At 37.9% G+C, this 72,089-nt stretch overlaps 2 protein-coding genes across 13 annotated transcripts; one reads left to right on the top strand and one right to left on the bottom strand.

The window, feature by feature from the left end:
• Positions 1-12,123: 12,123 nt before the first annotated feature.
• CEP63 (centrosomal protein 63) lies at positions 12,124-36,585 on the bottom strand. 10 transcript variants are annotated; one of them, XM_081955915.1, is made up of 17 exons: positions 36,472-36,585; positions 35,200-35,297; positions 34,000-34,068; positions 32,698-32,880; positions 31,117-31,297; positions 29,914-30,009; positions 28,198-28,320; positions 27,360-27,473; positions 23,929-24,162; positions 23,573-23,718; positions 22,184-22,294; positions 21,565-21,679; positions 19,440-19,637; positions 19,066-19,131; positions 17,737-17,942; positions 14,862-15,144; positions 12,124-13,318 (listed from the first exon to the last, which is right to left on the bottom strand). In XM_081955915.1, exons 2-17 carry the CDS (start codon positions 35,211-35,213, stop codon positions 13,160-13,162), a joined length of 2,298 nt encoding a protein of 765 aa, XP_081812041.1. In that variant the 5' UTR covers positions 35,214-35,297; positions 36,472-36,585; the 3' UTR covers positions 12,124-13,159. The 10 variants fall into 10 exon arrangements, with proteins under 10 accessions (XP_081812041.1, XP_081812045.1, XP_081812046.1 ...); XM_081955919.1 differs by having other exon boundaries at positions 31,117-31,294; XM_081955920.1 differs by having other exon boundaries at positions 34,000-34,065.
• On the top strand, positions 36,527-41,273 carry ANAPC13 (anaphase promoting complex subunit 13). Of its 3 annotated transcripts, none has more exons than XM_081955927.1 (3): positions 36,527-36,624; positions 38,830-38,953; positions 41,019-41,273. In XM_081955927.1, exons 2-3 carry the CDS (start codon positions 38,855-38,857, stop codon positions 41,142-41,144), a joined length of 225 nt encoding a protein of 74 aa, XP_081812053.1. In that variant the 5' UTR covers positions 36,527-36,624; positions 38,830-38,854; the 3' UTR covers positions 41,145-41,273. The 3 variants fall into 3 exon arrangements, with proteins under 3 accessions (XP_081812053.1, XP_081812054.1, XP_081812052.1); XM_081955928.1 differs by lacking the exon at positions 36,527-36,624 and adding an exon at positions 36,651-36,869; XM_081955926.1 differs by lacking the exon at positions 36,527-36,624 and adding an exon at positions 36,651-36,877.
• The last annotated feature ends 30,816 nt before the right edge of the window (positions 41,274-72,089 follow it).

The raw sequence follows: 72,089 nt of genomic DNA, 5'->3' as shown, positions 1-72,089 counted from the left end.
CTACATTGTTGGTCTCATGTCTCTCATCTTTCTCTTGGCAATGCCCCATAGATTTTCTATGGGGTTCAGGTCAGGCGAGTTTGTTGGCCAATCAAGCACAGTAATCCCACTGTCATTGAACCAGGTTTTGGTGCTTTTGGCAGTGTGGGCAGGTGCCATGTCCTCCTGGAAAATGAAGTCAGCATCCCCATAAAGCTCGTCTGCGGAAGGAAGCATGAAGTGCTCCAAAATCTCCTGGTAGACGGCTGCGTTGACCCCGGACTTAATGAAGCACTGTGGACCAACACCAGCAGATGACATGGCTCCCCAAATCAACTGTGGAAACGTCACACTGGACTTCAAGCATCTTGCAGTGTGTGCCTCTCCATTTTTTCTCCATACTCTGTGTCACTACGTTAAAAATGTTTGCTAGACATGAACTGACTGAATTGACACTAAATAGTTAAACTGAGAAAGAGTTATTGTGCAGGTCATAAAAGTTCTTATCTGACAGTGATTTATTGCGCATGTCTTCACACATTCCAGAGAGAGAGAAAGAGAGCTACTGCTGAACTTTTGTCCGGCTGCCAGAAAAGCTGGCAGACGGAACCTTTATTATCAAAATGTAACAATTAGTTAGTTTCTGTTTTATTTACTTTTATTATTTTTGTATTAAAGTTTGTTTATTAATTAGAATATGCTTCCCAAGACTTTTATTCTTTTTCTTCACATCTTAATGCATATGCTGTTGGAATCAGCTGCGATCCTAGACCTCATTTTCTTCAGGGTGAAATTTTCCCCTGACAATTAATGGCAGCAGAGGTTGGTCGATGGTAGCAGAGTTGATTAATGGAAGCAGAGATGGCTATAATTTACGGCTGTTTTTCCTTCGAGCTATCTTGAGATAACCGACTAGGCTAATTAGCCATGTCGAAGAAAAAGAAGAAGAAAAATGGAACAAGCTCAGATGGGTCCACTTCTTCTGACACAGAGGCTCCCTCAGACACAGAGAAGCAAGATCCTTCCAAATTACTTCAAAAGCAACAAATTTCTCCAAGTGCCGAGCCAGATGTGGGGGAAGGAGCTACAGGAGGTGAAATCTACGGACTGAGGTCAGTAAATCTCCCTTCTTATCAAGAAACAATTGATGAATGGCAAAAGCCTCAGCGGCAACTGCCGGCAGAGGAAAAATACTCCCACGCAGAAAGCGAAGTTTATGAATCCTTCCCAGGCACTGGGGAAGAAATGCAAAACTATCGAGATCAGTTAGAGCTGTTCGAAAAATACACTAGGGAAGCGAGAGAATGTTTTGAGGAAATGAAAAGAAGTAGGAGGGGCTCCCCCACTCCCAAAATGTCTGAGGACGCCATCTTGTCTTCTTCAAAACAATAGCCTAAGACACACCCCACAGAGGTTTTAGGTGAATCAGAACAAAGAGATATGTACACGTCACCGAGGTCACGTGATCCCTTTTGTTCCACTGAACTTCCGGCCACGTATAGAGGGTTGAGGCAGCCAAGAAGTGAAGCTGCACTGCCATCTGCTGGCGGAGAAAAATTATTAGAGCAAAAGATGAAGCAGCTTCGCCAGAGCTTTAAAGATTTATCTATGAGTCCTCTAGAAGCCAAAGTTTTGCCTCCAAAGGTTAAGTCTTCAATGCCCCCTGGTGGTGTTGAATCCTCCCTAGATGGAAAAAGGCAAAGCCAAAGGCGAATGCAAGGAAGTCAACTTGATGTTGCCACGCAAAGACCAATGGTGCAATTGCAGCACCCCCTGGTTCAACAACCAGCTTTGCAACCTGCTCAACAAATTGTTCCAATGCATATTCCTCAGCAGGCATTTACAGTCACTCCTTTGACTGGTGAGTCCAAATTAAAGGAGTCAGGAGAGAATTATAAAGCCTGGGTCAGTGAAATTGCGCTCTTGCTTCGCAGAGAAGGCACATACTGCATGGTTTTTAATCCTCCTCCTCAACCATGGACACCTGCAATGAGAGACCTGGAAAACAGAGCAATCACGACTTTGCTCATGTCAATGGAAATTGAGCTCCAGGGTACCTTTCCACTTGATGCAACTGCCCAACAAATTTGGGCTATTTTGGAAGATTGCTACAGGCCCATTTCAATTGAATCTTCATGTTTGCTCATGTCTGACTTCCATGGTTCGAAGTTGAAACCTGGTGAATGAATTGGTGGACATTTGACCAAACTGAAAAGAATGAGAAGTGAATTGAGACAAAATGGCCATGTAATCGATGATATCCAAATGATTAGCATCATCATTAACTCATTGAATTATGAATGGAAAGATGCTGTTGCAAAAATTAACTACGTGCCTATTGCTCAACGCACAGTTAACCACGTTTGCAGACTTTTAGTGGAGGAAGAAGCTATCAAGTTAGCTACACCACATCTGCAACGACCCCCAGCATCAAAGGCTCCAGCTAGACGTCCCTTCCGAGGAAGAGGCTACGCTCCAAGGATGCCAAAATGCTACACCTGCAACCGTGTGGGACATGACACCCGGGATTGTCCCCAACGAGTTCCAGCTCCCGTCACATACCAGCCCAGAGGAACAGACTCCAGAGGCAGAGGTAGAGGCGGAAGACAAGGTCGTTGTGGTCCAAGGCGTGATTCACAAGCTCCACTCGCAACATTGGCCATAACCAACGTTCCACAACCTGATCCAAAGTACGACAGGCGTCTTTTGTGGACTTTAGATAGTGGAGCAGCTGTGCACGTTACCCATAGAAGGGAACTTTTCAGAGAGATGGGCGAGCCAGAGCCCGAGTATCGAGAACTGTATTCCTTCACCAACCACACTTGCAAGGTCATGGGAAAAGAAACTGTTTACATTGAAGAGCTCGATACATACATCCCTGATGTTTATTACATACCTTCAGCAACCAGTAATTTGCTTAGTCAAAGTCACTTGTCTAGAGATTTAAAGTTCCAGGTTCACCACCTTGAAAAAGCAAGTTACTTAGTTAAAGATGGAGATATTGTGGCTGAAGCCATGCTGATTGGTGGTGTTTATTACTTAAAGCCAAAGCCTAAAGGGCAAGCACAGGCAAGTATGCAAACTCCAAAAAGGCACAACACGGGCCCAGAGAGAGTTGGTTCAGAGAGAGAACCCGTTACTGTGCCAAAGGCTCCTAAAGCCAACAAACAGAGAAAACAGAAACAGGTTGCTGAGAGCAAGCCTGAGGGTTCTAATGAAACTGTTAATGTTGAGAATTCACTAACTGGTAAACCTTTGCATTCCAGGTGTATTCACAAATGGCACAGAAGATTGGGACATGCCAGTTTCCGTGTTCTTAGAAAGATGCCGGAGTTCGCAAAAGGTTTGGATCTAAAGGGGTGTAAGGTGTTTTTGGATTGTGCCATTTGCAAAAAGGCTAAATCCAAGGCAGCTGCAGTTCCAAAACACGCTACACGCCGGTCAACACGCATTTTTGATTTGGTACACACTGACATAGTAGGTCCTTTCCCACCAACAATTGGTGGCAGAAAGTATTTTCTAACAATAGTAGATAATCATTCTAGATATGGATTTGTATATCCTATGAGAGAAAAATCTGAGACCTTTCAGATCTTTAAAGACTTTGCAGCTTTTGTTTCTACACAATACCAAGTTCGCATCACCAGAATCCAGAGTGACCGTGGTGCAGAATTCATGTCTCAGCGTTTCCAGGACTGGATGCGTAAGAATGGAATTCTTCATCAGACATCTGCTCCATATACACCGGCTCATAATGGAGTTGTAGAAAGAAGACAAGGGGTTCTACAAACCATGATGCGTTGTCTTCTAGAAGATGCCAATCTCAGTAACATATCTGGGGTGAAGCAATCAAATATGCAAATTATATTGTCAACCGTACTTGGAGCAGTGTAATCAATCAAACTCCTTTCTACATGCTGTATGGCTACAAGCCTGATCTCAAGAACCTCCACATTTTTGGTTCATATGCTATGGTGAACACTCCCTTAAGTCAAAGAAGAAAGGGGGGTACAGTAGCAAAGAGACTGAGATTTATGGGTATTGATGATAACTCAAAATGGTGCAAATTCATTGATACTAAACATGTGATTGTCATTTCACAATCTGCTAATTTTGAGGAAGACATTGACTGGTACAGGATTCATTCCAATGATCCTGGAGTTTATTTTCCTAGAGATGGTGTTGAAGATGCCACGCAGCCTGATGACAATTCGCAGGCAGATATTCCTTCTACCAGTTCTTCACAACCTGATGTTCCGTCTTCGCAAGCCGCGGATGCTGATGCTAGCGACAAACGTGAGGACGAGGATGTAGAAGAAGAAGAAGACTGGTCTGTTGTTCCAAGACGTTCCAAGAGGGTCACAAAAGGAATCCCTCCACAACGTTATTCATGGCAATTGACAAAAACACCATTACCTTTAATTTGCAACGTTACTCTTCCTCCTGAGACATTCACACAAATCAAACAGCTTCCTGATTCAGAGCAAGACAAATGGTATGACCCAATGCAGGATGAAATGGACAGTTTAAAGAAACTTAATGTATTCACACCTGCAAAACCTCCAGCAAACAAGAAAGTCATTGGCACTCGATGGGTCTACAGAATCAAGAAGAAACCGAATGGTGAGTCCTTATACAAAGCCAGACTTGTAGCTCAGGGTTTCGCTCAACGTTATCCTGAGGACTACACAAACACTTACTCACCAACAGTCAGAACTGAAAGTGTAAAAATTGCCTTAACCACTGCAACTATTCTTGGTTTAGAAGTTTTCCAATTTGATGTGGACACAGCTTATCTACATGCAGACCTAGATGAAAAGATCTACGTGAGAAGCCCTCCAGGATTCCGAAAGCAAGAAGGGGATACCTGGTTCCTGAACAAAAGTCTTTATGGTCTGAAACAGTCAGGTTTAATGTGGTATTTATGTCTTACTGACAAACTAAATTCAATGGGCTTTATTAAGTCCGAAACTGATGAATGCGTGTTCACAAAAAGATCTAACAATCCATATGAGATAATTCTTGTTTATGTTGATGATATTGTTTACATTGGTCCAAATAAGAAAATGAGTGAGATTTTTGCCAAAAGTTTGCAGAGATACTTCACACTGAAATCTTTAGGACACATTAGCACTTATTTAGGTGTTCAGATTGAAAAGACACAGAAGGGGTTTAGTCTTTCACAAGAGGAGAAAATTGACCACATTCTGCATCATTGCAACATGAAAGATGCTAGCGCAACAAAGACACCCATGCAAACAGATTTTCACAACTTAACACATGAACCAAGTCCTGAGTTCGAGGATCAAACACTTTATCGTTCAGTCATTGGTTCACTATTATACATTAGTAGTTGGACCAGACCTGACATTGCACTTAGTGTTAATCTTTTATCACGACACGTAGGTAAGGCAACACAATTTCATTGGGCATGCATTAAGAAGTTGTTGAAATACCTGAAACACACTAAACACATGAAGTTATTGCTAGAACCAACACACACTGATCATCCACAGTTGATTTGTTATGCAGACGCCGACTGGGCGAGCGATAAGAAGTCACGCAAAAGCACTTCTGGTTACATGATGTTCCTAAATGGTTGTCCTGTTTACTGGCAAGTGAGAAAACAGAGTTTTGTTTCATGTTCATCTACTGAAGCTGAATATGCTTGTGTTTCAGATGCTTGTAATTCTCTAACGTGGTTTGATGCTTTGATCACAGATATCTGGACACGTCCGATTCGACCAATCACCGTGATGGAAGATAATGTATCTGTGGTTTATATTTCTGAGTCACATTTTACAGGTTCTAGGTCCAGACACATTGACATTCGTTATCAAAACACAAAGCAATTAGTTAAGCAAGGTTTTGTTAAATTGCAATATGTTTCTACACATGATCAGATTGCTGATATGCTGAACAAACCACTTCCTGTAAATCAACACGAGTATCTACGAAAGAAGATGTGCCTTAATTGATGATTTGATGACGTCAGCCCAGACTAGGAAAAGAAGGGGTGTCACTACGTTAAAAATGTTTGCTAGACATGAACTGACTGAATTGACACTAAATAGTTAAACTGAGAAAGAGTTATTGCACAGGTCATAAAAGTTCTTATCTGACAGTGATTTATTGCGCATATCTTCACACATTCCAGAGAGAGAGAAAGAGAGCTACTGCTGAACTTTTGTCCGGCTGCCAGAAAAGCTGGCAGATGGAACCTTTATTATCAAAATGTAACAATTAGCTAGTTTCTGTTTTATTTACTTTTATTATTTTTGTATTAAAGTTTGTTTATTAATTAGAATTGCTTCCCAAGACTTTTATTCTTTTTCTTCACATCTTAGGGGTTATACTGTTGGAATCAGCCGCGATCCTAGACCTCATTTTCTTCAGGGTGAAATTTTCCCCTGACACTCTGGGTCCTTAATTTCAAAATGAGATGTAAAAGTTGCTCTCATCAGAAAAGAGGACTTTGGACCACTGAGCAACAGACCAGGCCTGTTTTTCTTTAGCCCAGGTAAGATGCTTCTGACATTGTTTGTTGTTCAGGAGCGGCTTGACAAGAGGAATACAATATTTGAAGCCGATGTTCAGGATCCATCTGTGTGTGGTGGCTCTTGATGCACTGACTCCAGCCTCAGTCCATTCCTTGTGAAAGTCCCCAACACTTTTGAATGGCCTTCTCCTGACAATCCTCTCCAGGCTGTGGTCATCCCTGCTGCTTGTGCACCTTTTTCTTCCACACTTTTCCCTTCCACATAACTTTCTATTAATGTGTTTTGATACAGCACTTTGGGAACATCCAACTTCTTTTGCAATTACCTGTTGAGGCTTTCCTCTTTATAGAGGGTGTCAATGATGGTTTTCCCATGATTGTGATTCTTACTGAACCAGACTGAGAGACCATTTAAAGGCTCAGGAACCTTTTGCAGATGTTATGGCTTAATTAGCTGATTAGAGTGGGACACTTTGAGCCTAGAATATTGCACCATTTCACAATATTCTAATTTTCTGAGATTGTGGATTTTGGGTTTTCATGAGCTGTAAGCCATAATCATCACAATTATGACAAATCATGGCTTGAACTATCTTGCTTTGCATGTGTCTTACCTCATATATTAGTTTCACCTTTTAAGTTGCATTACTGAAATAAATGAACTTTTGCACGATATTCTAATTTTTTGAGTTTTACTTGTAAGTGAAGAAAATTGTTGGGCATTCCAGATTCTTCATAACTTCTTTAGGTCCCCCACTCCTCCTCCAATTCCCATTTTTCTCAATATATTGCATTTTAATACCCAGAGAATCTCTTCCATTCTCTTCTGGATATTTGGAGTCCAAAGGGGGAAAAATGGCTCAATATTATAATACAATTTTCAGCAGCAAGATCACCTATTAGGGTCAATTTGGGACTTGTTTTTAGATTTTGCTGAGGAGTCAAGTGTGGGGGCAGAAAATATTATCTGATTCCATTCCTATGTTGCTGAAATTGCTACAAGTGGTCCTTGGATAACAACAACCACTTGTTTAGTGACCGTTCAAAGTTGTGAATGGCATTGAATAAGGAGGATTTGTATTTATTTTGAAAGTGCAAGTAACTCATTCATCTACTTCTTTCACATTTTAAAAAGCACAAAAACCCTGGTGTAGGACTATCCTAAGGATTGTAATAGCAAGCCCAGCTATTGGATACCAATTCTTTTTTTCTGATGAGCGTGTGTATTAATAAACACATATGTTCATTACACATTCTATGAACTCAAGGCTTTGACTACCAATTATATTATTAATGTATAACTTCATTTCAAAATATTTCTAAAATGTAATATGCATACCAGGATCAAGCAAAATAGAAACTGTAGTTATTAAAATCCAGGTTTGAAGATGAAACTCCGCTACAACTCTGTTAATTATAAATAGTTAACACCACTTGATTATTCCAAAGAAGCATTCAACATTCTCAAGGCATAACCCAGTAGCGACAGATAAAAGTGGTTCACATCAGTTATTCAAGAAACACCTTTTTCCACATCTAAGTGTTGTTATAGTCACCACCCACATCAAACCTGACAGATTGATGCTATAATGCATAAGCTACAAGCTCCTGTTTTACATATATTTAAGCAACTATATCTACAATTTACCATAAATTGTGGAATAACAGCAAGAATTCTAATCTATTAGCACAATCTTTTAATTTTGAGCTACTAATCATGAAATAGACTACTATGCCAAAATTAAGAACTGTTTCAGCGATTTGACATCACTATTGTGACAACTGGTTTTCTTCAACACTTGGAAACAAGTGTTTTTCAAGAACATAAAGACTAGCTGTTTAATTCCTGAAAAATACATATAATAGCAAAAGGCACAAGGCACCATTTAATGCAATGGTTAAAGTACAGGGCTAGAAGCTGTGAGTTCTAAGCCTGCCTTAGGTGTGAGGCCAGTCACTTACTCTTTGCTCTAGGAAGGCGGCTATGGCAAACCACTTCCAAAAAAGTTGCCAAAAAGTTGCCAAAAGTTGCACACAGTAATTGCCAGGAGTCCAGACTGATTTGAAGGCACACATACAGTATACACAAAAAGCAAAGGCACCAAGAATTTATCATTTGGGATAAAGATGGGATTAAATAAATAAATAAGGTTTTAGCTTTAAATTATTTGCACTGATCATAATACAGATGATCCCAATACAGTATTTTGTTTCAGTTTCGGTATCTGTTGTGCTCTCTCACTCTCTACGCACATACACACATGCACATGCACACAGAAAGAGCCCCATGGGATAATACTATCTGGTTTTCTATTCTCTATCATCTATCTATCATCTATCTATCTATCTATCTATCTATCTATCTATCTATCTATCTATCTATCATCTATCTATCTATCTATCTATCTAACGGTAGCTTTCTGACTGCATTGTACCAAGTGTAAAGTTTGGTGGAGGGGGGATTATGGTGTGGGGTTGTTTTTCAGGAGCTGGGCTTGGCACCTTAGTTCCAGTGAAATGAACTCTGAATGCTTCAGCATACCAAGACATTTTGGACAATTCCATGCTCCCAACTTTGTGGGAACAGTTTGGAGCTGGCCCCTTCCTCTTCCAACGTAACTGTGCACCACTGCACAAAGCAAGGTCCATAAAGATATGGATGACAGTCTGATGTGGATGAACTTGACTGGCTTGCACAGAGTCCTGACCGCAACCTGATAGAACACCTTTGGGATGAATTAGAGCAGAGACTGAGAGCCAGGCCTTCTCGTCCAACATCAGTGTGTGACCTCACAAATATGCTTCTGGAAGAATGGTCAAAAATTCCCATAAACACACTCCTAAACCTTGTGGACAGCCTTCCCAGAAGAGCTGAAGCTGTTATAGCTGCAACGGGTGGACCGACATCATATTGAACCCTATGGATTAGGAATGGGATGTCACTTAAGTTCATATGCAAGTAAAGGCAGGTGAGCGAATACTTTTGGCAATATAGTGTATCTAGCTAGCTATCATCTATCTATCTATCTATCATCTATCTATCTATCTATCTATCATCTATCTATCATCTATCTATCATCTATCTATCTATCTATCTATCTATCATCTATCTATCTATCTATCTATCATATCTATCCTGCAAAAACACTTGCTATGACCTTTAACTAGGTGAAATGTTGCATCATAGGCAGTGGTGGGTTCCTAACCGTTTTACTACCGGTTCGCTGAGAGTGTTTTGCACACACGCTGCTGCACATGCAAAATGGACTGAAAACTGTTCTGCGCATGCGCAGAAACATGCTGGCGATGGCAGTAGAGACTGGGGAACCAGTTCAGGGGCATGGCAGGCCTCGGTCGCTGCCGGTTCCAGCAATCCAGGCCACCATACCCCTAACGGTTCGGCCGAACTGGTCCAAACCGGTAGGAACCCACCACTGATCATAGGGCAACAATCTTTGAATCAAGGTACCTCAAATGGGCTTCAATAAAAAATGTGCCAAATGGGGAAGTTAGCAGGAAGTTGGTGGTCACTCCTGTTCCCGCTGCTTTTTTCCCATCCGTAGTCATTCTGTTTTTCAGTTTAGGTAAGGTAATATCTTTGAAACACTGACCAAACGGTGTTGTCTACTTAATTAAAAAGCAAGCTCATATGTAGAGAGTAAATACCTCTTTTTAATTTAAGACAGAAAATCCATATGATGCTATTTTTCCACCGTAAAACAATATCCTTTAGAATATTTCCCCCAACTTATTAAATATATATCCTATTTTAGCCAAATATTTAATAAAAACCTAAATGATTCAGATAGATATACTGGGTGCTTGAACCAAACAGAGGTTACAAAACTAGCCAACTCTCTTTCAGCAATTCAGAGACATAAAAGGCTCTTTTCATTTTGGAAAGAAAATGGTATTATTCTTCCTAGACTTTTCATGTAAGGAAACTGCCAGGGAGAGAAAAAAGTGCAGGTGTGTAACAGAGGGTCTAGCTCAGGGGTGTCAAACGCACAGCCCATGGGCCAGATGCGTCATAGGATGCCCATGCCCATGCCCAGTTTAGCGAAGGGGAAAGTCACAATACATCACAATATGACGACTTGACAATGTGAGTTTGACACCCCTGCTCCAGCTTCTACTTAATCTAACAGAAGATCTCCAATCACAATGCTTTAAATGGAAAGTTTAAATAGAAGTAATATTTCGCAAAAGTTACCAAAATGTGAATGTTCAAATCCTTCTGTTTTTACAACTCCATGCTTCCAAATATACCTTTCGTTCAAATATGCAAGTTCCACCCATACAATATTCTTCTATTTGACATAGTTCATTGCAGCAGTGAGACAGGAGGCATATAAACTTAATAAACAGCAATCATCATCATCATCATCATCATCATCTAGGTCAAACCAGTGTCTGTGCTCTCTGAGTTCATGGGTATCATCACTAAATAATATTGGGAGCAATTTTTAAAAACTATAGAGTGGCGATTGATAGAACTAACAGACAAATAACTTACCTAAAAAGCATAAGTCTCAAATATCTTTAAGATTTCCCTCTCTGTTCCTGGACAACTCTGCCTTATTCCTGTTTTCTTTTTCTTTCCCCAAGACTTTCCAGCAGTTAACTTTTCTTAAAATATATGCATACAAAAAATATTCATTTAGACAGAAGACAGAATCCATGGACTCTCTTGCTTTTTGTCTCAGGACCGGCTCAAGGCTTTCCTAATGGCAATTATGCTTCCTTCTTCTTTCGCCACTGCCTCTCCTCACTATATTGAATTGCCTTCTTTAGGCTACACCAGCAGTTCCTTACTTATCTCACAGCTGTTCACATGTCTCTTCACTTATCTAGCAGAGAAAATAGGACCATGTGTTCATCTCAGTCCCAGGGAAGAAGGAAAAGGAAGCCAGTCAATCTACACATCCACTTAACATTTTAAGAAAATGTAAAATAAGTCACAGTAAATCACAATTAGTTTAGAAGACAGTACTGTAAATAAATCTACAGAGCACTTCACCACCTTTGTCTATCTCCACCTTTCAGGGAGTGCGTCTCCTATGATAACTGAAGCAATAGGCATTTGTTTTCTTTCTTTGGGGATCATTATAGAAAATACAACATTGTGGTCTCATATAAGAAAACATTGAGCACATTAATTCTGCTGGACTGAAAATGAGTTGTTCTTCATGTCCAAGAAAATGCTGTGTGTGCTTTGACAGCCATTATTTACCATCCCAGCAGAACAGTATAAATCAAAATTTGTGTTATTTTTTTGGCATACCTTCATGCTGAGTATAATTTCATACTGTCCATCAGTGTCAAACTAAAGTGTTGGCAAAGAGAGGCATGAAGCCATGAAAAGCAAATTTAGCAAGCAAAACAGAAGCGTTAGAAAACTGAAAAGAGAATGGAAGTACATAGAAATGGCACTGGAAAAACTCTTGGAGTTATTAACATCTCTTTAGCATTGCAGTATTTCAATAATCTCAGGTATTGCCACCAAATATGCTACATTTTAAAGATATAAATACTCTTCACTTTCCACAGAAGAGATAATGTCAAAAATTACTATCCAACAGAGAAAAAAGGATTCTAATGTCATTATGCTCACAAACATGGGAGAAATTACAGTGCAGATCATGAACTGAGAATATATATTTAATAGCTTTCTAGTTCCACTTTTAAAATCATAATCGTAATCAGAAGTTATCATTTCAAACATCCAAGAGTAAAAATCTAGAAGTCTTCACTTCTTTGAAATTACACTGAAAGTAAGATGTTGCACCTGGCCACTGAAAACTTGGTATCTTACTGGTAATTTTTTTTAAAAAGGATAAAAATAAGAAGAGGTTATGCTTAGTTTCTTAGCTTTTGCCCAAGGACATGCTTTAAAATCTGCATTTCTTCCTGAAGCTAAACAATTTTTGAAAGCTGTTTGGCATACCAACCAGCTTCCCAAATTTGTTCTTATGCTCTTAGGAACAGCTGTGCAGTACTTCATAAGACAGCTGTAATTTAAGTTAAATTGCTCCCATGTATAGGTGTTTATTACTTATATTGAACTTCACTTTTTGAATCAACATATATAATAAAACATCTCTTCATGACATAGTTATTTGTCCATATTTTTTCTATAGCTATGAAAGTGCACAAAGGACCATTACTAAACCATTAATCTGATGTTTGATGGCAACTAAAATCCACACAGAATATTAACAAGAAAATGACATTCTCTTTTCTCCTTTTCTCAAGCCATTTTGTTATGTTTCATGGCATCTTAGAAATAGATAGAAAGTTAATATTCAAATGATAAGCAATATGATTTGTATTCATATTAAAATAAGTTTCTACATTATTTTATTTCTTAATGCATAGACATAAAATATTTATTCTCCTTGGATGAGCAACACCATCTACTCCTGAAGCTTGCTCTTTAACTTTAGGGGAGCAGAATGCTATAGGTTAGTTAGAAATGTTTTCTGTAGTAGTGCAATAACTGTAATCAGACAAAGTGTTTTGCTACAAACAAATTTCATTTCTTTGATTTCACTGCCACTGAATATCCTAAGACAAAGTAGCAGAGAAACGTACTTCCAGAGGACAATAACTGTGTTTTTTCCTCTAAAGAAAGCAGCATAAACGAAGCAGCTCTTCGATTCACAAACCCCAAAACACAAGTTACTTCTGGTGTGTAAACTGTTGTACTGTCCTTTCACTCTCCTTTTTCAATTCTTCAATATGTGTATCTAAGCATTCCAAAATATGATGGGACCTTTCTTCTTCTTCTTCTAGGAACTTTGCAGCAATCACATCTACATTTGCAGTAGGCAGAGGACTCTAAAAAGAAAATACGTTCAACAAGGCTGTGAACCCCAAAAAAATCAATTTTAATCTAATGCTTATTTTTACCATTTAAACAATGAAAGGGGGAGAACTATACTACCAGTTTCACAATGTAATTTCAACTCTAGCTGGTTTGCTAGCTCCAGAACTTTCTAAAGAATAGCTAGGTCATTGTGATACACATCTAATTAACCTTGCTCCAAGATTACTGCAATTAATTCAGGAGACTGGACAAACACTTGTCAGAAATGGTATAGAGTCTGCTGCTCGAGCAGGGAGTTAGACTAGATGACCTATAGGGTGCCAACTCTGTTATTATTCTTTTTTTTTCTATTCTATTCTATCTGTGCATGTCAACCCTTACTAATTAAGATTTTAGGAGGCACTGTTTGTAGTGCCAAAAGGAATTGTTATGAAGCATTACCACAAGGAGTGACTTTGGTGAAGCATGTCAGGCATATAATTATTAGCTAATTTGCATGTACCTCTTTAAACTTTATTTGAAGCATTTGATCTAACTACTATATGGTTCATACTTTATTGCATTGTATACATTTTAGTTTTGTTATTTTATATTCTGCACATTGCTCTTAGTATTGGATACAGAGTATAATAAACTGAAAACCAGAAGGCAAAGCTTCATTTCTGCATTGAATACAAAAATTTCACTGCAAATGGAATCCCAATTTAGAAGCTGGATACATAAATATCTACATATTTTAAAATATATATCTATTTTTTAAAAGCCAAATCACGTAAATGGCTACTTTATTTGCATTTATGATCTCTGGATTTTTTTTGACTAAGATTGAATATTTGGTTGCATATTGAAAAACATTTATTGAAAATGATAACTATCATTTGGCTTTTAAGTCATCTAGGTCTAATTTGGATACCTACTCCTAGAGCTGAAAGTCTCCGTGAAATATATGACTGACTTCTCTCAAGAAGATTCATCTTCAAGCCTTTAACAGTCCCCCCCAAAATACTGGCATTCCTCAGCAACCAAATGACCTTTGAAAACTGAATACTAAATATTCAAAAATCTTACTAGTAATTTATAATTAATCCTTCAAAAAGTACATTTAGGCAAAAGGTTACATTTTTAAGTTTTTATAAATATTTATATTCTATGCATTTTTGCATATGAATTTGCTTCTCACAAACTAACATACCAACAACAGTTAAAGCACTCTATACCTATCACGTTTAGCCCTCATTCCAGCAGTCCCTTTTCCAGCAATTTGTTCTGTCCCATATTTTCTGCTAAATTCAAAGTTAATAGCAAAGTAGCACCAGATTTACAAGCATTGTTCTCAGCATTTAGAGAACAGTTTCCACTTATTATAGTTGGGAATTGGGAGTTTAGAGTTCTTTTTTATTATTTCTTGTTCCAGTCAATGTAGATTGAAAAGGAAGTATCATAGCATTAGTGAGTGAAAATATTTCAAAGAGGACATACTGACATGAATGCAGAGCCTCACAGTTTATGGTATCAGAAAATAGTATATTCCTTACAGTCTTTTATTATGCTTACCAAAGGTAAAAAGTCTTTCTCGCTCTCTCTTGATACCATGTAAGAAAATTCTGGGTCTTCACAGAGCAAAATGTCTGATCTCCCAAGAGATTCATAAGGCAAAGATTCGATACTGTTTGTTCTATGGGGTAGTCCAGCAGCTGTACTAGAAACAGGAAGCATTCTGGGTGGAAACTGTTTTGCTCTCTGGAGTTCTTCTTCATAATGTTGAACAGTCCTGTCATATTTAGCTTGAAGTGCTTTCATTTCTTCCTCATGTTTGTACTTCAGATCTTGCATCCTCCTGTAAATTTATTAGAAATAGCATGTTAAATTCAACAAAGAGCCACATCACGCAGTGACCTGCCAAAACAGACAAACACTCACACAAAAGCATATAATTTTAACAATAATATATTAAACACATAATATAACATGCTCAGTCAGGTGTTTTTTGTTATAAATTTTTATAAACCCATTAGAGCTGCTGTATAACTTTTAAATCCATAAATAAGTGGAATCTCTGTCCACCTAACAACCTACAAGATTACTTGATGACCACAACCAGGAATGCCACACTTGCAGTCATTAAACAAAGCAGTCACATATCTCGCTTAATGACTGCTTTGCTCAGTGACGAGATTGTGATTGTAAATCGAGTACAACCTATACATGGGTAAAGCCTGGTCCTAATATTATCTTCCTTTAACCCAGCGGTTCTCAAATAGTGGGGCGCCCCCCCCTGGGGGGGGCGCGAGGCTCCGTAAAGGGGGGCGCGAAGGCTCCCTTTCCATCTGGGTGCAACGGCGGCGAAGGCGTGGGCGAGCCATAATATATCCCGCCTGGAAGTGGCAGCACTTCGGACTGTGGATTTTCATTGGAGCCGCGGGCTGGAGCTGTGCAAGAAGCCTGCTCGGGCGGGGGTGGGAGGGAGGGAAGCATGGGACCGCCCGTCTTCGCCACCGCGTAGCTCGCCTCCCCGCCAGCAGCTCCACCGCCAGCATTCCGTCTGGAAGCAGAAGCGCAACAGCCGCTGTTGGGGAAGGGACAAAGGGACGGCGGTCGCCCGATCTTGCCACCGCCACCCCTTCGCCCCTGGTAACGGCGACTGTTGTGCTGCTGCTTCCAGCTGGGATGCTGGAGGAGCTGCTGGCAGGGAGGGAGGGGAGGAGGGGAGGAGGGAGTAAGGATAGACAAGCAAGAGGGAAAGAAAGCAGGAGGGCAGAAGGGTGGTGGAAGGAAGGAAAGAAAAGCAGACACGCCGGAGGGAAAGAGGAAAAAAGGCAAGCAGGCAGGAAGGAGGCAGAAGGAAGGAGGGAAGAATGGAACTGGAAGGGAGGCAGGGAAGGAGGGAGGGAGAAAGGAAGGATAGGAGGATAGGGAAAGAGGAAAGAAGGCAGGCAGGCAGAAGGGAGGGAGGTGCAAGGAAGGAAGGAAGCATAGATAAGCAGGAGGGAAAGAAGGCAGGCAGGCAGGAGGAAAGAGGAAGGAGGGAATTGGAAGGGAGGCAGGGAAGGAGGGAGGGAGAAAGGAAGGATAGGAGGATAGGGAAAGAGGAAAGAAGGCAGGCAGGCAGAAGGGAGGGAGGTGCAAGGAAGGAAGGAAGCATAGATAAGCAGGAGGGAAAGAAGGCAGGCAGGCAGGAGGAAAGAGGAAGCAGGGAACTGGAAGGGAGGCAGGGAAGGAGGGAGGGAGAAAGGAAGAATAGGAGGATAGGGAAAGAGGAAAGAAGGCAGGCAGGCAGAAGGGAGGGAGGTGCAAGGAAGGAAGGAAGCATAGATAAGCAGGAGGGAAAGAAGGCAGGCAGGCAGGGGGAAAGAGGAAGGAGGGAACTGGAAGGGAGGCAGGAAGGAAGGGAAGGAGGAAGGGAGGGTGGAAGGAAGGATAGACAAGTAAGAGGGAAAGAGGAAAGAAAGCATGTGACTACGGTGGGAGATGAGGAAAGACCGGTGTGCTATGATACTAGACAAATGATACTATTTACAGTCGCGCGGGGGGGGGTGCGAAATCTTTTCTTCTTCCTAGGGGGGGCATGACAGAAAATAATTGAGAAGCACTGCTTTAACCTAATATATGTATTATAATATATATATGAGTTTGGATTATCTTTGATATCTATTACAATTACAGGCTGTGAGAAAAACACTCGTAGAATTTTGGGAAATATACTAACCATGGAAATTCAATTAAATGTTTTCTCCTATTTAAAACTCTGCTGCTCCTGAACCCAGAGCTTGTATTATAATATATATATGAGTTTGGATTATCTTTGATATCTATTACAATTACAGGCTATGAGAAAAACACTCGTAGAATTTTGGGAAATATACTAACCATGGAAATTCAATTAAATGTTTTCTCCTATTTAAAACTCTGCTGCTCCTGAACCCAGAGCTTCAATATGCAACCATTATTATTAATTTGAGCAATCATTAGAACCTCACCGGAATCCTGCAGCAACTGTGCTAGACTTTGAAGCATTATTTTTTTGGGCGCAGCAGAGGGCGCTGTTGAGATAAACCCGGAAGTACTGGTGGAGAGCTGGTGGAGTGCAGGCAAGCGTCGTCGCGTCGACCGTACTTCCGGGTTTAGCGCGCAATCCGAGCCACAGTAAACTAAATAATGGTAAGAGGCAAAGAGCCTCATTTATTTTGGCCACAAGCCGCATGCGGCTCGCGAGCCGCGTGTTCGCCACCCCTGTTCTAGCACATGAAACTGTCTTTTACAAAACAGAAAAAGATAACTCTCTTTTCTCTTTTCAATGTTCTTTCTGTTTTGCAACAATGTGGGGAAAAATTAATCAAATCTCATTTACGTTTAATAAAATATGGGAAATGACTAGAAATTATAAAAAGTTTTTGAAGTACTTCATTTTTAAAATCATATAAATTCTTACTTGTTTTCTGCATTTGTTATCTCAGTCACCTGATGCTGCAATTGCTGCACAATATTGTCATATTTGCTCTGAGAAGCCCAAGATGAAGCTTCCAAATTAGTTCTAGCTTCTGCTAATTCTTTCTGTAGCTGCTTATTCTGAAGTTCCACTTGATTTAAAACCTTGTTGTAAGTTTCCTGGAATTCCGCAAAGGAAGTACTTTTTGCCTTAAAATGATAGAAACATGTTAAGAAAGAAAATTTTTTGTTTAATGAAACTCAGTTGCTTCTGAAGTTATTTTTCTGTTTTAGAAATTTAAGAAATTTCCAAGTCTTTTATTAAGAAAGAACCCTATTGGAAATTAAGTCAATCACAAAATGTGTGAATCATCATCTGACTTAATCAAATCTACAGACCAAAAGTTTCCCTTATTCATCTCAAATGAATATAAAGTTCAAACCCACTTAGTGGATTACTCACAAATCAATGTATATAGCTTCATAATTCAGATCCAAAACATTGAGACTGCTCTCTGGTTACTGAGGTTACTCAAAATCTCCTAATATGCCATTTAGCACAAGTTGCTGTATGGTTAGTACATTTTTGTTCCATATAAAACTTAAATAAACAATAATGACTGCAATGAATCTAAAAATCTTATTATGGACAAAGCCAAACATAAACACAAATTAGGACATAACTTATAACTGCTTGCCTTGAGCAAAAGAATTTCTTAATTGTCTTTTCCATTTTGTTTCTTCATGGTTATATGGGTAAATGATTAAAATTATTGAAGTTAGTTTATGCACCCTAACTCATTAAAATTAATTTGCAAGAACTGCAATTTTTTAAATCAAATTCAAATAGTTCATTATGAATTTTCCAAAAAAAATCCTTGTATAGTTATTAATTTTGTAAATGTATATATTTTTATTTGATACAAAAAAAGCTAAGCCTAGTTTCATTTTATGCCAAATATAAAACATTCGTAAGGGCTCATTCTCATATGGAGTCTCTTTAAAAATTGTCCTCTCTTTATACAGAGATCAAGAGGGCAGCACTGAGATTATGAACTTGCACTGACATCTAGCGGTCATATTAAATAAAATAATACTTTATTTACTTTTTTTTAAAAAATCATACTCTGTAGAATATATTGAGAAAAAAAATTCCTAATCAAATTTTCACCTGACTATTACTCTCTACAGTAATTTCACACAGTACTTTGTTTTTTGGGGAAAAGATATCTAAGCAGCTTCAATTATATATAAATGCATAAATCTAATACTTGTCTATATAACAAACCACTTAAGCAACTCAATGCATCAGCTCAATCAAAATATATTCTACCTTCTGCAGCTTTTCTGACAGATGGTGATTTTCTTGTCTGAGGGCTTCCAACTGAGACAGAACAGCCTTAAGAGATAAATTTAATTTTTTTTAATTGTTAGTATAGATTAGGTGCAGGAAATAAATAGTCCCTTGGCTATACACTTCTTACCAAGCCATGTGGACTTCAGTATCATAAATTATTTCAAATATGAGAAGCCAAATTTGTATATTCTGAAGTTACTACTAATTATATTTAAATTTGAACAAGTATTACCAAAAAGAATAACAGTGTACAACAAGGGAATCAAAGAAAACAAGTCTCACATTACTGTTTTTAATTGAACAAGTTGTAATACTATATTATAAAATATTGTAAAATTCAATTATTTTACCTTGTGCTCTATTGTCTTTTGCTCCGCTTTTTCATTCTCTATTTTTAGTTGTTGCTCTAAGCTTAAAGTAGAACCCAAAGAAGAAGCAATTGTGATTTCACATTGATGCAGCTCCCGTGTTAGTTGGGTAACCTCAAGCCTCATTCCTTCCAATTCTCTGCTATGACTTTGCTCTTTATGGGATAGCTCTTCCTTCAGCTGGGCAAATTGGATACAAATTTGCAGGTCAACATTTTTTTGTAATAAATCATGGAGCATATTAACACCAATCTCTCTGTAGCATAATTTCCTCGTTACCTTCCTAAGGAATCCCATACTGCAGCAATGTTTCAGAAACCCTTTGCTTTATGTTACAGTTAAAACAGTCCTGTCTGAAGTTAGAGTATTCATCTGGAATCCTTGCATTCAACCAAATAACATCTAATTGATGATTTCCTGTATTTTCTTTGAAACCAGCCAACAACAATGTACAAATATGATCAAGTAAGGCTGCTTTTAGAAAATAGTTTGAATTGCTAAAGATCTGCAGGTTAGGGTACAAATTCCACAAAACAAGAACAACCTCCTAAAGCCATTCATAATAAACACCAGCATCTCTTACAAAGTTCGAATGATAGGTCTAATCATCCAATAGAAAGATGTCAACCCTAAAAGTCCCAATATAGACCAAAGAAAGGATGGCATCTTAAGACAATACTCTCAACTCCTCCAGATTTTATACATTATTCCTAGAGGACCATCATCCATCTTGGATGGGGATAAATATTTGATATGGGCTGCAAGCGAATGTAAGACACTATGCTTAGATTGCCATATGCAACTTTAAATGGGCAACTTCAGTTCAATTTACATGGAACAGTCACTTTAGCAAGCCAATCTGCTGGAACATGAACAAGCTTAAGCATTCCTTTTTTCGTCACATAATGCCCCAAACGTTTCAGTAGGTCTTAAACCAAAGCCTCCTGTGAGGTCAGAGCTAGGAAATTGAGTTAACCAATTAAGATATTGCCTCTGAAGTCAGCAGTGTGAAAGAAAGAAAAAACCAAACAGTTCTCTGGTTCAGTTTTAAATTCCCATACATCACAATTTATATATGCTTTCCATTTAAGTTTGAACTACACTGGGTGTTTTTATTTCTTGTAATGCTGGATTTTGAATGAGTAAATGCAGCTTCATTATACTGAGGATATATCTTTCACTTAAATATGTGAAGATGGCAAATACTGTCATATACCTCAGCCTTTGACACTAATACCCGTAACAATTTTGAGGGATGGATGGTTAAATTCGAAGCCTTCATTTAGAAAACCTACAAGAAGCTATAGATATAGTGACAAGCCTTTTGTACTTATTATTTTTTTCTTTAGGTTGATTCGTATTCAAAATTTGTCTCAAGTTCTTCAGACTTGATGGAAAAAGAAAAACAAAAGATATACCAGTGAAGATAACATAGCATTTGATAAATGGTATCAGGTGATATCTAACGGAAAACTTTCCTGAACTAAATTCCTAAGCATACCCTCTCAACCAGCTGGCTCATCTTCCATTTAATTTCAAGCTGCTGCTTTACACTACTGGCATTTCATTGTATAGAGTTATGCTCAGTTTTTCTTTTCAATCAAGGCTGGATGACTTTCTTTGCAATTCCTTGCACTCAACTCCTCTTCTGGAATTTTAGAAATGATAATAATAATGATACGAGACATAAGGGTAGCTCTTGTCATTTTTTTAGGAATATTCTGCAAAAGGACCTTATACAGCCCAAAATATAAACAGATATTAGTCTGTACTTTATATAGCTATCTAACTTTACTTACATAACCTGAAATGGATACTGGGCTTTTTTCCATAAATAATTTACTTTTAAAATGGAAAGGTCATCTTTCAGGCATGAAGATTACAATAATGGAAGCAATGAGTATTTTGAGTTGCAAAGAAAATAATCTTAAATTCTGGACCATCTTTTTCAATATAGTTCATCCCTCTTCTTTTAGTACCCTTTAATTATAAATTGTTTCTATGTCCACATTTCCACAATGTCAAGAAATTCCATATTGTCCCAATCTGTTTTAATGATGTATAAATTTAGCATTTTAATGTATTTATTTGTACATGAGATCCACACTTTTTTAATCTCGGTCTTGGCTTTGCACAGCTGTTCTTCAGTTAGACGAAGCTCCAGTAACTTCTCCGTTTGCTCTTCAGATGGCTGGATGAACTTTCCATCTGGATAACCCAAACTAAAGCAAAGAAAGATACATGCAAAAATCAAAAGCAAGTATTTTGTAAACAACATTATGTCAAATTTAACAAATCCAACAGATTTTTTTTGTTTCATAGTGCTTTTATTAATTTGAACTTTAACTTGGATACACATCAGTGGTGGGTTTCAAATCATGGACACGTGCAGCATGTGCGCACACATGCGCAGTGCGTGCATGTGTTCAAGTGCCTCCGTGACGCTCTGCAGAGCACCGCGCAGGCGTTGTACACGCCATGCGCCTGTGCAGAAGCGCAAAAGCTTTAAACTACGGTAAGGAGCTCGGGTGGGCAGGTGGGCCCTCTGGAGCATCGTACCGGAACGGTATCCTGAAACCCACCACTGATACACATTTCATCCAGTACTAAGGTTAAAAATTCAACAGAAGAAAATCAAAATGTGTAAATGGCCACAATACTGAAGATGTATATCATAATTCCTATATTTTCTTTTTAAATATAAAGAAATTTTTGAGGTCATGTACCTGCCATCAAGTTGAATTATGTCAACACCATCAAACTTCTGGTATAAATGTTCCTCTAATTCTGTTCCACCATAGTAGTTTTCTTTGGCTCCTGTAGCCTTTTGCAGCTGCCTAAACAAAACAAGTTAATGCTTGAAGCCTTCTAACAAACAAAGTCAATTATACCAGTTGTACAGAGAGGTATTTCTGTAGACACTCATGACATAGATGAAGATGGCAATGTGCCTTTAAAATAACTTTAATTATTTATCAAAATTGTAATAAAAGAAGTTCTACCACAATACTACATCAGTAGGTATTATCAGTCAATGACATGACAACATAACCTCTTAACAATCATCTTTTAAAATTATTATCTCAATCTGAATTGTCACTGGTCTTCCTAATATTGGAACACTGATTAAAACATTTAATTAGAACATTAAGGGAGCAGGTTTGGTTTACAGATTAGATTTTGGATTAGAGCAGGAAAACCTGAGTTCCAGTCCTGCCTTATGAAGGTATCAGGGTGACATAGAGCCACTCAGCCTCTTGTTAATTGTCCATGTAGCTGTTGGAAGTCAAAAGTGATTTGAAGTAACACACTCACAAACAGAGTGAGGTGGAATATTACTTTTTAAAATGAGGTGGTAGGCCTACTTTTAAGAAAAAAAGGAAAGGGGGAGAATTACAAAGTATGGAGAAGTAGGGAGAGTGATCCCTTCTGGGCTTCTGGTAAGAGAAATCTTCCCTTTTCCTAGTAGATTCATATGCAAGACAAGATAGAAAAGAGATCATATGGAAGGATGGCCATGCTACTATTGGTTCCCAGTCTTATCTACTTTTGACAGAAGTTCACAACAAATTTAGGAAAGAGAAAGAGCTTTAACAATACTGGAAACTTAATGAATTCAGTTAGGTTGAAATTTCATGCATGGGCTGGGCAGTAACACACATTCTTAGCACAGCAAAAATAGAGTCTCAAAAATGTGATTCACAATGCATAAAGTGGCTGAATTGGCAATTTCAAATCTAGAGAAATTGCAGCAAGGGTGTACACAATCAACAGCCAGAGGCACATTTTCACATTATAATAATGCACAAATACATTTTGAAAACTTTTCATTATCTTTGCTTTACTAGAATATTAAGAAAAAGTTCAATTTGCCAAACAAAATTATGCTGATTTTCTATAAAAACTGTTAGCTTGCTGAGTTCTCTCATACAGGCAACAGTTGCATTGACAATCAACATAAAGGCATCCATCTGTTTTCCTACTAACAAAAATATCTGAAAATATTTTAAATTATGTTATAAATCTAAGTAATCATATTTTCTCTTAATTAAAGAATAATGACATATTGCACAGTAATCTAAGTTCAATATTTTCCTCAATATTTGGAGACCTACTTGATAAAAGTTTCTTTCACATTCAGAGTTTCAGTCAGTTTGGACAATTCTTTCTGTAACTGTTCATGATAATTCTGTAAATTTGTGATGAAGTCCTCCTGAGACAGCAGAGTGGCCCTGAGTTCCATCTTTTCATCATGCATAACCTTCAAAGGAGAAAATGAAACTCAATAGGAAATAAATATAACATATGAGATTAAATTTACCTTTCAATAGAGAACACAATTCCTTTCTTACCAAACTGTGTTTCCTGCTTAGCCTGGAATGCTAGAACAAAGTGGCTAAATAATAATATTCCAAATAATTACTATGACACACTTCGTATTATTCAGCTTCCAAGCAATTCATTCACACACCTCTAGGGAGTTCCGGGAAAGTTTCAGCTCGTGTAGAAGCTTTTGTTGTTCTGCCAGAATCTTCTGGTTAGTATCAGTCAAATCATCTACTCTTATACTCAGCCTCTCCAGTTCCAATTCATTGGCACAAATAGTGTCATTAGCTCTTTCCAACTTGCTGGCTAAATGATGGATTTCAGATTGGCTTGCCAGTTCCACAGATTCAAACATTTGCTTCCGGCTGCATAGTTGAGTCTATGAAGTAGAAAGCATTATTCTGTTAAAATTAAGCAATATCTTTCAAGAATAAAAATTAAGTTGGATGCAGATGTTGCATGTCATTCTATTTTCCAATGTGAGCAGATTTTTTTTCCAAAGCTTATTTCCATTGTAGAAATAAGGAATTGTGGCTAGAAAAATTGCTCAGAGCTACTCAGCATATATTTAACTCTATCAGATCTTTAACTGTCCACATCCAATTAAGAATACCATTCTATTAGGCCAAGGAGATACATGACCACCTCTGGATCCCATTATCTCAGTTTTGGTCCTTAAAAGAAAGGTTCAAAAATTGAATCTCAAAGATTGAATCTCAGAAGAGTTTTGAGAATTTCTGAAATGAAGAATGGCATCAGGCATTGTTCTAGGCTTCTTCTCCATGAGATATTTAAGTGCCTCCAAAGCAAACAAAAGTCCAACTCAAACTAGAAAAAGGGTTATTCCTGTAAAAGATTCAATACCAGGGATAATGAGACATCTGAGGCAACATTCTTATTTTTCCATGTGAGCAGAACTGTAGATTAGAACAGTTACAAATTCCGGATGATTATTGCAAGCAGCCAAAATTTCTGGACTAATTCAGAATAATTGACTAAGAGGCTTCCCATACATTAAAAGTAAAAAATAAATACACTGCAAATGACATAAATGTAAATAAACTTATTTCAAAAATAGAAGTTACTGTTACAGGACTTATTTTAAAGGCAGAAATATTGCATACCATTTTTTATTCCTGCTCACAAATTTATAATTTTTTCCTTATGCTCTACACCTTTCAGTTCTACTATAAAACTGAGAAAATCAATGTGCTTGGGCTGTAGAGGAAGCAATCAGAAATTAATACAGCACAGAAGGCTAATATGCCTGTGATTGTCAAAATAGTAGACATTGGGAGAGCACATGTGAGCTGCCACAAGAGAAAAAATATTCTTGCCAAATTTTCTTTTTATTACCTATTAGTGTTGACCATGACACTAATTTTATGGGGGCTAGGGACTTTTAAAGATTTGCAAAAGCAAATATTACAGAACATTTTTTTTTGTCACTGATTTATCAAGTCAAGCAAATTACAGTTTTCAGAAATTCCTGAGATTTCTGTTAGAAGAATTGTTGGGGTCAAATTACAATCCCCTGACCTCAATACATCTTCACAGGAAAAACTCTTTGTTCATTCAGAAAACATTTAGAAGACCAAAGCATGCCAGTATGCTGAGGAAAGATACTGGGATGACATAAGCAGAGCTCTGGGAAAGCAATATAAAGTAACGCCCTGGAAAGAAACAGAGTTCTCCTTGAAATACTGCCTTTTTCTTCTTTCGAAACCCAACTGTCTTTGAAGTCTTTGCCCCAATACCTCATAGCTACACCCTACTGGCCCCACTGACTTTATACACACATGATGTGTTATATACATGAAATACGTAGTTGCTCTTCCCCATCACATATGTATATTCTATTTTGTATAAGTTTGTAATAGGAACAGTAACCCCGCCCTTTAGATTTATCAACAAAAACAATTCTGTAATTCAATGTAATGTGTCCCTAAAATATTCTAAAACAACATTTGCTTTACCCAAATTTGCATCAGAGGATCTGATTCCCCCAATGCTACTTTTCAACGGACACTGAATGGATCTGTTTTCCGGACAATCGGAATAGTATCAGCAGAGTTCTACAGAGTAATTATGTATCAAATCACAGACACACACACACACACACACACACAATCTAACAAAGTAACAAATAAATCAATAATAAATCAATTTTCTGCTGGACAAACAAATGTTTTTATGGAAAACCTTCATTATTAACTTTCCTGGCTACAATCATTCCAGAAACATGAATGTGGCAAATACCCAGCTGAAAATAAAAATGTCATTTATTATTTTTCTATTAACTTGTCACTAACAAAAGTATACCAGGCAAAGTTCTCTGAAACCCAGTTTTAAAAGAACGCCAAGAACATCAAGAACTCAGGCATAACTTCCACAAGGCATTTGTTTTAAAAAGACACACTTTTCCCCCAAGCCATTCTGTCAGCATCTGCCTTTTGCAAAGCCACCATCAGTGTCAGCTTCAATCCCATCACAGCCAATTTCTGCCATGCAGAACTTCTATTAAGTGGAAAGCTCCCAGCAAGAGCTTCTTAGCTGTCACAGCAAGCATTTTCGCAGATGGAACCTCATCTGTTAAACTAAACCACAGTAGCCTTAAGCCAACATACAGATTTTTTTTTTTAAGAAACTGTGAAAGTCTGTTTTTAACCTCATGAGAAATAAACAACAGAACTTAGGATATTTGGTTATGTATCACATGCATATTTTGTAAGACACCTATACTATTTATGAAAAGCATTGTTTGCATCTATTGCATATACTGCAGCCCATTATCACGCATTTAGTTGCTACAAAGCCTTTATCAAAATAATTTTTAAAAATCATACTATTTGGTTTCCCACCCAAAACATTGTTTGGAAACTTAATAGCAAAAAGGACCAGTGTCTATTAGTTACTGAACAGATTTTACATTATTTCCTGACTATATGCACAGTGCTGCTTAGAGGTTTATCAACCTTTTTGAATTTTCTGTATGTCTGCATAAATATGACCTAGAACCAGTGGTGGGATTCAAATTTTTTTACTACTGGTTCTGTGGGCAGGATTGGTGGACATGGCATTGCTTGGTAGGTGTGGCTTGTTGGGCGTGGCAGGGGAAGGATACTGTAAAATCTCCATTCCCTCCCCACTCCAGGGGAAGGTTACTGAAAACTCCTCCTGGGACTCAGGAGGCAGAGAATAGATGAGGGCGGGGCCAGTCAGAGGTGGTATTTACCGGTTTTCCAAACTACTCAAAATTTCCGCTACTGGTTCTCCAGAACTGGTCAGAACCTGCTAAATACCACCTCTGCCTAGAACATGTGATCTATTGTCTACACAAATCATAAAACTAGATATAGAGAACCCAATTAAACAAATGAGTCAAAACATTATGTTAGTTCATTTATTTATAGAGGAAAATGACTAATGTAGTGTACTTATAAGCACCACTTTACATACTGAACAGAACAGGATTATCCCACAAGAGACTCACTTAAATGGTTGCCTGAATAAAAACTCAAGATTGCCATAAATTCTTTCCCGGTCTTCCCAGCAAACAATTCAACTTAACTGTACCTGAACTAGCTCAGACTTCTCAGCTAAAGCCTTCCTCTGTGCTTCCAATGAAGCAACTTGCTGCTGGTACTGCAGGCGCTGCTTTTCCCAATCTAAAGACTTTTCATGGAACTCCTAGAAAAGATAATGACTATTTATTTACAATCTGGATGCTTAACAGTATTCTGGAGTTCCTTTCAAGATTAAATTAAATTCTGATATTAAGTTATTGAATACTATTGGCTAACTAGGCTTAACAGTTGGTTTTAAGGAATTAACATTCTGATTTCCAAAGAAACATTACAAGTAGCATATACCTTGCAAGTATGGTATAGCAAAAATCTGATAATGTATATCAGAAGCAATGCTGAAGAATTAATGACAGAAAGACAGTTTGGATAAAAGAAGGGATTCTGCTGAAGAATAGAAGGCTCTTAAGGTTAGAAAGATATAACCTGATATTTGAGTGGCATGAATCTAAGGAGCAGGTGGCGGACCTCATAAACATAAGGACCCTGTCTATTTCCTCAGGCGCAACAGAATTAAACTGTTCCAAGACAACTAGGCAGGTATAACTGTACCTCAGTCATCTCCCTGGGACCTATACCAAAGTTAGAATCCACATTGGAACTTACATTTAGGAAGCATTAGAAAAAATAACATGGTGGTGGATCACGGTTAAATATACTTTTTTTTTTTACTGAGCAATTATGTGAAACTAAGAAGCATATTAATTTCATTTGGACTTAGGTAAAGGTCTCAAAAGTTCCAAATTTTTTAAAAAAACTTGAGATTATTCCAAGCTTATTCACACCTACTTGAATTGATAAATTCTGATCAAGACCATTTTCCCACCTACCTCTAATTTCTTGGTCAGAATCTTTATTTCAGACTGATCCTCCTCTTGGCTCTTGGAAGATTGCCTAGTTCCTTTTAACTGTTTCTTCATCAATTTTTCATAACTTCTTTTCAACCTAGCTAGCTGGAAAAAAGAAAAATAGTTTTGAGCATAAATACTAAAACAGAAGAATACATTTTTTAAACAACTGGCCTGTTTTCAATGACCAGAAAAATTCATATTTATAAAGTAAATTAAGAAGAACTATGAATATTTCTGAAATGTTGCAGAAACTGAATGGACTGATAGTCAGGAGTTCTTATCATGGTTTTATTTCAGTGAAATGTATAACAAGTACAAATTAACCACCTTTCATTGAAAATACAGAAAAGAAAGTAAATATCTAAAAATTCCAAACTTAACTGTCATCAAATCAAGCATAAACAAAAGATCAAGAAAAGAGAATAGAAATAGAATAAATATAGTTTAAAAGTTTTTAAAAATAAATAAGAAAGCAATATTGCCAATGAACTATGAATAATTTTATATTTCACTTCAAACAGTGTGTAAGATGAGTATTTTATTTAAATCAAATTTCTTTAAGATGAGTATTTTATTTAAATCAAATTAGCCTGCTATAAGAGTCACACTGTTGATGGTAAAAAAAGAAAGTGGACGTTGCACAAGGATTTCATTTTTATCGTACTGATCAATAACCATAAACAATCAACAGCAACTTGGGATACTACAAATAGACATAATTATTCTTATAAGTGAAAAATAGGATATGAGGAGTATCCCATTATTGGATTTTAATTACTATTAGGAATTACTAGTGCTTTTAAACCTTATTTTATGTTCAATTGTGCTGTGATTCCAGCTGCCACACATTCTAAAGATCTGCCACTGAACTTCAATTTAGCGCTATGGAATCCTTCCTATTTTCCTGGAGGGACCCCCTAAGCAAGAATCGTTATTCATGAAATAATGTCTTCAACTTGCAAAAAGAAGAACAGAAAATTTAATTTCATCAACAGCCCAGAGCAGGCCTGAACACTGTGTGGTCTCTGCACCTTGAGCATCCCACCATCTTTTTTTTTTAATGTCAATAAATTTGCCAGGGCTGCTCAAAATGTGCATAATTTAAAGCCCCTAATGCTTCTAGGTCTACCAGCTCCAGCGCTACCATTCTTCTACTAGCCACCAAACAGCTAATTGATGCACCAGGTATTTCTTTGGGGTCCCTATGATTTTTAATTTATCAATGTGGCCCTTTCCCCTAACAAATTGTGTAGGCCTGGCCTAGAATAAAACAAAACTAACTCTCCAGGGGAAAATTTAATGCACTACTAGTCACATCAACAAATAAAGAGAAAGCAAAGCAAAAAGCACAAGCTGAACATGAAATGACACTACAGCTTATGAAATTTTACACTGAAATAGTTAAAATAATGGCAAACCTTTTAGTTTCTTATTTTGGAAAAAAACTTTCAAAATACAGAAATGCACAGACTAAATTTAAAGAAAATAATTCATCACTGTCTTTTGTTATATGGAAAGTGGACTCACTCTTATTCTAAATGTTTGTCTTTATCATCTGAAATCAATCCATATTCTTTGATTTCAATACCTATATGTACAGATATTCAAGCCTCCTTTCATCTGACAGATATGATTATGAAAAAACCCGCTTTACATTTTGGTCAAGACATTTCAGCTATCTTTCAAAGAGCTCACCTCATTTTGGACTTTTGTTAATTGACGTTCATATTCTATAGTCATCTCACGATTCAGTTGCTCCATCTCATCTAATCTCTGGCATAATATGTCAGTCTGTAGGATAATAGTATAGAGCTTAATACAGAAAAGTCTATCTGAGAAACATTACTTGGACAATGGGATGGAAAAAGAGCAAACCTATGGAGCCACAGAACTAAATATATAAATGCCCTGACAAATAACAATCCAGCAGCGTCAAAACTCTAAATTAGTAAAGCAGACCCTTTTACTCTCCCTTCTCCCTCCCTATACCATTTATTTGCCATGATAAGGAAATGAATAAACAAGGTTATTTTCTAAATAGAAAGTAAAACTCTGAACCAATCTTCAGAATCATTTGCTGATATAACATGAGTAAAATTAATTTTCCATATTTAAATAAGAGATGAACAAAACTGGTGGGACATTATCATAAAGAAGTCTTCCTACAAATATTTTATGAGTCGATGCATCCATAGTGTTCTCTTTAAGAAAGGATGTGTGACACTGAACTTTTCTACTATACTATCGATTTATAGCATATCCAAAACACCACCCAGTCACTTTTTGTGGAATGGATGGCCATACAAATCTGATAATAAATCTCATCACCACATCCAACCAAATCACCAAAGGCAAAATATATATTGCTGCAGGTCTCACTATAAATCCCTCAAATGAAAAAGTTCTCAGAGCCGAGTGCCATTTTTGGACAGATTGCATTTGAGATAGAAAGACAGATAGAAAGTTTTTCTTGGCTATTGGTGTTATGGTCTTAATCTTTACAATATTTTATCAATGGCCAGGTAAATGGTTTTGACTATAAAGTGTGAATCAAATCATGATATAATAAATAACATATAAAACCTTTCAATAGAGAGAGAACAAATGAAAAAAACAGGTGTAAAAAAATAATAATGGTGAATCCACCACTTTAACTGTATCAAATGAATACCATTCACATACTATTTGCAGATTTCTCAAACTATGACTAGTGGATACACTTTATTTGACAGCATTTTTACTTAGGGACCAATCCCTTTAAATGTCCTCCAGAAATGTTCAAAGATGGGGATATTGATGGGGTCAATATCTATAGTGGATTTTTTTCAGGAAAAAAGGGGTAATGTCTATTGAATCTATTTAAATAAAATGAGAATTACATGAAGTTCATAGAGATACCTCTCTGCGTTTCTCCTCTGCTGCATTTTTGAGGGAAGACAGCTCCTGGTCTCGGAGTTCTAAACAAGACTCCAAAGCCTGAGTTTGAGTATCCCATTCAGCTTTCTTGTGAGCCACCATGATATCTATCTGCTTCATCAATTCTTGCAGCTCTGCCTCACATGAAGTCTGGAAACTTCTGCTGTCAAGAAAACAACTTGATTGATGGCACAACTATCAAAAAAACTGATATTAGGTAAGCAAAGCTTTCTTCATTTTTTTCTCCAAGATTAGCCCCTAGCCATTGGTAATATTCTATAGCAGAGTGATGTAGCAGATTTAGATTCTCATTCAAAAAGATGCTTCAGAGTATACAAAAATACAAACATAATATCCATCCATAACTTCTTAAAGCAGCTATACTTTTTTTCCTGGTATTGTGCAGCTGCACAAAATAAGTATAGATGGTTCTTGTTTAACAATCACTTGTTGTTGTTTTTTGTTTTTTAGATGAACAGAGAGGAATCTTGTAGGAGCAGACCACCTCTGTGTTTATTTTCCAAACACTCAAGCAGTTCTTGAAATTCTTAAAAAATAGAAGGCCATTTCCACGACGGGGCATTAGAACTGTGTGACTGCTGCCAGCAGCCAGCAGTAGAGGATCATGTGTTAACAACCATTCAAAGTTATCACAAAGCTGAACAACTGGTCCTTGTAATAGTGCTGGTAACAGCATCCATGGTCACGTCAACAGCATTTTCAACCTTCAGTGCTGGGTTCCGACAAGCAAATTCAATGGGGAAGCCAGCAAGAGATTGCAAATGGCGATGTGCCATTGCACTTAATGACAACATGAGATTTGTTTAATTAGAAGTGTCGGAACTGCCATCACTAAGCAATGCAGTCATGTGACATTGAACTTTGGGGGAGGGAAACTTCAAACCTACTGCAGACAAATGGAAAAAAAGTTAATTTGATCAGAAAACCCAATTACAGTTAGTGGAAATGAATGTCTCAAGCTTTTCAAAACCTTGACTGGAGATTTTAGTTCTTTCAAAGCAAAGGCATAGCAAACACATAAGGAAACATATTATTGTCTTAATCAATAGAAAACAATTTACAGTGTAATTCTACTCAAATAGCAGATCTAAAATGAATGAACCAACTGAACAAATTCAAAATGCAGCTAGTTTGTTATACAAGCAAGCTGAAAACAAAGAGGAATTGCATTTTTTTCCTTTCCTGCTTATTTTCGATTATAGACTTTTTAAAAAAAACCTCTCATTGCATTCAGTAGAAGGGAAATTGTATAAAACATTCACTGCTGAAACATCTTAAGCATACCAGAAACATTAACTTGCAACAGTGCTGTCCTAGAATCTGTGAATTCTAATTGTGTCTCAGTCTTACCCATGACACGATACTCATTTTTACTTCTACCAATGTTACTTCTACCAATTTTGACATCAAAATGTAAGAGATTCAGATTTTTATACAGGCTGAATTAGAATATTTAAGGTCCAAATGTGAGATCTAATATCCCAGTGAGCATAAAATTGCATCTTTTGTGTTTTCAGGTTCTCTACAATAATAGCCTCCAACCTTTTGAGTGCCAGGGGCTGGTTCCATGCTGAGTGATTTTTCCGTGGACCTGAGGAGGCATGATTTTGCATGCTGCCTGCATCCCGCACATGCACGGATGGGGCTTCATTCATTTGCACGACCCAGTTTCTGGCGCACCACAGACCAGGGCCAGTCCATGGCCTGGCGCTGGGGATCCCTGCTCTACAAGAAAGCAGGATTTTTTTAAAACTTCTATAGTAAAACAAATATACACCTACTTCATTAATTACTCTAAATGAGACCTGGGCCTTTCATGCCCCCCAATTCACATCTGTCATTTATTTGAACCTGTCCAGCCTGTATGAGGTCAATCGGAAATTAAAAATCAAATGTGAATAAGTGCACTGCAAGGGACTGGAGAAGTACGTTGGATCCATCTCGGCACAGTTGCCATGTGCTCCTTTAGTTGGCTGGTGGCCATGGGCGAGGAAAGCATTTTTCTGCACCTGCATAGCACTTGCTCCTCACCTGGAACAGCCTCAGGAATTGAAGTGATGGAGTTTGAGACATCAAATCAGGTTATATTGGTTTGGCATTCCACAAGAGTCTCAGTTTCTCATGTGGCCCCTTGGCAAAATTAATTACCTATCCCTATTCTAAATTGTAATAGTGATCTCTGGAATTATAATAGGTGCACTCAACCTCCCTATACCTCTCCACAATTATGATTCCCATAGAGTATTATTTTTTCATTATTATCAGAACTATAAGTATAATTATAAAAACTTTCTGAAACTGAAGATAACTGATATGTGTTCTAAAATTAGAATAACATAATAACTATTCTTAGTTCTACATAGCTAATTCCTAAGGAGAATTGCTTTACATTGAGTGCACTTAGGTGCGCATTAAGATGGCTTACATATCTCTCTATAATTAGCCTGCATTAATCTGTACAGCAACTTTAAAAGATAAGTATAGTACTACTGTTTTAAACGCCCTTTGCAGTTGCATTTAAACAAGCTATTAAGAAAGAAGCGAAAACACAGCTGTTTCTGAATTTAAAAAACTTTCTTTAAAGTTTATTTAAAATAATACTTAACAACACCATGGTTAAATTGGTTTACTTTAGTAAAAAAGGATACAAATTATAAATGAATGCACATTTCTTCTTCTTAAATTCAGAATTTTTGTATTGGAATGGAAAAAAAAACACTCCAAATTGGTGCATTTAATAAATGTGGCTTCTACTGACAATTTGGGAAAGGAGGAAGCTAATATGTTTTTGCTTTGATATCTAATGTTATTTTAATAACATTCCCAAAAATAGCAAATACACACCTGCCATGTCTTCGGGTTTGCATTTTTTCCAACAATGCCTCCATCCCGAAATCACCTCCCTTAAAGCTGCTGGGGGAGAAATGAAAATTGTGGTACAGTAAGCTATCATAATTTCTACTTCTATCACACTGAGAGGACACAAGACACTTGATAAATGATATACACCCTACAATTAAAAAAGGGGAAATCACTGAAGAACTACACAATTTATGGTAGGGAGTAGTTAACCTTTCAATAGCTTTATAGACTAAATATTGGGAAGACTATAACTTATAGAGTCTATAAACTAAAAATAATACAAAAATAAACTAGCAAACAACATTTGCCAAAACTTTACCTAAGCAAGCTTTATTTCATACTACATTGCCATAGAAGTATAAAATTAAGGGTTCTAAGGTAGCCTTAAAGCTATTCATAAAAATGTATTTGTTGCAATTATTTTTGCTTTGTGTCTCTTTCTTTTTCAAAACAAGAAAAGGCATCACCGACCCCAAACCATGCACTGTAGTTTATTTTCAGATCGAAGAACTACAAATGACTCAGGAGATGTTTCTTTTAAGAAATGTTGATGTATATATGCAATATCTGGACTAAAATGATTTTCACATGCACAACAGTTTTATAGTATTTTTACAGCAAAACTCCCAATTGATACTAAGACTAGAAACCTGAGATATCAGGAGCAAGGACACAGCTTTTATAAGACTACAGACTGGTTCACAAAATCACCTAGCAAAATTTAGCATCTGACTTATCCCATTGAAAAATTGCACCATATGAGCCAAAACACCTATCCCTCATTATTTGTGAGGAGCCATTTATGTTAGGATTTTGCAGACGTTTAAGTTATTTTTACTGTGATTGTAGATATATTATTTAATATATTTATTTTATTGCTTTTGTATTATTTTAACTGATCTTAGCTTATTACTTCTTCATTTTGATTGTTGTTGGATTGTACCTTGCTGAAAGGAATAATTTTGGTTTGTACTTTTAAGTATGTAAAGAATCCACTGAAAGAGTCCACTGAAAGTCTTATATGAATACTGGAAAGAGCTTGCATACCTGTTCCCTTCACCCTAAAATGGCTATATTTAGTCACCTATATGTAAAAAAGACTGCTTAAGTTTGCCAATAAATTGTTAAGACTGAACACTAAATACTTACTCCTTAATAAAATATCTTAAATTCAGAATTTACCTGAAAGTTGCCATCTAGTATTCAATATTTAGTGTAAACAAAGACATCATTCCATTTCCTCAGATTTTTTTCCTCTAAAGTCCCAATTATTTTCATTTCTGTTAAAGCAAAAAATAAATAACATATAACAATAAGAAAAATGCCTCTTAGATTTAATAACGTTTCGATTTTTGTTTTTTATTGTTCCTACTTTTCTCCATTCTTTGTTCAAATCTAAGAATCATCAGGTTAAAAACTCACCAATGGCATTTCCTAAACTATATTTAACAACAAACTACACTTTTGACTGTATCCCCAGTGTGCCTAAAAAACATATGCAGTCAGTGGTGATTGGTACATATTTATTTATTTCATTTCCTGTCAGACCATTAATGTAGCAACTAAAAAGATCAATTAATAGAGAACATGAGGTGATGGGATAAGTTGAATTGAGAGCTAGTAAAGGTTAATCTCCTAGCACATCATGGCAAAAAATATCCTCTAAAGACCCACAATAATTAATTGAATTGCAGCTGGTTTAATTAAGCTTCTAATAACTCCCTAAGTATGTACCTTCTCTTTTTTTAAATTAAAATGAATGTGAAAAAGATTTCTTTATACCGGCATATACCGTCCAAAAAAGAACATCTCTCATCTTTTTCCAAGTACTGATTAGCCAACCAACAAGAGTGCATTTTTGTTATAAATTATTAGAGAACCTTCCTACATTAAGGATTACTTAAATCAGTGAACTGAGGCTTCCTCGAATATGAAAAGAAATGCATCTTGATTTTTATTCAAAGCGTCAGGTTTTTCAAATAGGACCTTCTCAAGTATCTCTAGAATAGCATCTCAAATTATTTTTAATGTCTGCATTGGGACTTGCTCAGAAAGAATTCTTGTCTCATCTGTTGTAAAGAAAAGTAGTTGGGCAAAGACCAGTAAATGAGAGATGGGGATTGAATGCCCGCATTCGCGCGACGCTTGCACTGGGTCACGGTTTATTCATTTAATCCAACGTTCTGGATCCACATATAACATGTTGAACCCCAAGGGCTGGGTTCGCATCACTCAGTAAGAGAAAATGAATGAGGTCGAACCGACTACAGAGGATTAAGAGAACGGAAAGCAAAGCATCAGAAAGGGAGCCAACTCGGCGGCAAATAACTGTCGCCAAGTACTCGGAACGCTTCAGAGACCTAAGGTTCCCGGGCAAAAGGAGTCGACGAAGAGCACAGACGAACAACCCGCTCCCGCTCACCACCATCCCCTTCCCCGGAGTTCTTCCGTTACCTCCAAGCCGCTCCGAGGGGAAGAATTGCGACCGCCCCGCCCACTTTCCCTTCGATCCTCTCTATGATTTAAGCCTACTAGAACCGCCTGCCTGTGACGTCACGTCCTTTCGTTCCAAAATCGCCGAACGGTGGCGGATATCTCGTGCTGCAGGTGCTGATCGAGGCGTTGGCGCGCGAGGCCAAAGGAGAAAAAAGAGCGAGAGAGAGAGAGAGAGCAGTGATGGAGGAGGAGTGGGGCGCGCAAGAGAGGGGCGGTCCCGAAATAGCCCCCTTTGGGGGATGAAGCCGAGATGGATACATTTTAGGCTTCGTATAAGGGGCAGGGAAACTGTAAGAATGTTGTTTATAGAGATTGTCAGTCATCCAGGTCGTGGTTTTTCAGGCGGCAAACTCCATGTAAGAATGTAGGTGCTGCTAGTTTCGTATGCCGGGTTTCGCGCTGTCAGGAGAGTCTTGAAGGTCCTCATGAAAAATGAGCTGTGGTTGTGTTCCTCGATAAGTACTATTTATCTGTAAGCTTTACAGTCATCCTTGTAAGATCAGTTAGGTCTTCATTAAATGGCATTTACAATCAACCCTACAACGAGACACTTGAATAGTGTGTATATATCCAGATAATTAAAAGGAATGGGAGGTTAGGAAATAGGAAAATAAAATTAAGCAAGCAGTCTGAACCCAGTTCAAACTTTCAGAAAGATGCTGACAAATTCAGAATTCCTAAGTATATCGTAGATAGGAAAGTGCTGTGACGGGCTTTATAATGGTTAAAGAACAAATGCCTTCAGATAGATATTATGTAATGTTATCCATTATGTATACCTGTATTTTCCATTATTGTCTTTTTAAAAGAAACATTACAAGCATTGATAAAAACACAATTGTTATATATTTTCTTAATACTTTTTTCCTCCTTTTTTCTACTGGTCTCTTAAAAGCTGCAATTAAGACCAAAAAAAATTGCACGGCAAAGTCTCAAAAGTATATGAAGCAGTAAATATATAAAAGTTACTGAACTTGAGAAAAAAAAACATTGGAAATGTCCAAAGATCTATATTGTTGACATTTATCTCATTATATTTAATAGGGAGCAGTTCAACACCAATTTTGAAGATTATACTAAAACAGTTTGAGAAAAGGAGAAGCACTTTGCAAAATGTTCCCCAAAAGTTTCTTGCAAACTAACTGGCCTAAAAAAAGTGGGGAGAACATGATATACAATTTTTCTATATTGGATTTTGAAAATATGTAGGTGGTATATGATCAGTGCTGACTAGCAGTAGAGGGAACTTGGTGCCATAAATATCCCAGTGTTAGAAGAAAACTAGTTCATTTCCAAGTGAGAAGAAAGACATTGGAAACCCGGAGGCTGATTAGAAAGGTAGTTTAATGGTGAAGCAGAACCACCAAGCATGTGTGATTCTGGGTAGCTGACTACATGGAGTGGAGAGATGGTTATTTATACCCTCTCTTGGGCCTTGCCTTTGAGCTTCCTGTTCCTGTGGCAAGAGCATTTATTCTATTGCTGTAGTCAGATTTCCATGGGGCCATATGGAATCATGTTTATCTGAATCAAGTTTGGTTGAACCCCTCAGGTGATTTTGTAATGCAGTGAGTCCTGCTGCTAGATAATCCTATTATCTCCTGGAGGGTCCTGTCTTAATCCCATCACCCTGGATCTGAAGGTCTTTTGTTTTATAGATAGGCTGGCCCAGTCCTTATCAATGGGCACCAAATATCTGCTGGGGGCAGGGAGCTGAAGCTCTGTGTTTCTGTCTCCCTTAACATTTCTATTTTTCTTCTAGGGGAAATACATATTCTGCCTTTTTAATACTTCCTAAAATATTTCATTCTTCTAGGAGAGGAGTGGGTGCTGACTTTCTACACCAGTAAAAGCAGTGTATGGCTCATGATGCTCATTTATGTTTCTAATACATTTTGACTTTTTAGGAATAACTTTATCAGATAAGGAGTTTAGCAAGGACAATTTTTAAGGACATTGAAATAGATTCATATTCATGATGTTGAAGATTTCATTCAAAATATGTGTCCCTAGCAATTGTAAAATGTGTTATATTTTAAAATGAGAAGATAGACCAATATGTTTTGTATGGTTAAAATGTCATACTTTAATCCTTAGTTTCTCTTTCCTCTTATATTTAGTTTATTTTACTTAAAATAAAGCATGAAGTTTTTAAAAGTGTAAACAAAACATTATTTTTGGTTTGCTGTATTTTACAAATTCACTTTTTAAAAAACACGTTCCCTTTACTTCAGTGGAATTTTTTTGGCAGTTGGATAAAAGAGAACTACTAGTGTAGATATAGATATATGTATAAATATTTTCTTTGTATCACAGCCCTCATTATACACTGTGCAACAAAATGGACAGTGAGGTACAAAGAGATGGGAGAATTCTAGATTTGATTGATGATGCATGGAGAGAAGATAAGTTGCCATATGAAGATGTGGCAATACCTTTGGTAAGTTCCTGGATAATCAATATATTTTTCCCATTTATTTTAGACCATTTTCTCGGTTTCAAAAAGCTCTCAATGAAGCTTTTGCTAATAATTTTATTTAATCCCAGTCAAGAATTAACATTCCAAAAGCCTGATAAAGTTTCTTCCTATGAGCAGAAAAGTGAGATATAAATAGTACAAATATTTATAATAAAACTAAAGCAGCAGTGATGCAGCTGTTCTTAATACAGATATATACAAATGTAATCTTATAGATGCCACATACAGTTCTTTTAATATTTTCACCTACCTACTTTATAGCTGTTTGAAATGTTTTTAATACAAAAGTTGTGACGTGATCTATGTTTAAAGGGGATAAGCTGATTCAAAGTGTAAATTAAGAAATATGACACATATTAGCAGCTCCTTAAAAGAATTTTCATTCTCTGCACTACTTGACTCCAGAAAAGAGTATTTGATTAAAGGAGGTGTCAACAAGTGGGATGTACTGAAGCGGAAGGAGGAATTATCTTTCCTGTTTACCAATAAAAATTGCTTCAGCAAATGATAACGTGGTTTGGTTTCTGTTCATATGCCATAGTGACGCCCTCTCCTGCATGCCTCAGTACAAATGCCTAAAATTGTTTTACCTGAAACAAAATAAAAATTACAAATCATAACGCAAGCAGAGCAATTCGAGATTGGGTGGATGCACAGTTATAAATGTTTTATAAATGCAGAAAATAAAATAAATTTAAGAAATAAAATAACAGTGTTGGTTTTGTAATGGTGATATGAATAAACTATTAAATAAAATTGCAGCAAGTAAGCAAAACAGTATGTTTTCATAAAATAGTTTTGACTGCATTATCAAGAGCCATATCTTGTACTTTTGTATATTAGGAGCTTCAGTTATGTTGATATTTTTATAGCATGTATATTAACTATAACATCTTTTTTAGCTTAGTATATAATGCAAGAACCTATTTTGTTAACTCTTTAAGTTGTACAGTATTGACATATACATCAGGAAGAGTCAGTGTTATGGAACTTTTAATTTTACCATTTTATGAGTGTTTATTTAATGTACAGATAGTCCTCAACTTACAGCAATTGAGACCAGAATTTATATTGCTAAGCAATATCATTATGAAGCATTATCATTACAACTGCATCACTTAGAAATGGCAATCCCTTCAATCTCCATTGGCATAGTTAACTGAATTCCATGGTCATTAGGGAGGGCAACTTCCTACCTACTTGTCACAACCAAAGACAATGGGGAAGCAGGAGGAAGTTGCAAGCCTCAGGCTTACAAGCAGGTAAGTGGCTGCTGCCAAATGAGGGGTCGTTGTGGGGGAGGACCAGGTAGGCGCTGCACAAGTGGCCAATGCAAGCACAAATGGTCTGGGAATTTATATGGGAGAGGGAGATTTACCACAGTGACTTGTGTTCTTCCCTGCCATCTTCTCCTGAGGAAGCCAATAAGGAAGATTGCAAATAGCAGTCATGTGATTGCAGGACACCTGAAACCAGTCATAAGTACAATGGTTATTGAGTATGCAGGTGACAATGCTATGCCACAGGGGTGCTGAGATGGCTGGAATTCCAAGGACCGATTATAACCACGGTTCATTCAGTGTCATTGTAACTTCAGATAGTCGCTGAATAAGTGGTTGTAAATCAAGGACTGCCTGTATGCTATATCATCTGAGTGGTTTATTTTTCAATACATATGGGGAGAGGGAATTAATTATTTAATTAAACAAGGTGATATAACACAGATACTGAAGAATCAATAGGACACTCAATGTAATAAGCAAAATATAATTACAAACTTAATTTACAAATGCCTAGCATTTGAGCCAGTAATCTATTAACAATTGCATACATATATTCTTATGCAGGATGCACTTAAAAATATTTTAGATTTGTAATTAAAAACAAAATATTGCTTACTTTTCCATTTGTAGATTTAAAAACAAAAAATCCCCACTGAGTTTATTATTGAAAATGGAGCTTTTTTCCCCACTCAGATCTATTGTGTTTTTTTAATTATTCAATGATAAATATTTTTTATTTCCAGAATGAACTTCCAGAACCAGAACAAGACAATGGTGGAGCAACAGAATCAGTAAAAGAACAAGAAATGAAATGGACTGATCTGGCTTTGCAGTATCTTCATGAGAATATTCCTACAATTGGAAATTAATCTGTATAAATTAGCATAATTTTATTCAGATGAATTTCTTATCAGTTTTGGTTTTCAGTCTTTTGCCCTGTTAGTCTTGTTTTGCGACAGCTGATAATTAATTGTTTTAATTAAACAAGGTATTTTGTACATCCTGAGAGATTTCTTACATTTTTCCAAGTGCTAAAGATTTTCCTTGAAGTTTCCAGCAGAGGTCGCAGAAGTACAACAGTTTCCATGAGTATGAATTGCTGTTTAATCATAATATGTTGCAAAAATTCTATATGTTTGCACTTCTTGATTTCAATAAATTCTTATTTGTGGTAAATACGTTCTGTGGAAATGTAGGCAGTTTTGCTGATAAAAGCTTTTTCACTTCATATTTTTAATGCCATCTAGATGATAGATTGAAAGTACTCAAAATATACATTACCACACATAATAAAACTTTAATAGCTTCAACTACAGACAGGGCTAATGCACTGAAGTAGCTAAGGGAGGAATATTTAAACTTTCTTCCATCTACTGATTTTCTAGAGAATTTCATTCCAAATGTATCATCACATACTTCCTGAATTTGCAGATACATTCATAAGTTATATATGTAATATTGTAAATAAGAAGACTGGTAAAAAGTCAAAGTGAACTCTTAAGTACTTTGTTGCATGCTGCATTTCTTAAGACCTAAAGACATAATACTAAAAAAGTTTATTCTAGAAAATTGGACCTCAAAATGACAACATTGCATCAATCTTTAGAGTACTTAAGGTTCTTGTGAGATTCTTCACAAGTGATATGGAAAATCCAGAAACAATGCCATTCCTACACAAATTTAGTGTAACCATTAAGACTTTAATGCAGTAGTCCTTGACATTACCAAAACTGGGACCAGAACACTTAAAATTGGATGGAGATTAAGGCATAATTCTAAAAAAAAAATCCACATTGCTTGAATTAACACTTTAACCATCTACTGAAATGGACCTCTAAATTTCTTTAAGAAGTATAATTTATTATGAGAGAAAACTTTTACTTCTCTTTCCATCTTTTTTCCCCCTAAGCCCAGTAATATAATAATTTTATACAGCAGTTTATAGCTGCAGTTGGGTTGATAGCCAAAAATCAAGAGGTTACTATTTTGGGAGGAAATTTTCTCTAATTTTGTTGATCAACTAAAGTGATACAAGGGACACAGTGTACAAAAGAGAAAAAGGAAAACATCTGTAGTAATTATATAAATATGATACATGTTTGCTAAATCAGGATGTCTGGATTATAATGATTGATACCATGATACTGAGGGCGATCCTGAGCCAATCAAATCAGCCAAAAATAGTTTGCTTAGTTTGGAATGCAACAGCCAACTTTACTTGGCCCCTGACAGCCTTTAAGGCTGAACTGAACTAAAGCTGAACTGAGAGGGAAAATCAGCTTATGGGTCTTGACCCAATAACTTGTCCATGCAGAGCTAAAACATAATTTTGTGTTATATCTCAACTCAATAGAAGAAAAGGAAACCCCTTTTTTAAAAAAATCAGTTACATCATAACTTAAATATTGTAGCATTTTAACACAAAATTGAATTGAATTTGCCCTTAAGAATAGAAAATATTTGGTTACATTATTAAAGACACAAGATATTCTTTCTTAACACTCAGATTTTATTTTTTCAATTGGAGTTCCAAGCAACAGACTGTGCGTTAGGTACAAATGTCTCTTTAGTAAAACAAATCTCTGAAATTTATTACAACATCTTGTTTTCTGTGAAATTGCAATATGCATCCAATCTCAACTGAAAAAAGACAAATTGTTCAAAATCAAATGACATTCATTTGTAATTTTTTCCAAAATATTGTATCATATTTTTCACTGTTTGAAAGCAGAAGTAAAAATACTATTAAAAAGGATAGCAATGACATGTTCTACAATCTAGTACAATAGATACTAAACAAATGCCTCATTCATTATCTGAACTATTAAAATAGATATCCTCCGGGCTGGTGCCTTATAAATGCAGTAGGCTTGCTACTCCATAATAGTTATTATGCCGGAGAATTCTAGAGGATCCAAGAAACCAGACACCCCCAGACTGAAAAAGTTGATTTAAAGTGTTTCTTTTCCTATTTCCTACTTGCACTCCATCTTCCCAGTAAACCTTTCACTTCCCAGGTAATCCTGTTTCATAGTCTCAGTGGTTTAAACCATTAATTACAACAAGAATAAAAAAATAGTCATTTTCAGTCTCCAAAATCAAATAGCAATGGAAATTATTAATAGTGTCAACACAAGATTGACCTGCTTAAAGTATAGAAACAATGCATCTGAGAATCCACACCATCATTTCAAAGAGCAAAATACATATTTTACATTAGGGAAACGATTCAGAGCCAGATGTGTGTGTCACACTGAATCATAAACTAACCAGAAACACTTTAGCCTAGCAAATTGGATGAATCCAGACAGTATGATTAGTCTGCAGTTGCAATTGTATTCATTGTGCAATTCAGGAATGTTAGTGCCTACTATGATTAAGAAAATGTAAATACGTTGTGAAAATATAAGTGTCTTTCAAATGAACAATCACTTCCATAGAATATGACGGGAAAACTATCGTCTGATTGCAAATGCCCAATTCTAATTCATTTCAATTAACTGATCACTAAGATGTTGATGAGTAAGTCAGTTCATTTATTTTTTCATTATATTGAGTTTTCCCAGGATCGGGCTTCTTATGTTTCATGTTTCTGTTCTGCTTTTGCAGCTTCAGATTTTCTTTTCTTTCATGGCAACATCAGCAACTCTATATTCTTTAGGTTTTAATCTAATCCATGTCATAAACATCATTAATATTCCAAAAGATCTTCAGCTTTCCTTGAGTAAAAGATTGAGTGCCTTGGGGGCTCATCATCTGTCACTATATCATCAATCACTTTATTTTTTTTCTATTTGCATGGTTTTCCTATTAAATCAGGAGTGATTTGGCGTTGCCTTCTCTCGCCCATATGAAATCATGCCTTTGCCATTGTCACTGACATTATCATTAACTATATTGCTGCTGCCCAGTATAGATGATCGCTTACTTTAGCGAAACAACTGGAATGTCTTCATACCTTGGGTGAATCTGTTGGTATATATACTTTTAATATATACTCTTACAGTCACTATCACCACCACAGTGAGCCACTATAACAGAATTTAGGATGCCAAACAGGATGTATTCCAATACATACCAGTTATTCACTCCACCTCATACAAAAGCAAGGGCAGTCCACACCAAATGGCATGTAATCCCTACGAAAATCTTGGCTCTAATGCTCTCTTAATTTCTTCTCATTGTAAACCGAAAAACTGAATTGCCGGGGGAAACAGTGGGAAAGGCTCCAGTTCTCTTCTTTCCCTCATCTGCACTCATTTCCATCATCTTTATGCACATATGTACCCCTCCACATTACTAAATGTTTAGATATGTTTTTATATTTTGGGAGACAATTTAAGGAGCAAGCTGTTGTTGGCAACTGAGACAATATTGGAATGTTAATGTGAACCATCTGGACCACTTGCTAATGTCGAAATATTAGTGTGATGTGGTAATTTTGGAGTATATGCCAGGGAAGGAAGAAAGAGCTGTTGGTACTTTTTGCCCTAAAATCCAATAACAATTAACATATTTAAGTCTCCGTAGAAAATAAAATGTATAATGCATATGTACATTGGGGAAAAAGTGAGGATGTGCATTGATTCTCTTCTATCCCAGTGTTTTCTTTGGAAGCTAGCTGGGGGAGGTAGTTTTCCAAGGAGATCTTGAAGTATGGGGTTTTGTTAGGCATGGAATCTGTATCTCCATAGAAACTGGCCACGAGGAGAGCAACAAACAGAGGCGAAGGAATTTCAGCATTGCCAGACAGGCATCAGTGAAACAAGAAAAGTTCTCTTTTAAAAATGAGGAAAAATACAAACCTATCCAAGCAATACATGGGGGACAGAAGTGCTACTTATGGCTGGGAACTCAAGTATGAGGGTGGGAGATTTTTGCTCTTCAAAAAAAAAAAAAATCCAATCTCTGTCGTACTTAGTAAGGTTTTTTTTTAAAATTCTTTTCCTTTCCAAAGAGAGAACCACCCTAAAACATGCTTTTTAAGAGATTCTTAACTAAAAACAAACTCTTAAGGAAAGAGATCTTTACACCCTAATTTTTGTCAGAAAATATTGACAAGTAAGACTGTGTCAAATAAGCTAGAACAGCAAGAAAATAATCCCTTAACAGAAAATTAAAATGTAAATAGAGTATAAACTGGTGTTGTACCATAACAGTGGTGTGTTGTGATTTGGAAAAGTACCTAAATAGTGGGAAGAAAATGGTCAAAAGCTTAGTAATAAAGATATTTTGTACTTGTCCCTATTTTTAGACATTTGAGATCCATTTTCATATTATATCCTCTTTCTCCCGCAATGAACTCCAGAGCAGTTTGCAATCCCCCTGATTATATTTTCACAACAAGAATATGCTCACCAGAAAGAAATTATTGGTTATTACTCAACTATTATCAAGTAATGTCCTGGAAGATTTCTGGGTGATCTGCAATAGATCTTGAAAACTATAGGCTCAGTTTTAAACAATATTCTCTTAGACTGCCGAAAAAATTCATTGGGGGGAAAAAAGAAAGAAAATAGATTAGGGTATGTTGAGAAGCATTTCATTTTTCAGTCCTTAGTGTATCTCTGGGATTGCACGTAGCTCTAACGTATAGAATTCAGGGTTCTAATGAAAAAAATCATACCTAGCATACAATTCATTTTCAGTGTAAGCAATATTTAACAAACAGAGAAAAGGAGTAGGAATCAGTAAGAACAGAAATGAAAAGGGGAAAAAATGAAACAAAGCCAAGCCTCAGTTATATCAACAGAATTCATTATTCTTTCCATAAACCTTGTGTCCTTCCAAACCATGCTTGCTTTCACTATTTCCATACACCACTTCAGACATGCCTATTTGTTGTTAAATTTATCTCTTGTCTAGCTTTGAGGATCTCATCAGAAATTTATGGCTGTATTCAGCCATAAATTTCTGAAACTTCTCTTTCCTCTGAAACTGGTCACTTTTTATTTATTTATATATTTAGTTAGTTAGTTAGTTAGTTAGTTAGTTAGTTAGTTAGTTAATCAGTTAGTCAGTCAGTCAGTTTGTACGGCCACCCATTACATAATGACTCTGAGCAGAAAACAATCTTAAAATAAATTAAAAACAAATTTCCATCATAAATACATAAATATTGAAATATCAGACGACAGAACCTTCACACATTCAGGGCTTCAGGCCTGGACATTTATTTGCTTTGTGATGTGATCATCATTTTTCTCAATTCACTTCATACTGAAGTGACTGAACCACTTCAATATTGCACAGGTGATTCATGTTCTCTTTTATCCATATTTGTTCATTTTCCATTCATTCCTGAGCCTATCTATTTGTATTTTTACTACAGACACTCTTCAGAAATCCAGTCCCACTGCATTCTACATAAACAGAATGCTCACTTTCTATTCTTTCTTTCTTTTTCTTTCTTTTTTGCTTTTCTGATCAATACTGCATCAATTACAATTTTTTCAATATTACCATTTTTCACTGTCACATTACTTCTTTTTCCTTCTCTTTTGGTCTTCAACATCAACATAATGATCCTTGATACATCATTGTCTTTATCTTATATATCACCAAAATGTCCCCTCAGTCCTGAATTAACCATTAGGTAAAGTAAGTATGTGTTTGGGACACCAAGGAAAGGGAGACAACACAGATATTTTGTGCTTAGCAATCATGCCCTTAACTCTTTCACTGCCATATTTGACTTCAGTTTTCGAGACATCGTTATGCATTTGCATTTTCCCCTATTGCAATTTTATTTTAAATGCAATTACAAATTTTTAGAATTTGCATTTTTTTCTATTACCCAAATTATTAAAAAATACTTATATTTCTTATGGCTATTTAGTATTACATTTTTCCCAAAATATTTATATCTAATATACCGTAGTAAAATTTTGCCTGGGGCATGGTTTGAAAGAAAATTGAATTTTTAATCTCTTATTTCACTGTCAGCACTTAATAATTTTTGTCAGTTAAGCCATGGAAGGCCAGGGTTTTTTTCCTATCCTTGCTGGTGTACCATCTGTCACAATTGCTGAACACTTATCAAAACCTTCAATTTTATCAATAGATTTGTTTGCGTCATAAGTTTCCCTATTCTTATTGTATGAAGAGAACGTACTTCAATTAATTCTTGCTTGGAATAAAAATCTTTCCAAGTCACAAGTATAAATATCAAAATGTTATCATGATTTCTAACCTACTAGCTTCTCACAAGCAAAGTCAATGGAGAAACTGGCAAGAAGTTGGAACTTATGGTCACATGACTCTTCACTTAACAACCCCCTGTTCCTTGCATAATAAAGCAACCCAGATTTCTGGAATTAACATTGCTAAACAACGCAGTTACCTGACATTGTGCTTTCTGATTGTGCTGTTTAACAATGACAATTCCAGCCCCAATTGCTATAGTAAGCCAAGGAGTACCTGAATTCTCATCTGAAAAGTTGGGAATAACAAGCTCAAGAAAAACTAACGTATCAAGTATACTAAGCTTATGTTTTGAATCTTTGTTATTTTGCTAAAATTCCTGTTTGCTTGCTCAAGTTTAAATCTACAGTCAACCCATTTAGAGATTCCATTCATATTCTTACATTTTTGTCATACATGGTTGAATAATGCCTTTCCACATTATATTCCTTGATCACTGATACGAGTTGCATATACACCAAACATTTTGATTGCAATGCTCAATCATGTTCCCAACCTTCCTGATAGGCTCTATTTTGACTTTCAGTCTTACGTTTCTTCTTACTCATTTTGATATCCTTCACAAAAGAGGGAAACAGCGAAGTCAGGCTTGCCTTACGTGTATAAATGAACCTGTAGTGTCATAATCAGTAACACAAATTATATTTTAAAAACAGAGTTCAGGGTATTTTATTGTTGACTGAATTGTCAATTAGAGCTATGATTATTTCTTTCTTCTGTAGAATAAAGCTAAAATCCATCATGTGTTTACTAACAATATTTTAATAAAATAATGGATATTTTCATAAGATTTTCACAAAATAAAGCTCCATAGTTCACTTAGGTTGCCAGCTGGATACTCCTCCTAATAGCAAGACATGAATACTATTGCAGGAGTGAGTTTGTGTAGCATATTTGTGGTATACTGAAGCAGAGTTTCACTCTATGTCAGAAATAACACTAAATGCAGTAGTAAGTGCCCAGCTATTTGTAAATTGGAGTGATGTCCTGATTTTTCTTTTTCATTGTTATATCTTTGCAGTTTGTATTAGTTTTTATTTGTTCTAATTATAGCTTTTTAATAAACATTTTTATAAAAAGAACAATGTTTTAAAGCTTCCAAATAAATAATCATTTTCACTAGGCTTAAGTTAGAATTTACACAATATTGTTCACCAAGTCATTAAAGAACTGAAGCAGTCTACATTCCTGTCAAATTAGTCAGAAAATTGTGGGTCCTGAATAAATGCTAACAGCAGGCCTTTCTGCCTCAAAAGATATGAGTTATCATGCCCATAAGTGGTTGAAAAGCTCTTTCTAAGCAGCACACAGGATTGCCCATGAAGAAAAATTATATCCCTCTGTCCTCTCCCTCGCTCTTCAGGGCTTCTATATGCTGGTAATATTTTTTCTGGGCTGTTTAGAAAATGATAATCCCATGGATCCTTTGGTATGCCTGGAATGTTTGCATTTCCAACTCCATACCATGTGTTTTAGGCATGCTGGAAAAGGAAGAGCTTCCTAGTTATTTAGTAAAATTATACTAATGGTGCCAGTCTTTGGGGTTGTTTGTTTGTTTGTTTGTTTTGCAATCCGCACCAGCGTAAATTCAGAAATTGAGAGTAAGACTTTAGAAACTTTAACAGCAATTAGACAATGGCACAACATCCTCCTGGCTTGCAACAGATTAGAAATACAAAGCTATGGCCCTCCACCACAGATATGGTAGTTTGAGAGGCACTGATCTAGATTATCGTTTGGCATTTTATTGATAAGGATATAATGAGATATCTAGTTGAATACTTTACTGAAATTTAGGTACATTATGTCTATGGTATTCCCCTGATCTGTAAAGCTCTTTCAAAAAGGGAGATAAATTTAATCTGACAAGCATTTGTTAATTATTGCATCCACCCACAAGAACCAAATACATATCTACAAGTATAATATTTAATAATCTGAGTGGAGTTCTTGCAGATGTTTGATTACCAAACTAGATAATATCATCAGCATTAATAGGGAGTGGAGTTCGAGAGCACAAAGACCACACAGATGAACCCTGAGCTACAAATATTCTTTTATATCAATATTCGGAGGGAAAACCTAGCTTAAAATAAATATAAGGAAGATGGAACTATAATTTTCCAGATCCTTCTCCTTCTCTTTTTGTGGAGACAAAGACAACGTTTATGATCGTTCTGGGACTTCCCCAAATCTGTAGGAATTCTCAGAGAGTAGAGTTAACAATTTTGTGGCCACCTCCACTAGCTCCGTTAATCATTATTCTGGCCCTGGACACTTGAATTCATTTAAATTGGTTACATGTTCTTCTTGTCCACCCTGAGCTGCAGCTCTTTCTGTTAGATTGGGTAATGGATAGGCACACACAGGCTAACGGTAACAACAGCTCTTTATTAAGTACAACAAGTGAGAAGGTTGAGTCTGACAGCAGCCCTTTTATAGGGAGCTGCCAGACCCTTCAACCAATAGGATTAAACCTCTGTTCCCGCCGGAACAGAGGACCTTGGTGGAAACCACTGTAGTTAGAGCAAGTATCTAACACCCCTCCCCTCTTGGATAGAACAATCCCACTTGTTACGTAGTCACGCAGGTAGGGTAGCTCTGCCTGACCTGCGCAGTTCAGTAGAAGGGGTTTCCTTGGGGAGGTCAGACGGCCCTGTTTGCTCCACAGCTCCACTTGGTGGAAACTCCTGGAAACTTTCACAGGCCGTGGCTGGAGCTTCTAGAGCCGGTTCGCTCAGAGCTTTCTGTGGGCCTGCAACAAAACCAGATAAGTTTACCGGTACCCATGGGCTTCAGCTGGCCGTGGAAGAGTGAGTGTTTGCTCCGTTTGGGTAGGGCTTTGGCTAACTCATGCAGGAGTTATCTCTGGTTGTCTAAGAGTGGAGTTGGAGAGACGGCCACAGAGTTGGTCAATATGCCTTTTCCAATTCTTACCGTCCTCAAACTCTAGGAGGTAAGACCGAGGGCCGGTGATGACTATCACTGTGGCAGGAATCCACAGAGTTCCCCCAGAGTAGTTGTGGGCATATACTGAATCCCCTATGCTAAATGTCCGAATCTTGCTTGTGGAGTCTGGGGGCGATGAGGCAGAATAATTGGGGTGTAGCCGGTCTAAGTGGAACCTTAGCTGGCGACCCATGAGAAGCTCGGAGGGGCTTCCCCCTGTAGTGGCACTGGGTGTGATGTGCTGAATTAGCAAATAGTGGTCAACCCGAGTTTGCCAATCTCCCGGGCCCATCCTAGAGAGGGCCTCTTTTGCAGATCTCACCATTCTCTCCTCCTCACCATTGGAGGCCGGATGAAATGGCGTGACTAGGGTATGCCTGATTCCCTGAGCTGCTAGGAAGGTCTCAAATTGCATGGCCGTGAATTGGGGCCCATTGTCAGAGACCAAGATGCTAGGCAGGCCGTGCATGGAGAAAAGTCTCCATAGCACCTTGATGACGGCTTCTGCCGTAGTGGAGGTCATCAGGACTACCTCTAACCATTTCAAGTAGGCGTCCACAACTATGTGAAATGTCTGGCCATGAACTGGGCCAACAAAGTCAATGTGCACCCTAGACCATGGTGCTTGAGGTCACTCCCGCTCCTTAGCAGGAGCCTCTGGGGTAGCTGGCCTGGACTCCTGGAACAGTGTGCAGGTAGCCACCCATTGTTCGATCTCCCTGTCCATGTTAGGCCACCACACGGAACTCCTAGCCAAAGACTTCATCCTGACAATTCCAGGATGCCCTAAGTGTAAAGCCTCTAATACTGCAATGCGCAGTTTGGGTGAACAACAACCCAGTCCCCCCACAGTAAACAGCCATTTACAATCGATAACTCATCACGTTTGGCCAAATACATTTTGAAATCAGCCCCAACAGGCCTCTTGGGCCACCCCATCCACATCCAGTTTAAAATTTGTTTGATGGTGGAGTCTTTAACAGAGTGGCGGGCAACGTCACTGGACAAGACAGGCCCAGTCTTAAGGCAGTCAATGAGGAGGACTTGCATCTCAGGGGTAGGATCAGCAAGAAGTTCAGGCAGTGGGCAGTGGCTTAGAGTGTAAGCGTGCCCCAAAGTGGAGCCTGGTCGGTGGATGAGACGGTAGGTGTAGGCAGCTAGGAAGATGGTTCATCTGGTCATGCGGGGTGATAATGACACTGGGGTAGGTCGGTCCCCAGCCAGTAAACCCAACAACGGCTTGTGGTCCATAACCAGTTCGAAGTCCCAGCCATATAGATACTCATGGAACCTCTTTACTCCGGCCACTGCAGCCAAAGCCTCACGGTCCAGCTGGTTGTAGTTCCGCTCTGCAGCAGACAAGGTCCTGGAGTAAAATGCAATAGGGGCTTCGGTTCCATTGGGCATGCCATGGCTGAGGACGGCACCGACACTGAACGGGGAAGCATCACAGGTCAGCACCAATGGCAGGGTCTAGCTGTACTGTACCAGAAAAGAATCCACCGACAGGAACTGTTTTACCGCAGCAAATGAGGCAGCCTCGGCCTTTCTCCAGGACCACTTCGCGTTCTTAGCCAGGAGATGGTTAAAGGGCTCAGCAACGGTGGCTTTCTGTTTAAGAAAGACACTGTAGAAATTAAGGAGCCCGAGGAATGCCTGCAGCTCGGTTTGATTGCAAGGTGTGGGGGCGTCCTGAATTGCTTTGATTTTTTGTGTGGTCGGGTGAATCCCAGAGCTATCGATTAGGTACTCTAAAAATTCAACCCTTGGCACATTAATTTGGCATTTCTCTTTTTTGAGGTGGAGACCTTTGTCTCTAATTTGAGCCAAAGCTGTTCGTACATGTCGAAATAGGGGACGATTCCTGGAATCCCCTGCAAAAGCCGTTCCATGATGCTTTGGAACAGTCCAGGGGCGATACTAACGCCGAATTGCAGGCGGTGACATTTGAATGCACTCCTGTGCGTCACAATTGTTTGGGCCTCCATCGTAGCGCCATCTACAGGCAATTGTTGGTATGCCTGAGCCATGTCCAATTTTGCAAAAAAAAATTCAGGGCCTAATGAATGAAGGAGGTGCTGTAAATGGGTACAGGGCAAGCACTTTGTTGTAGCGCTTTATTTATTGTGCACTTGTAGTACGCGCAGATGCGGACAGACTGGTCAGATTTGACAGGTGTCACTATAGGGATCTCCCAGCATGCGTGATTGACTGGCTCTTGGATTCCCTGGCTTACCAGCTTGTCAATTTTCCTTTCAATTTTGGGGCAGAGAGCAAAAGGTACTCTCCTGGGATTTAGCCTTATTGGGGCTATGTTGGGGTCCAAACTAAAAGAAATTGGAGTCCTTACATACTTACCCAGACCGGTGTCGAAGACATCCTCGAATTCCTTAAATATGGCTTCAGCACCGTCATCTTTCAAGGTGTTGATACTGATCACTTCTAGGCCCAGGGCTTAGAACCAATCTAGCCCTAGGAGGCTCTGCTGATTGCCGCTGATCACTGTCACTGGGAATTTCCCGCTGAACTGCTTGAACTCCATCTGGAAGGTGCCTTGTCCCATGATGGGGACTTGGTTTCCCTGGTAATCGCGTAGGCGAATGTCAGGGGTGCGAAGATGCTGCTTCTTTAGGCTAGGGATAGTCTGCTTTAGGGTAGACCAGTGGTGGGCAACCTTTTTTTTCAACTGAGCCAAATCTCGCCAAAACCACGATTGAAATTTACTTTGAGAGCCACATTTTTAAAACCGAAAATACATAGGATGGTACACTGTTTTTAGTTTCAATAAGTTTTTATTGAGAATATTCTGCATGCAAGTATCCACATAGGTCGGGAGGATACAAATAACACAACTAATAAAACAAAAACTTTAGAACGATATTATTTATCGATAACGTTAAATTCCGTAAAATTTGCCTTACAATGTAGAGAAAATTACATCCTGACATTGACTGACAAAGTCACAACCACTAATGTGAACATTGGCCTTGCATTTCCTTGGATAGTTTGAGTAAGTCAGGTTTGTATGTTGTTGTTTTTAATTTCATCTCTCTCTCCCACTTTCTTTCTTTTTTTCTTTTTCTTTCTCTCTCTCTCTCTGGCTCTTTGTCTCTCTCTCCCTCCCTCCCTCCCCCATCTCTGTCACTCTGTGTGTGTGTGTCTGTCTGTCTGTCTCTCACTCACTCTGTGTGTGTGTGTGTGTGTCTGTCTGTCTCTGTCTCTCCCTCTGTCTCTCTCCCCTCCCTTCCTCTCTCTCTGTCACTCTGTGTATGTGGGTGTGTCTGTCTCTCACTCATTCACTTAATCACTCACTCTGTGTGTGTCTCTCTCTCTGTCTGTCTATCTTTCTCTCCCTCCCTCCCCCTCTCTGTCTCTCTCTGTCTGTGTGTGTGTGTCTGTCTGTCTGTCTGTCAGTCTCTCTCTGATTCCCTCCCTCACTCCCTCTCTCTGTTCCTCTCTCTGTCTGTCTGTCTCACTCACACACACACACACACACACACACACACTGTGGTCACCTTGTTGAGTGTTCCAATCACATTTGAAACACTCAACAACTGGCCTGCATTTATGGTATTTTGCAGCATTCTGCAGTCATAGGACCAAAATTGGTTGTCACTCGCCCGGGCTTTTGCAGAAGCTTCCCTCCGAAGCCCGAGAGGAGGGAGGGGAGCGGGCACCCGGCACACAGAAGAGCCGCATTAAAGGGTGTAAAGAGCCGCATGTGGCTCCCGAGCCGCGGGTTGCCCACCACTGGGGTAGACCATGGTATGATGGTCAGCAATGACCTGGTGTCGATCTCCATCTCACATGGAGAGTCCTTGATAAGGACTGTGACCTTCAGCTTTTTTGGCCGCTTGGTGCAGACTTGGCCACTTGACGTGTTGTAGGTGACTCTAGTGTCACCCTCTGAGCGCCGTGGTGGCTTCTACCAGGCCCCTTGGCTGGGCTTCTGTTGGCGGTTTGGTGCACTTCTAGGCTGCCAGGCAGTGGCAGGGAATTCTCTCCGGCATACCTTGGTGATGTGCCCCTTTCGCTTGCAGCACTGGCAGGTTGCGTCGCAGAAACGGCAAGCCGATCTGGCATGATCTCCTCCGCAGCTAGTGCAAGGTGGGAGATGCGGTTTGAATTTGCATGCCAGCTAGGCGCGGCTACTGCACATGCAACAGCTGTCATCTTCCTCTCCTTCTGAGCTCTCGGGCTCTACAGTCTCGCGATGTACGCATGTACTCTTTTGCGCGTCTTGTGAAGGCTTTGGCGCTGCAGAGTCTCATTAGATTTGGTGGCTGATTCAGATGCCCTGGCCTCGTCCAGTGCAATCTGCAGAGTGAGGTTAGATTTAACGAGTAACTTCCTCTTCAGGTTAATGTCCCGCACGCCGCAAATTATGTGGTCCAGAGTCAGCTTGTCCAGGGCTCGGAATTCACAGTATGCTGCAGCCTTGTGGAGCGCCGCAACATACTCATTAATTGACTCACCCTCCTTCTGGTTTCTGATGTTAAACTCATGCCAGCGAACATGCTTGGACGGCTTGGGTGCATAGTGGGTCCTCAGCGTCTGCTGAAGCACGGACCAGGTGACTGATTGTAGTGGTGTCGGCTCAGAGAGGTCTTTCGCCATCTCGAACACTTCCTGGCCACAGTATCTGTCAAACCGTAGGATGTACGAGTCCCAGTGCTCGGTGACTGGGTCATACAGAGTCGGTGGGGCATGCATGGCCATTTTGTGTTCAGAGGTCGTTTTGTGTTTGCCGCTCAAAAATGGCTGCTCGAAGCTGCGCTGAGCTCCGGGCTGGACATACTTACTGGATTGCTACGCTCTTTCGGTTTGCACAGTTGCCTTCCAATCCCACCTTCATCGCCAGTGTTAGATTGGGTAATGGATAGGCACACACAGGCTAACAGTAACAACAGCTCTTTATTAAGTACAACAAGTGAGAACAATCCAGCGAAGGTTGAGTCTGACAGCAGCTGTTTTATAGGGAGCTGTCAGACCCTTCGACCAATAGGATTAAACCTCTGTTCCCGCCAGAACAGAGGACCTTGGTTGAAACCACTGTAGTTAGAGCAAGTTTCTAACACTTTCTTTTCACCAGTAGCACAACAGATGGCAAGTAGGGTTTGTTTCCCTTCTAAGAGAAGACAGAGGCAAAATGCAAATTATAACAGTCTGCTCTCTTATCACTATTGTTGCCATTTCATTCCATTCTCTTCACAATAGATCTACAGTCTTTTTACCTTTTCCTTTGTTTCTGATGTAAGTAAAGACCCAGTGTTGCTCTTTGGGGCATTTCTTAAAAGCCTTAGCTCAATCTGAGTATTAGCTTTTCTTACTCAATCCTACATTTCTGAGGATTACCTTGCATCCATTATTGGATATATAGCCCTCATTTCCCATACACATGGCTTTTTCAACATTTTAATACAGACAAAGTTAGATATAAAAAGCAATAGTGATCTTCAGGGGTGGGTTCCGGCTTCTTCTACTGTCACATCACTCAGGGACACGCTTTGCGCCCATGCGCAGTAGGTAAAAAAATTGCTTCAGCGTACGCACAGAAGCTAAAAAACAAGATGGTGGCACCTATGGCGCTGCTGATGAAACCAGTTCAGGGGTGTGTCTGGTTGAGTTACTACCTACTCGGTGGAATTGGTCCAAACCGGTAGGAACCCACCTCTAGTCGTCTTATTTCCACATACTTGTTACATTCTTGCATACAACTTTGAGAAAGGCAATGTCACATGAAGATGTTTAGTCATATTGGTCTTCTTAGAAATGCCTAAAAGATACATAATTTGGGGGATAGAGAAGCAACTGCTGACCCAACTTAAATCTTAAAATGCTCACTTAGTCTGCTTCTTTTCCAGTCTTAGTTGGTCCCACTCCTATGCCCTTGTTTGAACTTCTTTTAATTGCTTTTAAAGAATAAACTCTTTTCTAGCAACTGTTCCTATTTGTCTAGCAACAGTGGTAAAAGAAACAGTGGAAATACTGCAAGCTTTATAGTGTACAATAACCTGTTTTCTCATCTTACAGAAGAGCAAAAAGCCACGCTGAAGTGCTCTGACTTTAATTAGGGAATATGAATGATTCAGGCGATGCTTGGCTGTCATACCAGTTTAGAGAGAGTGAAGACATGCTTATAGATTATTGTAATTGTTGATGAACAAGCTTCATTTCTTCCTTTGTGTAGCTTTGTAAGAACTTTCCTGTTTACTTTATAAAACTGGAATTAATTTTACTCATTTATTAAGGACTACGTGGCAAACAGATGCAAAGATTTTTGATCCCTACTCTTTTAGGTTTTATTTCTAAAGCAGGACGCACCTGTAAATTTATTTTGAGATTAAATATGATGACTTCTTCAGAACTGGATGGAATTACTCTGCACTCAATACTATAGATATGATGAATAGTTTCACTCTGATCTATGGCAAACTGCTAAGTTCAAGCCCTTTCATGAAATGGCAAGATGTATTCCCAAAAACCTTGGCACTAGTGCTACCAGTTCTACCTGAATACTGTTAATAAATAGCTTATTCCAAAAGAAACCAAAAGTTTTTTCATGTTTTTCCAAAAGTTGCCTTGAATGTGTTGTTGCTGTTACTATTGAATAGCAAAATATAATTAGAGAGTGCCAATTTCTTCATTTTATAATGAAGACATGTAGGTACTTACGTAATATAACAGAAGAATCAGTCTGATTAAACATCAGGTTTGTTTAAGAGACTAGAGTTTAATTCATTGGCAGCCCTAGAGTTTAATTCGTTGGATTTTTTCCATACCAAGTTGGCATTTTTCACATAATGATAAATAAGTTACACATAAACTGGAATGATTATTATGTTTCTGATTATGCTGTACAGCCTATTTCTATTGTATAAATGTGTGCCATACATGGACAGGCCATGTCGAGAGGGAGTACAGGTGAAACTCGAAAAATTAGAATATCGTGCAAAAGTTCATTTATTTCAGTAATGCAACTTAAAAGGTGAAACTAATATATGAGATAAGACTCATGACATGCAAAGTAAGATAGTTCAAGCCATGATTTGTCATAATTGTGATGATTATGGCGTACAGCTCATGAAAACCCCAAATCCACCATCTCAGAAAATGCAATCAATAAAACAAGGATTGTACATAGAACAATATTGGACCTCTGAAAAGTATAAGCATGCATATGTACTCAGTACTTGGTTTGGGCCCCTTTTGTAGCAATTGCAGCGGCATGGCATGGAAGCTATCAGCCTGTGGCACTGCTGAGGTGTTATGGAAGACCAGGATGCTTCAATAGTGGCCTTCAGCTCTTCTGCATTGTTTGGTCTCATGTCTCTCATCTTTCTCTTGGCAATGTCCCATAGATTCTCTATGGGGTTCAGGTCATACGAGTTTGCTGGCCAATCAAGCACAGTAATCCCACAGTCATTGAACCAGGTTTTCGTGCTTTGGGCAGTTTGGGCAGCTGGAAAATGAAGTCAGCATCCCCATAAAGTTCATCTGTGGAAGGAAGCATGAAGTGCTCCAAAATATCCTGGTAGATGGCTGCATTGACCCTGGTCTTAATGAAGCACAGTGGTCCAAAGTCCTGTTGCTCAGTGGTCCAAAGTCCTCTTTTCTGATGAGAGCAACTTTTGCCAAAAGCACCAAAAACTGGTTCAATGACCGTAGGATTACTGTGCTTGATTGGCCTCTCCATTCTCCCTCCACACTCTGGGTCCTTGGTTTCCAAATAGATGCAAAAGTTTCTAGCCTGGTGCCTTTAACTATTACCTCAAACCAGCTCTTCTTCCCATTGAAATCTCTAAATTATTATATCCAGTGTTCTTTCACATCATTTATCTGAAATCATTTCATTACTTTTATTCTTAATTTCATGCAGTTTGCTAGAAGTTTCTTGTGGTTTTTTTTAAACAAGCTTTGTAAGGACACCCAATTCAAACACTGTGACTCTGGGTGGCATACAGCATAACAAAGACCAACCTTTCCACTAAATCATATAATATTAAACATATACAATATAGGTAGCATTTGCTTAACTGTAATCATTAGGATTTGAATTTCCATTTGTAAGAAATTCAGCCATAATGCATGATGTCATGTGACCTCATCACTTTCCAATAGCAATCCTGGCAGTCCCTGTTGCCATCATTAAGTGAGGATTGTGCATCATTAAGTAAATATCTTATGTGACTGTGACTTGTGACTTCCTGCCAGCTGCCAATAAGCAAAGGCAATGGGGAAGCAATCGACAGATCGCTCAGAAACAGGTTATGAGGTCTTTGGATGGATTGAAAGGAGGGGGAGATGGAGTGTTGTGGTGCTATGCCAGAGTGGGTGGCAGTGGGCTGCAGTGCCACATGAGAACAGGCAGGTGAGGGGGGGACAGAGGCACCATACAAATGGAACCATGCACGCCTGTGCTATGGAGTATGAAATCCCTGGGATCTCTACTCCATAGCAGGCTTCTCAGGACAAAAAGCAATGACTGGGTCACTACCAACAACAACTTATGACCTTCCCTCCAGTTTCCCTATTGGCTTTCCTTGTAGAAAGCCAGCAGGGAAAGTTGCAAATGATGATCTTGTTGACCCTGGGACTTTGCAATCATTGTAAATGTGAACCAGTTGCCAAGAACCAAATTGCAATCACACGACCATGGGGATGCTGTGACAACCAGAACTTCAAAGGTTTTGAAGTACCATTCATTCACTGCTGTCGCCACTTCAAATGGTTACTGAGCAAGTGGTTGTCAACTGAGGTCTATTTATACAGGCAGAAGTTACAATGGGTTTTTTAAAAGCTACTTACAAACCATCCTTGAAATTGTGAGTTATCAAGGCAGTGAACAGATAGAAACTGACCCTATTTCAGAAAAGAGGAAGACGTTCAGTCTCTGGCATAAAAAGGAGGCAAGCTTTAGGAGTTTTGCTGCCCTATCCTCCTTTGTAGGAGCCTCAATTGCAAGTAAAGTGCTTGCTGGCATTTTGGAGCTACAGCTTTACCCTCCTTCTAATAAATGCTATTAATCAGAAGTCTTGGATTTTCATTCCTTGGATCCAGTTTCCAGTCCAGATTGCAAGGAAGGAAATCTGGCAAATGCAACAACAGAACAGTTTTGCCCAACCATGAGATAGGGATGAATATTGAATTATATTGAAAGTAATTCAAATGAATGTAGAACTGTTGCCTACAATGAAAATGTTGTCCAAACAAATTGTGTTCTTGCTTTGACCCATAAAATGCAAGTATATGATATATGATATATGATATATGATGCAGCCCTCGGCATTGTTGAGTCCATGCATGCAAAAGTGCATTTTTAAAAAAAGTGAATGTAAAGGTGCAAAAGTGAATGTAAAGGAGCATTTCTTTACTGTACTTTGTGTTATATGACTAGTAGATTCTACTTTGTGAAAAGGATGTGAAATAAAAAGATTGGAATGGCGGGTCTTGAATGCAAGCAGGAAATAATTTCAGAGTAATGTGTTTCTTGACTGGGCATGACTTCCTGGAGTATAGTAATGGTGCTCTCTTGTCCAATTCATTGTCCCTGGTTCAGTTTAGGGATCAGGGGTTGGGGGAACTAATGAATCAGTGACAATAAAACAGAAGCCAAATGCTCTGACCCAAATGCTCTTTCTCAAACTTAACCTTTCCTACCAGTAAGTAATAGCTAGAGATAATACGACAGTTACAGGCCTGGAGGAAATTTTGTGTATTATCAACTATATTTAGAACTTTTCATATATTTATTAACCATTTATTAGCTGAATGTGTACTAGGCATGAATTAAAAACTAAAACTAAGCCCACAATAGGACAAGCAACTGAATAGGCATCAGCTAAGGCAGCAAGAGGGAAACTGGCAGCCAAAGGTTATTACCAAGTTGGGTAAAATGGTAAGATTGTTCTGTGGCCAATGTTAATTAGGATCAGGTAGGAACAGCAGTAATTTCTGCTTTCTCTGATTGTTTCTTTCTGCTGTCTCTGATTTTCCCTCTTTTTGCTTTCCCTGAGAGTCAAGATCCAAATGACAGATCAGATGGACAAACCAGTGGTGGGATTCAACAATTTTTACTACCGGTTCTGTGGGCATGGCTTGTTGGGCGTGGCATGGCTTGGTGGATGTGGCTTGGTGGACATGGCAAAGGAAGGATATTGTAAAATCTCCATTTCCTCCCCACACCAGGAGAAGGTTACTGCAAAATCCCCAATTCCTCTCAAGCAGCTGGGACCTGAGAGGTAGAGAATAGAGGGGGGCGGGGCCATCAGAGGTGGTATTTACCAGTTCTCCAAACTACTCAAAATTTCCACTACCGGTTCTCCAGAACTGGGCAGAATCTGCTGAATACCACCTTTGGGACAAACCCATACCTCCCTTGCACCTACTGGGAAAAACAGAGTCACAAACACTGTCCAAATCTCTGTATTTTTTGTCAGCCTTTTACTTACAGTTGATTCAAACATGCATAAAAGGTTAAGCAACATTATCAAGGAGTTGAAATACTTTCCACATGCGTAAGTATATTATTATTCAGTCAGGTAGGCATACATGCAAAAGTTTAAATTTGAGTCATCGAGTTGCTCAGTTGTCTCTTTCGATCTTGGTTGATCTGATATAAAAACAGGAATGCTTTGTAAACCTTAACTAGTATCTTTCATAATATAGGAAAAGGATAATATTTGCATGCGTAATATAGAGGAAATAAACAGTCTGCACATGCAGCATGGTCTTTTTTATGTAACAGGTGTGAACAAGAACAACATGCTTGTGAATTTCCCCCAGGATTTTCCTCTGGGGCAAGAGTTACTGCATTTTTCAGAGTATAAGACACACCTTTTTTCCCCCTAAAAGAGGGTGAAACTTTGGGTGCGTCTTATACACCGAATGTAGCCCCACCCTTTGGCCTCTGTCTCCCAGCAATTTACCTCTTTGTAGCAAAGATCGCGAACCTTTTTTGGCTCGCGTGCCACAAGTAGGGGGAGCGCAGGGGGGTTGTGTGCAGGCGTGCCGCACCCATAATGCAATGTGCGACCCCCCAGTGCGGATACGCACACAACAGGCACAACCCCCCATTTTTACATGTTTTTTTCACCCTCCCCAGGCTCCAGAGGCTTTATAGGAGCCTGGGGAGGGCGAAAAGAGCCTCCCCCGCCCCCCTGGAGGCCCCCTGCAGGCTTCAGGGACCGTCCGGAGGCTTCACTGAAGCCTTCGGAACGCTTAAAATGACCCTCCGAGCAAACCGGAAGTGACTTCCGGTTTGCTCAGAGGGTCGTTTTAAGCATTCCAAAGGCTTCAAGGACCGTCCGGAGGCTTCCCAAGTCATTTCCGGTTTGCTCGAAGGGTCATTTTAAGCATTCCGAAGGCTTCAGGGAAGCCTCCGGATGGTCCCTGAAGCCTCCAGAGGGCCTCCGGGGGGGCGGGGGGCTTTTTTCGCCCTCCCCAGGCTCCTATAAAGCCTCTGGAGCCTGGGGAGGGCAAAAAATTGCTTTTAAAAATGGTCAACTCAGATGGCCAGCACGCGCATGCGCATTGGCCAGCTGACAGGGCAGCGCCTCGCATGCCCTGACAAATGGCTCCGCGTGCCACCTGTGGCATGCGTGCCATAGGTTCGCCATCACTGAGCTATAGCAATCCCTGCAGTCTCTAACAGCTGATGATAGGGAGAAATTGAAAGTGAAACTAGCTGTTTGCTCCACATGGCAAATTGCTGGGAGGCAGATTTTTTTTCTTTCAGGCTGTTTGCTGCAAGGAGATAAGTCAACAACTATAAATGCCTATAGAATGTTCAAATTGTTAGCCTTATTTTTTAAAGATTGCTTTATTATTGTTCTAGACAACTTAACAAAATGAAGAGGCTTTTTAAAACAAATTCTTGATCTGAAGAGGCCCAGTGCTATTGTTTTAAAAAGTGCTATTCTTTTAAATAGCAGATAATAACTATACTTCCAGAAAGCACATCAATTTTAACAGCATCTGTACAAGTATACTCTGAAATATAACACTACAAACAGTGATATTGTCTGTACTGTTTGTTGCAAGGAGGCAAATTGCTGGGAGGCAGAGGCAGATTTTTTCCCTTGTTTTCCTCCCCAAAATCGAGGTGTCTTATACTTTGGAGCGTCTTACACTCCGAAAAATATTATAAGTATGAAAATTCTTCCATTTGCATCCAAATGCAGAGAAATTAACATAGGTGGAAGCCTCAAGGAATCCTAGAGCCTGAAATATAACACTACAAACAGTGTATATTGTCTGTATTGTTTGTTGCAAGGAGGAAAATTGCTGGGAGACCGAAAAAGACATTTTTCCATTGTTTTCCTCCCCAAAATCTAGATGTGTCTTATACTTCGGAGCGTCTTATACTCCGAAAAATATGGTAGTTTTGTAAACCTATAGATATAACAATGGGGGGGGGGAAGTGTCATGTGCTGCATCAGGTAAAAGAATGAAAACATGTCATTATAAGTCTACTCCTTGAGAAAAGATTTTATATAAGGATTTGAAAAAACTAGGAGAGGCATGTTTTTCCTATGTACATCTGAAAAAAATGCATGTGTTGAATATTCCAATTCAGAGAGACTTGTCAATTATAAGAGCAAGAAACCAACTGCTTCTCCACTCCTTTAGGAAATAAATTATTAGTAGCAAAACATTTTATTTCAAAAACATTAAATGGGATAGTAGAGTTTTTTTCAGTCTCAGATCTGTGCTTACAGGTGTCTTTCTTCCTATCAGATGACCAGCAACCAGCTGCAGGATGTAATAAGGTATGTCCTGTCTGGAATCCTGCAGAGGAAACTCCCTCCTCATGTTTGAATTTGAGAAATGTGCACCACATGTCCATTGTCCTGAGATGCTCTTCTCAAAACAGAATGTTGGTCCATACCTAGGAAAATAATAGAGTTGACTGCAAACGTTTTCATCTATTGCACATTGCAGGAGATTGATCAGACTTTGTGCAAGTTAGAAAGACAAAAAGCTACTGCAGATACATTTATTGAGCCATGGCTATGATTTTCATCAGGTTACGAAAGTGTATTCTAATGTTTCTACAGCACTTTTTCTTTGATAGATATGATTCTATAGGTGTGATTTTCTTTACTTTTCTATTTTTATAGATATAATTCAAAACAGTTCGAAGTAAACTTATGTTTATTCTATTGTGAAAAAAGAATTAATTGTTGAAGAAGAAAGAAGCAATAGTTGGTGTGTACTAGATAAGAACTATTGTGTTGAGGAATATTTAGAATTTTCAAAGGAATTAGTTAAAAGGGGGGAAAAACTTAGTGAACCTGCATGCTTCCAATGATGAAACAAGCTGGAAAAGAAGCCATTTTCAGAAATTACTCTCTGGATTTCAATTACTCTTCACCTTTGGCAGCAATATTATTAGGAGGACAAATCACATCTTTTTGACTGCTTCTTTACCCCTCCTAATCATGCTTGGACAACAAGCATCTTTCTCTGGGTGGATCTTTGAAGGTGTATGATTTTCACTGATATATGTTTTCTATAAGCCCCCTCCATTCCTCCACTTAGACAGTTGGAGAAACTCCAAATATCACTATGTTCTCTGAGAAGTGAGGTCATGGAAGATATGTTGGGCATTGCCTTCGTAACAGGATAAAATAGGATTAAATTAAGAACATGTCTGGAATGAAACAAGACTCTTCTGCAGGGTCACAGACGGGAGGAGTACGCTGGAGAGTACTACTGATATGCAAAGGCTGGATCCCTGAGCTCCAGGTATACACTTGGCCTGTAAAGGTGTGCTTTCATTATCCATACCTCATGCTTATAATCACTAAAACTTGAGTAATGAGATAAAGCACTTCAGAAAATAAAATTCTATGACATGAACAATAATAATAGTAATGTATGTTCAAAATTTATTCTGATTTGCAATTCCTGAATCCATCTGGCATGTGATTTTAAGAGGTGAAAGCCGCATTTGAGCCTTAAGCAACAGGTAGGGCTCTGAGTGTGCAAGATGGGGCAAAAACTAAATTTGGTTTACCATGGTTTATAGCTACACCTGTTTAAACTTAATACAATTATGTCAGATATTTGTCTTTCTCTTCCCATCGCGTTACATTTTGTTAACAACAATTGGAAGTCTTTGGGATAACACCCATTTGTCAGGTTGTACATCTTTGTTTTAATTCCTTACCATTCTTTTTCTTCATCTTTAACTTTTGGAGGGATGAACCTCATTAATGTTCTTGTGAATCCCTGTTTCAAAAAGCAAAACTGGAAATTGCTGCAGAACCACAAACTGTAGCATTGGAAAAAAGCAGAAGTTCAGCTAAATTTCTGTTTCCAAGTTCCAGTCATATTTTTATGCCTGACTTCCATGATGATGGAGCTATATTTTGAGTCATAAAAAACACTGCCTCATTGTATACGTGAAACTTAAAGTATCCCACAAAGTAATCATTCTGCTGTGGCTACATTCCTGCATCTGAAAAGAATATATATATATATAAATATATATTATACTGTAATATTACACCAAGAACAATTAAGAACTTGTCTCTGTTGGTCTCTGTCTCATCTTGCAGCTATGTAAGTAGTGTGGTTTTGCAGAAGTGGCATTTTTGGCGACTAGAGAATGTAACTTATATTGCCAACATTACAACTGGAATGTGCAGTTGGCTCTGTGAAAAAATTCAGAGAGTTCATATCTATCATTTGGCAAAGGGATCACAAAACATATCTGATATAGCACATGAAATAAGGGTAGAATAGCATTTTGAATGGAAAGTGTCTTTTAAATGAGATATAAATGTATTAATAAAACATACCCTTCTTATCAGGAGACTTAAGAAAGATCTTAAATTGGAAGATTAATTTTACAACTGCATGTGTGCTAGAGGAAAAAAATGTAGACTTCTTCAATTATGTTATTGGCTTCCGTATGGGTGTACAAATAGACGTCGTTGGGGATGGGGGACCATACTTAACTCTTACACAAAATAGACAGGGCTATATCACACAGAAGTAAGAATAGGATTTTCTTGAGATTTGGGTGAATGGAAGTGTTATGAGGGTTTACATTATAATTTTCCATATATTTACAATCTGAAAATAGTAGAAAAGTAAGTTACTATTATAGCAGTTTTAGGTTACTTTTATCAAGTTGTGGGAAACTTTAAATTACTTTTAAATTATTTAAAAGTAATTTTAAAAAATTAAAGCTAGAATTACCCTTGTATATTTTGATTCCTGGCTTCATTCACTTCTAAGGTCTCTTTTTACACAATAGCAGGTACAACTCTCATGCTGATGGTGTTGCACATTCATTTCATAAACCGACATCTACAGAGCACAACAGTTGGATTCAAATATGGTGCTAAGCCAAACCCAAACAAACATTTCTCCTCAGTTTCTCCTCAGTTCTAAGGAGAGAAATTTCTTCTCAGTTCTAAGGAGAGAAGCAACTTAGAACTGAGGAGAAATTTCCTGACAGTGAGAACAATTAATCAGTGGAACAGCTTGCCTCCAGAAGTTGTGAATGCCCCAACACTGGAAGTCTTTAAGAAGATGTTGGATAGCCATCTGTCTGAAATGGTATAGGGTTTCCTGCCTAGGCATGAGGTTGGACTAGAAGACCTCCAAGGTCCCTTCCAACTCTACTATTGTATTGTATTATTATAAACTACAGGGATTGTAAAAAATGCTTAAAGCACAGTGACTTGACTGTAACTAGGAGTTCTGATAAGTATGACCAAAAGTTATCAGAATTGTCTGTGGTAAACACTGTCAGACCTTTTCTCGGTTAGTCCACATGTTGCATTAAATGATAATGTCTCTATTGCCTCAACCCATGGTCCCCAAATCTATAATTTAGCTAGCCAAGTTTTATGTCATAGGCAAACAGAAATTTGGCTCTATCTGCTAGGTTAAAAAAAACAAAAAAGCCATTAGCTGGTGTGTAGTAGATAAATTTTTTTGTTCTTGAACTTATCCAGAGAAATGAAAGAGAACCTTCTATTTACATATCACAAAATGGCAAATAATTTATACCATATATTGATGCACAATCACAATCATACTGTAAATAAAGTTGGCTGCATTATTTATAAAGCATAACAGATATACTAGAAAGTATCCAGTCTATTTATGTGGAATGACTGTGGATACAAGTTTTAAAAATTCAAATTCTGATTATACATAACTTTGACATTCCAAGTCTAATCTTCCCAAAGGTTTGTTTTAAAATAGGATAACTGAGTTCCCTAGAAAAAAAAATCAGAATTAAATAGTAACAGCAACTGCACCATTTGAGTACTTTCAATCATCCAACTAAAAATGCTGGCTAGATATTATTGGATAGTTAATCAACCCTTCAAGAGGTCCAGATGAAGCAAGTTTTGTGGTATTAAAGCAATGAATGAAATGCATTTTTTTCAGATGACAAGAAAATATATTAACCTGATCATAAAAGATTTACCTTACTTTTGCTTGAGAGAAACTTTCAAGTTTCATAAGGAGTACAATATTTAAAAAACAGAAGTACAAAATTCAGGGGGGAAACCATAGAGCTGAAGACCAGTTTCCCTTACTTTTCCTATCCCAGATTGAATATTAGAGTTGGACACTTAAATCACACAATCCTAACCTACATCTGCAATTACAGCTGTATGTCATGTTGAGACACATAAGCTTATTTCTTTTTCCTCTTTCTTGAGGCTCCATGCACACATCAAGAAATGTTGTCAGTATTGTCTGGCTTTTCTTTACTGTCCTAGAATTATCAGACTTCTGACATGCTACCATTTGATGTGGTCTCTGATGAAATATGTTGAAGGGTAGATCCCAGCAAAAAGAAAAAAAACTTGCCTATGTATTATATCCTACATCATAAACCTTCTGAAAAACATCTGCTTTTGTGGGTTCTGGCACAAGATCAAGATTCAGATGAAAAACTAAAGTTATTATGGACTCCATAATGGACTCCATAGTTTCAACAACAATCACTTTCTTTATCTCATCTTTCTACTTTGTCTATTATCAAAGAGTTTTTGTAAGCTTCTACACTCTAAATTCATTGGTAATGCTATGTCAGATTGTTTTTTAAAGTGTAACTCAGAGGCTGCAATTTAGTGCCCATGAATATGAAATCTGCTGGGAACCCAGATGGGTGTCTATAGATTCCCTACAAATATTATGATGGATATATATATATGTATCAAAAAACTCCTGCAATTGCACATAAAAATACTAAAATCTCGCAAGAAAGTTGATATTTCTACACAATATATTATAAAATTGCTGTCCTTCATTGTGTTTTTGCATTCAATTCTGCACATGTTCTTCCTAACACTTTTTAACCTCTATGTGAAACTCATGGGGAAAATTTTCCAGGGATTTAGGCTGAAATATCACCAATATGCAAATACTACTCCTCTTTAGCTTTCCTTTCCATCTACTATTGAACCAGGTCTAGAGGAGGTCACTGGGCAAATGAATTAAGACCAACCAGACAAGTCTGGTTGTGATGGGTTTCTCTGTTCAGCTATTGTGAGTAGTGCTCACTCAATTCTGAAGTGGTTGCATTCCCTTAAGCAGGAGTGAGAAATCTTTACTGAGCTGGATATGCAGTTAATATGTTTGGAAGAGTATAGTCTTGTTCTTTAAGCCAGGAATAGATAGCTAATGATCACATGTGGCTCCCAAACAACCATCATTTCTGAACTCCAAAATTCCTCCAATTACAGTAAAAGTTGGCAGCATACTGTATTAGCCTTTAGGTTAGATCAGGTCAAGACATACACATGACAGGAATTATAATAATGTTCTTTACTATAGCAAAGTACCTAGAATAACAGAATCTTGAAAGACTATTCAGGTTTCTCTCTATCCCATTTTATGTTAATCAAGGCAGAGTTATTTGGAATTTCTTTCTTGTGCTTTCTTTTGTATAAAGACTGTATAATCTTTTTTTTTCATGTCCTTAACAGTTTCTTCATTCCTTCCCCTTTTAATGTCCTCTTAATAGCTTCTCCAAGGTCTGTTTTATATTCCTTTACATATAGTATAATTATCAAAAAAGGACATTTTCATTGTTTTTTGTGACCAGTAGAAAATCCTAGCCATTTCTATGTATGTGATGTGGTCCTTCATCATGTTAACCCTAAAACATCAGGTTCCCTCTTTGGGACTACTCTTGGATTCATCATTATCATTATAAGCACTGTGCCTTTGAGTCAGTGTTGAGTCTTGGTGACTGCCTGGGCAAGTCCCTACGGGTTTTCTTAGCAAGATTTAAGGTGTGACTTACCGTTATCTTTTTCCTCCGGCTAAGAGAAAAGGACCAGCCAAAGGTCCCTCAGGTGTTTTTGTACTTAAGGTGAGACTAGAACTCAAATTATCCTGGTTTCTTGCCTGATGCCTTAGCCACCACACCAAACTGACTGTCATTATTCTCTTCTTATAACCTCTAAGTTGTGACATTACATACTGCATATGTGCAAATGCCTTTGGAAACGTGTTGGAAATTTCAATCAGTACATAACTAAATTATTCCTTGACTAATTGATAAAATCATACAGCACTGGTTCCTTATAATCAATTCAAAATATTGATTTAAAAAGAGTTTGGAAACCTTTGGTTAGCTTTTTTTCATAGCAACGCATTTATATATCATATTCAAATACCATTTTATAGATATATCTTCAAGTCAAGAATGGGAGTGCTACATAAATTTGGGCTGAATCTGGCTGCATTGGTGTTATGAGGCACAATGGTTTTCATAATTTGTATAAGTTGTGTTAAAATTAGCTTAATAGCATTTATTATTATTTGATAATTTTGGAATTGTAGTGTAGTTGTAGTGTCATTATTGTTGTTGTTATTATTATTGCCCAAGTCTATTGTCAAGTCAAGCTTGACTTTTGGCAACTATATTGATAAGTACCTGTAGTTTTCTTGCACTATTGCAGAAGTTGTTTCCTATTGGCTTCTTTCTAGAGCTGACCCAGAATCACACAGCTGGTTTCATGCCTAAGGCAAGACTAGAAATTATGGTTTTTTGTTCTATAGCTTAAGGCTTTCACCATTATGCCAAAACGCCCTCTCAACAAAATGTTAATTGTTTTGTGCCTTTCGGGTTTTGAAAAGCTATGTTGCTGTCAGTTGTAGTTCAATATCTCTTTGCTGCTATTAATATTTTAAATTACTTTGCACTGGTTTTATCACTGTGTTATCTTTTAGTTTAATTCTATGTTACCCAGGAAATTATAGCTAATTAACCAACTGAAAAGTTCCATAAATATATCACTACATTAAATTATTGGAATGAAAGCTTAAAATCAAGACAGTATGGTTAACTACCAGAAAATATGTTCCATGGTAAAGTTTGGATCTTTTTGAGTAACATCTTACATTCTGGAAGAATCTGGGAGTGGAAATACAACAAACTTAAAGGCATTATTTTGATGGAAAATAATGAGTAGAAACAGGCAATACAAGAATATAATCACATACTTTGGCTTAAATGGACCAGAATATAAATTTCCACCAGATGCATTTAAGTCTTACATTTTTTGTAATATTGTAATATGCCAAAGCTTGTAGGAAAAATTAAATCATGGAATGAATCTGCTATAAAAATTCCTTCTGAAAGCCCCTTATGATTTCATCAGCTTCTGGAATCTTTTTCACAGGATAACATCACTGAATTGTTCCTAAACCACAAAAAATATTTATTACAAACTTGAAGTCATACACCAATTCTACCAGTGAACATGCATTTCAACTCTCCAACATGCTGAAGTTTAAAAGTCTGGTTTATTCTAGAAGGAGGAGGAAGAGGAGGAAGAGGAGGGAGACAGAGAAGGGTGGGAGACAGAGGAGGAAGGGAGAGAAAGATGACAATGACTTGCACATAATAAAATAAAATAAATACAATTATAGATATAGCTCCATTATATTTTAGGATGTGACTATGTATAAGAGAAAGTTGACCTATTTAAGCAGAGCCTTTTGAGAAAATGTTTAAGATTAAGTTCACTTGTTGAATATTGGTGATTGCTCTTTTCATCTTTGTCCCAAATTCTAGCCAGACCAAAGCTGACAAGGAAAACTGACTTGAATGGCTAAGCTGTGTGTCACAAAAGGAGGTCATGAGTTCCATATTTTGCAATCTGCTTTGGTTTCTGTTCTGATAAAAATAATTCCTTAAATGGTTTGACATCTGACTAGTTTAAAATCTATAAAGCAACTATTACTCTCCCTTTTTAAAAAAAATATCCCAGACTCAAGTATTATGTTAATTAAATTACACTCCAAGGATTTCTAGACCTCCCTGGATATTCTCTTGTATTTTCCAGCTAAGGAGATGATCACAAACTTTCTGATTCTTCTGTTCTAGAAAGGAAAATAACTTGTAGTAACCCTGTGGCATAGAAGCCACATTAAACTTCTAGGGAAGTGATACTCCAAAAGCATCATAGCAGGTGACAGCATTAGAAGTCCAAGTTGAAATAGAAAATGATTGGACATTAAATATAAAAATGATATGCATAGATACTGGGTCATATATTCCTACCTGTCCCATAGATTCCTTGGACTTGCCTTTCAACATCATATAGGATGAACTTTGTCATTATTCAATGTGCTGAATACCAGAATGGTTTCACTTGAAAACCAAAAGGGATTTTGAAGTTTCCCTCTTCATCAATCCATACCCATTACCAGGAAAATAAAAACCCCTTGATTTATAGGTTTCAGCTTAATAAGATAGGAATCTTCTCTCAAGATTTATTGGACTATGTTAGTGATCAGAGCTGAAGCTACAATCTTGTTAAAGTAATGTCTACTTTGCTGATTTGTTCCTTCCTTCATCTTCCATGGATTCTACCATACAAGCAGATGAAGACTTTTGCATTAAAAAAAATCCTTGTAAAATCCTTGTCTAGGAGGAAGGGAAATAGATTCTTTTCTTTTTCTGTCCTATTTTATCTTACTCAATCCAATCTGATCTCCTTTTAGTTACATCTCCACGCCATTCCATAAATTTCCAGGACTTCACAATCCATGTTGATAACAATTGTGTTTGTTTGTTTGTTTGCCAAATATTTATTCCAACATGGATTATTTGTAAGCTTGCAACATTAATCTTTATTGGCCAAGTGTGTCAAGGAATTTGTCTTCAATGCATAAGCTTTCAGTGTACATAAAAAATACATTTATCAAGAATCATAAGATACAACACTTAATGATAGTCATAAGCAATCAAAATCATACCAGGAAACTAAATAAAATAATATAATCATAAAGATACAAGCAACAAGGTTATAGTCATAAGTGGGAGGAGATAAGCAATAGGAAGGATGAGAATAATAATAACAATACAGACTTAGCAAATAGTTCGACAGTATTGTGGGAAATAGTTGTTTAACAGAGTGATGGCATGCAGGGGGGGAAACTATCCTTGTGTCTAGTTGTTCTGGTGTGCAATGCTTCAGAACAGTGATGGCTAACCCTTTTCCCATTGCGTGCCAAAAACGGGAGGAGCGCAGGGCGGTCATGCATGGGCATGCCCACACTCAATTCTATGCACGTGACACACACACCCCGGTTTTGACGCACGGTGGACCAGTTTTTGTCCCTCCCCAGGCTCCAGAGGCTTTCTAAGACCTGGGGAGGGCAAAAAA

Source organism: Natrix helvetica, assembly GCF_964273705.1.
Source record: "Natrix helvetica genome assembly, chromosome: 5".
Classification (NCBI taxonomy): domain Eukaryota; kingdom Metazoa; phylum Chordata; class Lepidosauria; order Squamata; family Natricidae; genus Natrix; species Natrix helvetica.
The sequence above is the reverse complement of the archived record's forward strand: the minus strand, read 5'-3'. Positions and strand labels throughout refer to the sequence as shown.

What these genes read in the sequence shown, in the direction of transcription:
- CEP63 (XM_081955915.1), bottom strand. An exon ending in CAAACCCGAAGACATGGCAG is followed by an intron (nt 32,881 to 33,999) that starts GTGTGTATTTGC and finishes GCTTTCTTGTAG; the next exon opens with AGCAGGGATCCCCAGCGCCA. An exon ending in ATAATTCAACTTGATGGCAG is followed by an intron (nt 21,680 to 22,183) that starts GTACATGACCTC and finishes TCTTTGCTTTAG; the next exon opens with TTTGGGTTATCCAGATGGAA.
- ANAPC13 (XM_081955926.1), top strand. Translation starts at nt 36,753, where the DNA reads ATGAAGCCGAGATGGATACATTTTAGGCTTCGTATAAGGGGCAGGGAA. An exon ending in GGCAAACTCCATGTAAGAAT is followed by an intron (nt 36,878 to 38,829) that starts GTAGGTGCTGCT and finishes TTTGTATCACAG; the next exon opens with CCCTCATTATACACTGTGCA. An exon ending in AAGATGTGGCAATACCTTTG is followed by an intron (nt 38,954 to 41,018) that starts GTAAGTTCCTGG and finishes TTTTATTTCCAG; the next exon opens with AATGAACTTCCAGAACCAGA.